At 34.2% G+C, this 72,089-nt stretch overlaps 3 protein-coding genes across 6 annotated transcripts; 2 read left to right on the top strand and 1 right to left on the bottom strand.

Moving 5' to 3' along the window:
* Positions 1-6,200: 6,200 nt before the first annotated feature.
* On the top strand, positions 6,201-17,790 carry HL (HAL2-like protein). 2 transcript variants are annotated; one of them, XR_002280512.2, is made up of 4 exons: positions 6,201-6,679; positions 13,847-14,531; positions 15,924-16,313; positions 17,511-17,790. XR_002280512.2 is itself a non-coding variant. In XM_020665666.2 (3 exons), exons 1-3 carry the CDS (start codon positions 6,481-6,483, stop codon positions 16,225-16,227), a joined length of 1,188 nt encoding a protein of 395 aa, XP_020521325.1. In that variant the 5' UTR covers positions 6,201-6,480; the 3' UTR covers positions 16,228-16,379. The 2 variants fall into 2 exon arrangements, 1 of the variants encoding a protein (XP_020521325.1); XM_020665666.2 differs by lacking the exon at positions 17,511-17,790 and having other exon boundaries at positions 15,924-16,379.
* An 18,612-nt stretch (positions 17,791-36,402) lies between these two features.
* Positions 36,403-37,121, top strand: LOC18431567 (uncharacterized). The gene has a single exon (XM_006841689.4). It carries the CDS (start codon positions 36,415-36,417, stop codon positions 36,868-36,870), a length of 456 nt encoding a protein of 151 aa, XP_006841752.2. The 5' UTR covers positions 36,403-36,414; the 3' UTR covers positions 36,871-37,121.
* A 13,885-nt stretch (positions 37,122-51,006) lies between these two features.
* Positions 51,007-66,562, bottom strand: LOC18431566 (lipoic acid synthase 1). Of its 3 annotated transcripts, none has more exons than XM_088858494.1 (5): positions 66,489-66,562; positions 63,980-64,584; positions 60,886-61,097; positions 59,666-60,045; positions 51,007-51,327 (listed from the first exon to the last, which is right to left on the bottom strand). In XM_088858494.1, the coding sequence occupies exons 2-5, from the start codon at positions 64,495-64,497 to the stop codon at positions 51,205-51,207; spliced, it is 1,233 nt and encodes a 410-aa protein (XP_088714620.1). In that variant the 5' UTR covers positions 64,498-64,584; positions 66,489-66,562; the 3' UTR covers positions 51,007-51,204. The 3 variants fall into 3 exon arrangements, with proteins under 3 accessions (XP_088714620.1, XP_006841751.2, XP_088714621.1); XM_006841688.4 differs by having other exon boundaries at positions 63,980-64,594; XM_088858495.1 differs by lacking the exons at positions 60,886-61,097; positions 63,980-64,584.
* Positions 66,563-72,089: the final 5,527 nt, after the last annotated feature.

The following is a 72,089-nucleotide window of genomic DNA, read 5'->3' on the forward strand; positions in this document are numbered from 1 at the left end:
ATGCTTGAGTTTGATAAATCGAGTGGTTATGTAACTTAATCTTAATTTTTGGGCTCAAGTGAACTCGATTTGGGATTCCAACCGGGAAGATTTCTACAAACTATATATATTCTAAAACACAATGCAGGTACTCTACAGGTTTAGTTTTTTCAGAACTCATCTGGGCTACTATTTGTATAACTCAGCCAAGTTCGAGTGGACTCACCCGAATTTTAAAAAAACATCTAGGAACTCATTTGGGCTACTCTTTGTATAACTCAGCCAAGTTCGAGTGGACTCACCCGAATTTTAAAAAATAATGGTTTCATCTAATAAAAAATAATGGTTTCATCTAGTACCTAATGCAGGGAGATAATAACATCAAAAAAATAAAAATAAAAAGTTGAAAGAATATACCTTATCTCAAGGTCTACAAAAAAATCCACCCCAAAATAATCTAACGAAATTTTATTAATTCATTCACTAATTTACAATGAAGGGAGATATCCCTTTAAATAGACTAAAGCAAAGATAAACAACTCACTTTCCCATTTTATCTCCTTTAACCTATTTTTTTCATTATCTCTATCTTCTTTCTTTAACCATCACGTACCAAAAAAATAAGATTTTTGACATTTTATCCAAATCCTAAAAGCATGCCTATTGTTGAAAAGATAAAACTCCATTTAAATTTCACCTTAAAACTCCCTTTAAATTTCACCTTATCCTATTTAATTTCTAAATTTAACTTTATCCTATTTAATTTTTAAATTTAACCTTATCAGCATCCATTCACGCACAACTTATGCCTACCTAATCCTCAGCTAAAACAATAAACTAAAAAAAAACTAATAATAAAATAATAATAATAATAATAATTTCTCTGCTTTTGAGATAAAAAAAAAAAAATTGAAAGGTGAAAAGCAATGGTAAAGCTGGAAAGAGAGTAGGTGACAAATCGTTCTAATTAATTAGAAAGATGTTTCCTTTGTTGTAAGTTCTCTTTCAAAGAAAATCCTTACCCCACTCTCTCTAACAAAATAAACCACAAAAGGAAGAGCAATTTGGTCCCATTTTCATGAAATGTTTTTCCCTCTTTGGCCTGAGGTTTCAAAGTTTCCGAACACCGGCCAACCCCCAAATTCAAAGACGGGTTTTAGAGGGAGAACATAGTCAAGTCAATCGCCCACTGAATCACTCAAATGGAATGGGTGGGAATAGTAGCTCGCATTTCCTATGCCTTAAAAAATATAGAATGTCTTAAATGATCTTTCTCTCGAAAAACCAAATATAAAAGTTTTTTATTTAAAAATAGGGAAAGAAAACAAAGGCGTCATATTTTTTTCACAGGATGGTATCGCCTAATGTTGTTAGATTCTCTTCGCTTCTGCCGAAGCCTTCGGATTTTAGGCTTAGATCGAAACGAAGCAAATTTGACTCTAAAAGCGAATCTGACAACAATATTATTGCCTTATGCTTTGTTTAACATAAAATCTTATATAAAAGTACTTTTAGGAACTAAAAAAGATGTAACCCAAAAAGGAAAAAATTGCATATGAAATATTTTCTGGTCTTTTTAAACAAAAAAACTCATGCTCAATCTACATCTTCCCTATTTGCTTCTCTTTTGCTTGGGGTTGGCAAACAGGCGGGGCTTGGGCTTGGGTGGTTGAATTTGGCTCTAGCCCAGCCTTGGTGCCCGTAAGGTCGACCTAGGCCTGGCCCTAGCCATATCAGGATCAAGCTTGTCCAGGCTGAGCTAGATAAAAAAATAAATAAATCAAAGAAAAATAAAAAAAAAAGAAGGCCAATTCCGCCCAAACCAAGTTGGGCTTGTCGTGGACCTGGTCCAGCCCGGCCCTCAGGACCCGATGACCTATCCCTAGCTTAGCCCTCAGGCCGGCACGGACCCTAGTTTTTAGGGTCAGGCCTACGGCCTATTGCCACCCCTACTTTTGCTTTTATGTGGCTGTCATTTTCTTTTTAACCTTTTGTTTGTTTTTTACCTATACTATCGCATTTCCTCAACGAAGCTTTAGTTAAAGTTAAAAAATAAATAAATGTGCGTGTCCAAAAGACTCGAAACACTAGTATATTACAGCTGACCTTGAAAATCTAGTACCTCAAGTACCTTTACTTCAATATACCCTAATATTTTATTTTTATTTTTTTTAAAAAAAGAGGTTTTACATGCATAGTTCAATTCACGTGCCCAATATTTATTTCGTAAACTATGCATCTCTCATTGTTTTGTCTTTATAAAAAGGAAAAAGCTTATATAAGGTTGCAACATTATATGTATAACTACGGCTGCAACTCAAAAATCCATGAAAAAAGGTAGTTTTAATGTTGAAAAACCCTTTGACTGACCATCTCGAAATCGAGATGCATGACCATGAAAAATAAATAGATTTTAAGTTTCAGTGCATTTTACAACATATTATCTACACGGTCCATTTTCAAGATTTTCATATGTTTATAGATCTACTTGATTTTAACTATTTTTAAAATTTAAAATTTATAATTATATATAAAAATAAATTTTGAGATAATCTTAAGAACATTTTACATCAAAATTATATACTATGATAAATTTTGAAGGTGCACCTTACCTTTACAGCGACGGACGCATCCGTATGCTAAGTACAGCCTTATAGAAAATACCCCTAGATGAAATGTGACTAGATGTTGACGCAACCAAGTAGTTTATGCTTAATAACAATTAAAGTTGTGATCTATTGAAGTGCATTAGCCAAGCTTATACCCTTCTCTATTTGAGAAAAAACTTGTTTACAAGGGCTGTAAGATTTTTATGTTGTTAGATACACAATTGGCGCATCCGCCAACCATTAGAAAATGGATGGAGGAGATGAACCATGTATGGACATGTCTCCATACAATTTGTCATGTTCATGCAATGGTTGGTCTCCATCATTCTTTTCAAACAAATAGGGGGTGTGCTAATTCAAGATTTATGGAAACTAGTGTGCGAATAACTAGTGGAGAGATAATTGAGTTTTTAGTGACAATCGGTCTATATCAGGCGTTAGTGTTGAACTCATACCTCTTTGTTTTAATTATAGACAACTTACTAAGCACTTACAAGATGAGCTGTCGTGATGTATGTTGTTCGCAGATGACATAGTTTTGATCGATGAGTCCCGAAATAACATCAACATAAAGTTAGAACTTTGGAGGGATGCTCTAGAATCTGAAGGTCTTAAAATTAGTCGGATGAAAACATAGGATATAGAATACAAATTTAATAACAATAGCAGTAAAAATGAGGAAGTAGTTAAGATTGACGGTCAAGAAATATAAAAAAGAAAGTATTTTCAATATTTTGGGTCAATAATTCAGGAAAATAAGATATATTAAAAAATATGTTGTAAATAGAATTAGAGCTGAGTCGGCGAATTGGAGATGTGCACCCGGACTTTTATGTGATGACCACATACCAATGAAGTTGAAGGACAAGTTTTATACGTAAATTGTAAAACCAATTTTGTTTTATGAGATGGAATATTGGACAATCGATAAATAACATACCCATAAGTATATGTGTAACTGAAATGATGACACTAAGATGGATGAGTGACAAGACAAGTTTGAAATGAATACATTCGGGAGAATTTAGGAACAACTCCAATAAGCGATACGATGAGAAAAAATCGACTTAGATGGGCTAGCTATATGCAGACTCAATATAACACATGTCAAGATTTTAAGGGTAGTTCAAGTGAAAGGCTTGGAAAAGATAAGACTAGTGTTTTAAAAAACGCCGAGTCGAACCGGACTCCCCCGGTTCGACTCGAAAATCGCAAAAAGTGGATCGTATCGGTGAAAAAAATGGGAATCGTTCGGTTCTAGAGAGAACCGGACGATTCTGTACAGTGACTCACTGATTCACTGTACGGAATCGGCGAGTCCGTACAGTGAATCTGGCGAGTCCCGTACGGAATTCTTTTGTTTTTTTTTTTTTTTTTTGTAATACTTAATCGATTTTTTTGTAATCCATGATCGAATTGTTTTTGTTTTTTTGTAATCCATGATCGAATTTTTTGTTTTTTTGTAACCCATGATAGAATTTTTTGTAATCCATGATCGAATTTTTTGTAATCCATGATCGAAATGTTTGTTTTTTTTTCTTGCAATCCATGATCGAATTTTTTGTTTTTTTTTTTTTTTTTTGTAACCCATGATAGAATTTTTTGTAATCCATGATCGAATGTTTTGTAATACATGATTGAAATGTTTGTGTTTTTTTTGTAGTCCATGATTGAAATGTTTGTTTTTTTTTTTGTAATCCATGATTGAATTTTTTGTTTTTTGCTTTTTTTGTAACCCATGATAGAGTTTTTTGTCATCCATGATTGAATTTTTTGTAATCCATGATCGAATTGTTTTTTTCTTTTTTTGTAATCCACGATTGAATTTTTTGTTTTTGTTTTGTAATCCATGATCGAATGTTATGTAATCCATGATCGAATTTTATGTAATCCATGATCGAATTTTTTGTAATCCATGATTGAATTTTTTGAAAATTTGTGATTTTTTTTTTTTAATCCATGATCGAATTTTTTTTTGTAATCCATGATAGAATTTTTGGAAAATTTGTGATTTTTTTTTTTTAATCCATGATCAATTTTTTTTTTGTAATCCATGATAGAATTTTTTGAAAATTTGTGATTTTTTTTTTTAATCCATGATCGATTTTTTTGAAAATTTGTTATTTTTTTTTTTAATCCATATTATTCAAAGAGAAAATGAGAGAGATGATGATTCTGAGGCCACCCTATCCCAGCCATATTATTCACATATCGAGTCCCAACAGCAACAGTGTAGGGATGAGCACGACAGTGCAGGTGAGCATGAAGGATGAACAATCTTCGGGGATTTTAGATTGGGAACACAACAAAACACTAACACTCAGGGATTTGAGAATAGTCAAACGCCTGCTAACATCGATGATTCGTTTTAGATCGAATCAATGAATTGTTAAACGAATTCAATCAATGGCACCAGCGTGACCAAGATGAACAATAACGTCATCTATCATTTTATTTTTAGATCATATGTTACGAATTTTATGCTTTATTGTAGTCCATGTATGTTGATATACTTATTCCATGATAATTATATGTTTATCCTTTTGTGTGATGTAAATTAAATGCTGAATGGCGGTTCATGCAGGGAAAGAACATATCAATATTCGCATATTCATTCAAAAACATGAGAATTCTTAATGGAGTACCCTCATTTCTTATTGAATTCCTAAAAAACAATATTTATAATGAATTTCAATATTTTTTTCAGATTTTTTTTAACCTTTATTCTGACCGATTCACCGATTTCAGATCCGGATCGCCGATTCGCCGATCCGGATCGGTTTTTTGGAAGCTCGATCCGGGTCACCGATCCGTTTTTTAACCATTGGATAAGACATATGCCCAAAAGGAAATGGTTGGCAATAGTGATAAAAGACATATGACTTATGGCTTCATTGAAGATATGACCCTTGATAGAACATGATGGTGAATTAAGATTCATATAACCAACCCCATATAATTAGAAAATAGATAAGAAGAAGATGAAAAAGATGATGATGATAGGAGGTGAGCTGATTGTGTAAATGTTCATAGTAAAAAAACCATTCACTCCCTCCCATAGTCTGTTTGGGGGCAAATTCGGTATTTCTAAAACATTGGGAAAATGGTGCATGCTCTATTTTATTTGGTTTTTAATCAATAAGCTTCTTGCAAGTTTTAAAAAAATGGTTCGGTCATCTAGGTCGCCCACAGGAAAACCAGTCAAGACCCGCGGTCTAGATCGATGATCCGGCCTAATGAACTAGTGAATAAAAGATTTAAAAAATAAGAAACGAAAAAATTAAAAATAGTAAAAAATAAAGTAAGATTGTTTTTCTAATAGAACTGCCCGGTTCTCGATATTTAGACAAAACCTAACCAACCTTAACGGTTTTCCATCCGAATTGATCAGTTCCGATCCAGTTTGCCAATTTTTAAGACCTTAGCTTCTTATTTAAATTACTTAGGAAATTCACCTTTGGTGTATGGACAATATAATAGTTTTTCTTTCCTCTACTCTACTTTCTCCTTTTTTTTCTTTTTTTTTTTTCTCAGTCATTTTTTCCCTCTAAAGAAAGGACCCCTCAAGTTGGGATACAATTATTAAACCATAACAATCCATAAAAATAAATAGTATCCGAAATTGAATAATCCAAATAAAACATTTATCCAGTAAAAACATGAGCATAAAAATAGTAATAGGGCAACCTCCAATGCCTATAAATACTCTAATCTTGCACTGCAAATTCAATTATTTTTCTCAATCAAACCAATCTGCTAAAGAAAATCAATTGGGTTCAAAAAAAAATGTAGGCATCTCTTTAATGTAGGCATCTCTCTTTGTTGTTTTCTTTATGGGCTAAGGACGCTTCAAAAGTTTCATTGGATTTGTTCAAAGCTTCAAAAGCCTTTAATGGAGGATAATGGGAACGATGACCCATTGGGTTCCAATATTCCTGTGAAAGTTTGCGGTAAATATGACCATGAGCTTGATGTTGCAGTTAAAGTTGTTCAGCTTGCATGTTCACTTTGCCAGAAAGTGCAAGAAAACCTGGTCCAAAACCAGGACAAAGTCAAGGCTAAAGAGGATAGTTCCCTTGTAACAGTTGCAGGTATGTTAATTACTTTCTTTGATATGTTTTGCTTATTATAAGAAAAATGGAGACAATATTGCCCTACTCTGATTGATAATGGTTTTCCTTTATTATAAGAAAAATGTAGAGAAATTGTCCTTTCTCATTGCTACTTGATTTGGGTATTGTTTTAGTTTGGGATTTGGATTATTTTTAGTCTATGTAAATTGTTTTTTTTCTGTTTTTTTCTTTTCTTTTCCTGGACTTGTGTCACTGATTTTGAATTTCTTCTATATAATTTTAAGGAATTCGTTTTTGTCTCTTTTATTTGCCTTCTTTTGGTGCTAACTGCTAATTTTTAATTTCTGTCACTATCATTATATGGAATATCTCATACTTTTTTTTTTTTAATTCATATGGATTTTACTTTTATTTGTTCTACTTTCTTATCTCTTTTATTTAAGTGGCATCTTGATTTTGGCATTGCGCCTCGTCGAGGAATTGAAGAACTGGGTCTTCTTCCATTCTTCTTTTTGTTGCTTATTGGATAATAATAGTATATGATTCTATTTCCTATTCTTATTTTTATGTGATGATTCTTGATTGCGGAAATAGTATTTTGCTTATTCTTTCTCCTCCCTCTGGTTTCTTTCTGCTGAATTGGATTTTTTTTTTTTTTTAATTTAGTGATGTTTCTTCTTTGCTGCTGTTATTACACACTAATAGTGACGACTGATAAGAGACGGTGTTTGGTATCAAGATTACTTTTGACTACGATTTTGCTCTGTATCATTTTTTTTTTTTTCTTTTCTTTTCTTGGGCCGTGTTTTGTATTGTATTGATTGATCTTTGTTGGTGGTTATTGTAAATTGCTGGGAACTTCATTTCTCTGAAAGCTTTGGGGAGCTTGAGTACCGATAACGATATTTCATTGTTATTGGAGGCCACTATTGACTGGCTTTAAGGAATATCTGATGAACTTCATTCAATGAGCATTCATCTTTTAGAGAAATAAGAAGGAAGAGAAAAAAATGTAAATGAAAGATGGCTTTATCTGAAACTATGATGGCTAACTGCTAGGTTAGAAGTTTGAGCTTCAGGTTGCTCTGAGAGTGTTTCTGATAGCAAGAGAGCAATGCAATGCTCATTTTAGAAGTACTTGTCCTACATAATGCTTTTTTCTTTGCGGCAGTTAAAGATTTTTGTACCCTAGAAAATTGCTCAGGCTGTATGATCTGATTATAACTTTTTATGCAAAAACAAAGTGATGCTTTTCATATCCTCCTTAATTATCTTAACTTCTTCAAGGTGAATAGTTATACTCTAGATCTTAGTGGGTATGACGTTAACGTTGAAAATTATGTTTTCTAAAAATTCCCCAGTCTCACCATTTTAGTTTATCTTTTCTTTTGTATGGCTCTGCCCCAAGCACGCCATGCAACCCTGATGCTTTAGGGTCCATGTTTCCTTTCATCTTACTGCTTATATTATGACATGATTGCTGAATACTGTGAAATTAAAAATTGGGTGCTTCATTCATTCATAGGAAGAAATCTTTTAGTTCTCTTCTATACCAGAATGCAACTTCAAAGCAGTTGTTAGATGTCTACTTTAGTAGTAATTATCAAGAGAGACCATAAAAGCTAATTATTTCCATATAAAGAATTGTTATGCATAAAGCTGTTTGAAAGTAGCGAGATGTTCATCAATTAAAACTGTGAGTGACCGGTGATTGTATGGCCTAAATGCTGCATGTATAGTCTACATAAATGTTATTTGAGTTCTCGCTGAATTTTGCGTTGGGACAAAAGAAGCATTCTCATGTGGACTATACATGTTGTAGTAGTGGTTATAGATAAAGGAATTGTTATGTTCACCTCCAAGGATGAAATCCATGCCATTTCCTCAGTTATATGAACAAGAAAATAATGACTCTATTTTCAACTAATTAAAATGACTGCTTTTTACTCTTCCACTGTATCATAATTCTATGTGACCTACAGTAGACCTTACCTCATTCATGAAGCAAGACTAGTTTGCATTGAACAAGCTGTCTCATGGATTCCATTTATAAATAAACAACAAAATGTTTTGATGCACAGAAACCTGAAGTTAAACTGCTAGTTGAGATTACATATTTCAGGATACCACACGTTTTGATTCTATAGTGTCTTGACAAGGGTAGGGGACTTGAGCAACAGTCCCATAGATAGGGACTCTGTGAGACCACATTGCAATTTTTTTTGTTGATAAGTGCTGTGTTTCTTGAAATAATTTGGATGTATTAGTATAGACTGTCTATATCAATGTTCAAAAAAGCGCAGGCGGGCGCCTAGGTGTTTTGGGGGCTTGGCCCCCTACGCGGCCGGGCGCCCAAGAACAAAGACGGGTAGGGATTATTCACATAAGAATTAAGATAAAATTTATAATATAATTATTATTTTTAAATTTATATTAATAAGATTTGGTTTTGGATATCAAATAGTTACAAGATACCAATTTCATCCAAATTTTATGACTATTCACAAAATATAAGTTCAAAGCGGTAAATGTTCCATCTACAAATGTAAAAAATATAAAAAAAGAACAACGAAACTAATAGGATATTAAAACATCGCACATTGTACAAATAAAAACCAATTATTCATAAAAGAATTCGTTATAGGACCAATTTCATCGTCCAAACAAGTTAATAATCAACTAATCGCAAAAAAAATCAATCTTTCAACTACAAACGTGCAAATATATCATAAAAGGAAAAAAAAGTTAAAAAAAAATTTAAATGATTCCAAACATAATATGTTATAGCAAAAAAAAAATCAAAACTCTTATTCAAATATCATAATGGCATAATGCTTTAAAAATGTTGAAACAAAAATGATGTCGGCCCAAACCTCGTTTATTCGATCTCCAAAAGTCCTAACTATTGACCACTAGAAACTCTGAAAACTACCATGAATCATTTGCCTTTGATTTCGGAAGAAATCAAGAAAATAAAAAATTCATTGATCTTTCGATAAATCACAAAATCGAGGTTTCTGAGGAGTTTTTAGCTCTCTAGATGGCACAGATTTGGTTTTGGTGGTTTAGAATGTCCCCCCAAAACCCTTTACCCTCTTTTTAGAAGGGGGGGGGGGAGAGGGGGTTAAGCGAAGGGAATTTTTCTGCCCTCAGCATCCTGCTCCTGGGCAGCCGCCTTGACTGTAGCGCCTAGGCAGGCGCCTAGACACAAGCCACCTAGTTTCGACCTAGGCGTTTTAGGCAATTGGCCGCTTAGGTGGTTGGGCGGCCGAATTTTCAAACACTGGTCTATACAAAATTGGGCCCTTGACAAATTGGCTCTACCCAATAAAGTTGGATAAGTTGGACATCACATGGTCTAACTTTTTAATATAGTTCCTCCCCAATGAGTCTGCGAGTTGTCTGACCTCTCTCGTAGCGTACTGCAATGGCACTCTAAAGTTAGTAATAATGGCAAAAATTCCATAAAGAATGGAATTTAGGTGCCAAGGGTAATGCTGTTAATTGGAATAAACGGACACTCAGTTTGACTCCTGCAAGATAATTGGAAAAATTCTTAGCAATTCACTCATTTAGAACACTCCCATATACACAAACTCTAGAAAACCTGGCACATGGCATAATGGGAAAAAGAAGGATGACAATTATACAAGTTAGGCCAAATCCTGCATAGGTGTATGAGTAGAGGCGAGAGTAGGAACAGCATTTACCCACTAGGCTCTTCAATGGACAGAATCTCTAAGTACCCCTCTGCAAACTAGGATTTGTCAAGAGACATGAATGAAGCCTGAATCTCATCTTCCAACTAGGTGTAAAAATGGAATAATACTCTCATCCATCGCAAGTTATCTACTAAAAATGTAAGTAAATGCCAATACAAAGTTTTGTGGAAGTCATAGCAGAGTGGTTGGGAGTGTCTTTGTCAAAAGTGAAGGCCAGCTGATTCAGGCATTTGTAAATGGCAGGTTATGGCAAAAAAGAATAATAAGAAACAAAATCAATGGTGGGTTATGGTGTGCCTTAGGCATGATGATTTGTACAACATTGACGGTGACTGTCAAAGTGTATCCCAAGCACTATTGCTGGTATTCTTGTCTTTTACTGGGGGAATTCTTGTCATCTAGATTGTTAGCACTTGAGTTGCATTGAGCTCTTGTCGCATATGGACAAGCTAGTCTTTTATCATCCATGGATTGTGTAAGGGCTCCATATTTCACATAATGCTAATCATATTGATGAGTTTCATATTGATGTTAGGAATCATATAGATTTCTCTTATTACAGAATCCTTATCTAAAGATTTAGGGTTTTCTGGTACTAAAAGACATAGATTACACTGAGTCATTATAGTGATGCATAGGGCCTTTTTGCCAATTGTTGGATGGAGGGGCGGTAAGGGTGGCAACAGGTTGGGTCAGGTCCAGGATTGGCCGGACCTGACTGGAAGTAAAGTTGTCAGACTTGGACCCAACCTAAAAATAAAAACTATATATATTTAAATATTTTTCAAGTGGAAGGCTCAAAAAGGACAATGGGTAAGCTCAAAAGGACATAGTTGGAAGTAGTGAGAAAAGATACGGGGACTTATGGTCTTACTAATGGTATGACCCTTGATAGAGCAAAATGACAGAACATGATTCAGGTAGCCATCCCCAAATAGTTGGGAAAGGCTCTAATGATGATGATGATTATTTTTTTTTTCTTTATTTTTCCTAAATTTTCCCAAATATTTTCGGATATTTTGATCTTCTTTGGGAGACACAGCCAGGACTCAGTGAGTCCTCTTGTGACTCCTCAAGCTGACTTGCTTTGGGCACTTGCTGAGTCCACTAGTGAGCCTTGGTTTGTGACCACTGGCTTTGACCAATTTGTCTTGAGGTACTCACCGAAACCATATCATGCTCATCATCATTGTCATAGCCTTTCCCCAATTAATTGGGATCAGCTACACAAATCATGGTCTGTCATTTTGCTCTATTAAAGGCTATACCTTCAGTGAAGCCATGAGCCCCCATATCTTTTCGGACTACTTCCAACTATGTCCGTTTGAGCCTACCTCTTGCCCTTTTCAGTCTTTCCACTTGAACTAACTCGCACCACCTAACAGGTGTTGTACTTGGTTGGTGCCACACATGGCCAGCCACTTAAGTCTGCTCGTTTTCATCTTATTGTCTATTGGTGCCCCACTTAAATTCTCTTGAATGGATTTATTTCGAATTCTATCCCTTCTTGTCTTGCCACTCATTCATCTCAACATCCTAATCTCCTATACATTCATTATATGGATGTATTGTTTTTTGTCCGCCCAACATTCCACCCCATAGAGCAAAGCTGGTATCACAACTATCTTATTGAACTTGCCCTTCAGCTTCATTGGTATGCGGTGATCACATAAAATTCCAGTTGCACATCTCCACTTCGCCCACCCAGCTCTAATTTGTATGCCACACCTTTCTCAATCTTTCCATTTTTCTGGATTATCGACCCAAGATATTGAACGTGTAGTCATTTTCGTAATTTCGTACTTCCTGGCCGTCAATCTTAACTACGTCCTCATCTCTATTCCTATTATTATTAAACTTGCATTCCATATACTTTATCTTAGTCTGGCTAATTCTATAATGAAATGCCTCAATTACTTTGATACTGCATAATCTAGCTTTTTAAGTTCAGTCTACACTATAGTTATCAGGAAACTTGTTTTAAATGTAGATTGTTGATGATTCCTGCTTCACATTTTATGGCTCAATATACTATATACGTATTTTCTATTTTGTTGTATTCTTCTTCTTTCTTTCTTTCTTTTTTGGAGAGAGAATGCTGTATTCTATTCACTGAAACTTATCATACCATACTGCATTCATTTCCCTGTCTGTAGTAATGCATATCTGTAATTTATATAGTCTTTAATTTTCTATTTTTATTATAGCCAAAATGTAAGGACCTACAAAGAGCAAAAGTGGAATAGGAACCTCAAAGCCCTATATCTCGCCGATGGAACAATCATGTCTCTCTCCCTCTCTCTCACACACACATAAATATTGATGATACATATGCAGATGCAGGAGGTACAAGCCCTGCTGAGCCTTTTTGCTCGCTGAGGTTTGTGCTCCTTGTCTTTCACACCTTGAAGATATACGTCCCAAGGTCTGAAAGGTTGTGTGCAGTTTTCCTTGGGGGACGATCTTTAAACATTTCAAAATATGCGTTTTATGATGTTCATGATACTTTAGTTTGGAAATTTGACGAAATATTCATCTCGCACCACTTAGTTTGTGATATATGCTACAGGTTTCTAAGGTTCATATTTTAGGTCTCCCCCCCCCGCCTCTCTCTCTCTCTCTCTCATGGAAGTATCACGTATACATATCTAGTTCCCTTTTTTTGATAAGTAACTGCTTGTACATGTCTAATTCATTGGGCTTCTTGTTATGTACACTTCTTGTGTTTCGCAACTCAAAAGCATGCCTAGAAGGCCATATGTTGTCTACATGCTATTTTTGGGGACAGACTTCCAATATTTTGTGATCACCTGTATTAGGAGCACCAAATTGGGATGAGAAGATAACTCCTAGAAGTTCAATAGCTACAATTTTGGATATCGTATACAGTAGAAATCAATCCACTTGTCCGATGAAGTTACGGAGACAGACAGAGCCGAGAAACCCAGCTGTCTTATATCTTGCGGCCTCATTAATAAATTATGGCCTCATTAATAAATTATGACCTTCATGTCACTTAGTTCTGCACCTAAATAGAGACAAACTTGACCGAAAACAGTTAATTTGGACTTCTGATGGAGCCAAAGCTACCATTGAGTTCCTTGGACTCTTTTGACGACTGCGATGTTTTGTTCATGTAATATACCCAAAATCTGAGGTTGAGTTAGCATAATCTTTTGACCATGACCCATACAGGAGTTTTAGATGATGTTTATATTTTCGGAGATTGATCATGGTCTTTCTTTTTGTTTACAATCCTATCTGATTTATGACTGCCTGTTCTATGCTTTTGTATGCACGGGTTTGCACTTTCCCATCTTTTTCTTCTCTGTGATAATTGATTGACAACCATTGTACTTGCCCATGCTTTTATTTTCCCCCTTCTGTTGATAGATGTAAATGCATTGCGGTTAAACCTCTATGGAGTGCACCTTCCACTTCTGACTCTTAACCATTTAAATAGATTGGAGTGTCCAAGCAACTGTTAGCTGGGTTCTCTCAGAGTACTTTGGAAGTGAAAGCATATCAATTGTTGCAGAAGAAGATGTTCAGGCTCTTACAAGAGTGGATTCCACTGCTTTACTGGACACTGTGGTCTCCACAGTAAATGAATGCCTATCAGAGGCAAATGGTTTTGGACTAAAGGGGCCAAAAAAATCCCTTGGATCCTCAGAGGTCCTTGAGGCCATAGGAAGATGTAATTCTAATGGAGGCCCAAAGGGAAGGCATTGGGTGCTTGACCCAGTTGATGGAACCCTAGGATTTGTGAGAGGAGACCAATATGCAGTTGCTCTAGCCATGCTAGAAGAAGGAGAAGTGGTGCTTGGAGTTCTTGGCTGCCCAAATTATCCAATGAAAAAGGAGTGGCTTAATTACCATCATAGTTACTATAGGATAATGTCAAAGTTAAGCTCTCCAACTTTTGAGTCTTGGCATAAAGGGTGTGTCATGTATGCCCAGAGGGGGAGTGAAGCTTGGATGCAGCCTTTGCTTTGTGATAACAAGCAATTTTCGTTTCAGAGCTTGGCAAGGTCGATTAGGGTGTCATCAATTGATGACCCAGCGCTAGCAACATTTTGTGAGCCGGTTGAGAAGGCCAATTCAAGCCATTCCTTCACTGCTGGACTGGCTCACAGTATGGGACTAAGGTTCGTTAACTCATGACCAGCTCTTTATTGGGGTGTGTGTGTGTGTGTCTGTGTGTGTGTGTGTGAGAGAGAGAGAGAGAGAGAGGTTTACAGTGCTTTCTATCTCTTATTTGGAGGCCAGCAATTTTATTTTTTTTGGTCATTTTTGTAGATTTTGCAAGAATCAAATTGTATATCCATCATTTTTCTAAGTCAAAAGGATCTAAGGTTATTGACCTACGAAAAACTTAGATGCAAAGAAACTCAAGTGAATTACCGATAGTTATATTTATGCATGGGTCATTTATAGAAGGAAAAAGTTTATTTAAGTGCAAGGCTCTAAACACTCAAATTAGAGCGCACCTCAAAATTTTCATTAGAAGAGGTTGTTTTGATGCTAAAAATCCTCAAATTGATCATCTCGACTTCAAGATGCTTGTACATGAGAAAAAAATGGATTTCACGTTTTGGAAGTAGTGTATCTTGTAATGCATTTTTGGAACTTCAATTTTCAAGATTTTCAAGTTTTCATAGATTTGCTCGATCTACACTCTTTTTGAAGGTTTAAATTTTATAATTAGAGATGAAAATAAATTTCAAGGCTATCACAAAGATTTCCGGTTTTGAAACCACATTTCTCGACACTATTTGAAGGTGAGCTTTACTTTGATTGTTTAGAGCCTCAGCCTTATACAAACCGCACCCTTTATAGAAATACAAAATATATCTATAAGATGAGTATTGTCTATGGCTTTCTTTCTGTTGTATTTACAGGAATTAATGATTATTATACCCATTGTTTCCTAAACTGATGTTAGTTTTCTATGGCTTCAGCCTCAGCCTTATACAAACCGCACCCTTTATAGAAATACAAAATATATCTATAAGATGAGTATTGTCTATGGCTTTCTTTCTGTTGTATTTACAGGAATTAATGATTATTTTACCCATTGTTTCCTAAACTGATGTTAGTTTTCTATAGTAACTGCTAGACTAGTGGTCCTATTTTCTCAAAACCAACTGCATTTATGATCCTTTCCCAGATCATGAATTAATAACTGCTCCCAATCTAAAAAATGTCCCAACTGTTTCTATTTTATATTTTGGGTGGGAGATTTAATGGGCCTCCATGAATAGGGTCTAATATTTTTAGGGGTCTTTCCATGAGATTCCTCTTCCCTACTGTTGAGCAAGCCCCCAAAGAGGGTTTAGTGTGGTCGAATTAATGTTTCATTTTTTTTGTTTAGATGAACGTATTGATCAGTTTAGGTTCTTTCTTTTTCTTTCTACTCAATGACAATGTGGGTATGCTCTAGTTCTCCATATATGTATACTTTATCCTCAAAATCTAATTTAACTATCATATTATCAATAAGTGAATAAGTTAAAACTGCCATGTCACTGTAATGGCAGGAAACGGCCTTTGCGTGTTTATAGCATGGTCAAATATGCAGCCATAGCTCGAGGTGATGCTGAAATATTCATGAAGTTTGCAAAGGCTGGATACAAAGAGAAGATATGGGACCATGCTGCCGGGGCTCTTATAATTCAAGAGGCTGGTGGTGTGGTAACTGATGCAGGAGGCCGGCCTTTGGATTTTTCCAAAGGTATATATTTAGAAGGCCTTGATCGAGGTATAATTGCATGTTCAGGTGCTGTTCTTCACAAGAAGCTCATCAAGGCTGTCTATGATAGTTGGGACTCCTCTAACTTGTGAACCTTCTCTATTTCATCATTATTGACAATGTTGATCGAGTAGTTTCCAATCTTTTGGTACTGATGGACCTATCTGCCACTCTTAAGGCAAGTCTCTCTCTCTCTTGTATATATATGGGGGATTTACTTTTATACGGGGGATATATTTTTATACACCCAAGGGCTGATGCAATAACATACACCCAATTATGCAGATCGAATATATGCGGATTTGATGATCATGATTGCATTTCATATTTAAATTATAAATTTTTTTATATAAATTCAAATCACTTGAAATTTTGAGCGTCCACTCTTTCTCATTAAAGCACACCTAATTAAAATATTTAAAATAATTTGTATAAATAAATTAACCAAAATACCTCTAGTTTAGTCAATAATTTTTGTGAATTTCTTTTTAAATATTTTACTGGGTGCCTTTTTTTTCAAAAGTAGACGCTCCAAATTTCAAGTGATTTGGATTTGTAAAAAATATAAATAAATAAAGTTCGAGGATGAAACACAATTGTGGCCATCTGATTTGCCCATAGTCCTTCTGGGCTGCTGGGCATGTACTATTGCAGCAGCTCTTGGGTTGATAAATCTCTCTCTCTCTCTCTCTCTCTCTCTCTCTCTCTCTCTCTCTCTATATATATATATATATATATATATATATATATATATATATATATATATATATATATATATATATATATATATATATATGTTCTTGTTTCAACTTTCAAGTATAGTATTGTGACCTATATGAGTGAACCTTCATTCAAAGGCAAAAAAAGGGTAATTGACCTATATGTTTTTGAAAGTTTTTGACTTCTCATATGAGGAGGAATTCATTATCTAAACGTAATCTGGAAAGCATTTGCTTTCAGTCAATATTCTGTGATTATTGTAGATTTGAAAATATTGCTCCTCTTACCATTTGAAAATTGATGATCTAAAGAAAAATGGGGAAGGCACTGGTATTTGGTGTTTCTAAACATAGCATCTCTTTGTTGGTAATGACCAAAATTCCCTTTATTTAAGGAAGTATCCAAGTCTGATATTCTCTTTTTCTCATAAAATGGATTGATGACATTCATGTGTGTTCATGCCCACACATGCACACAACGTCAGAGAGAATGAGAGATTGTGTTTGTGGATTTCAGAAACAGTTTTCACAAATTTGGAAGTGCAGTTAGAGAAGCAAGGCATTTAGTAAAATCTACTCCCTTCTTTACCTTATTCTTTTTCTGTGTCTGTATATTTTGTGGGTAATTGTTTGCGATGCATGTTTTATTGCTTCAGGCAAGGCTCTTTTGTAGCTGAACTGGCTATATCGGGAATGTGCTTTTGCTAAAGAAACCTATATTCTTTCTGTGGTAAGATCATGGTCACTGATAATGTTTTTACGGTTCACAAATGCATCAAGGAGTATGGTGCAAAATATGATATATAAGTAATATCCTTCCATAAAAAATAAAAAAAAAAGCCCAAGCCGCTCAGATGGCTGAATCTGCCTGTAATTAAAACTATATACAGTAAATCACATGAGGATCTTAATTTACGCTATTCTTTTTTTTTCTCATTGGTTGTACTTGGTATGTTTTTATTGTTGCCTTTATTTTTCAATTTCTCTTTTTGTTTGACTTATATGAGACTCTTCTGATTTCCCTGTGGATGCATTATGTATATATGCTCATGATATCTTGTCTATTTTTGAGAAATTTCCTTTTTTGGAAAAATTTTCTGGGTTATCTACCATACCTGTAGTATATAAGCACCACACGAGTAGGCTGCATATAATCTCAACCATCTGTATTCAGTAACAGTCAGTTGAGATGAGCCACTGGCAATGGCCGATTCGAGTAGAGCATGTTTCATATCTATCGTCTCTGACTGAGTAAACGTCTTTTAGTGAGCATGAACAGTACTTCAGATCACACATGCTGTTCTATTTAACTGCTATATGCCGTGAACTATCATTTTCCATTTGTTTATCTTCCAGCAATTGGACAGGCCCTTAATGAATTCAAGGAATAGTTGTACGGGCCGTTAACGTGGAAATAACAGCTGTTATATTGGCAGCGGAGCAACCTATTGCCATGTGGCACTTAAGAAAAAGAAGAAGAAGACAGGCATGTTGCCATATTTAGAGGTACTGAGGAGGATGATAAAAAACAGGACTAAGTAAGAATGGCCATTCTGTTTCTTTCATCTTTTTTCCACAAAATAGCTCTTATAATATGGTATCATGGAGGCAATATCAGGAAAATAGATTCTCAAGCCTTTCGAAGAATTTTTAATATCAAAATTACATATATAATAAAATTTAGAGATGCACCTTAATTGGATTGTCTAAGGTTGCGATAAACCGTAGCCTAGGAACAATGGATTTCAATGGAACATCTCAATTAATTTCTCAAATATGCTCTTGCATATTCAAAATGTACACTTGCTGCCTCGGGCAAAAAAACCCATAGAGGATAATATCGAATTTTAGAATCCACTTTTAGCACCTAAATATATTAAAAATGAGAAAAAAAGAATTTTCAATAACTAAAAATCAAAATCTGACCATCAAAAATTAGAGCGGTCTATGGATAATCTCAGGCGTTCAATTCTTTTATTTTCCTCTTTTTTCTCCTTTTATGTTCCCTTGTAAGTCACTAGGTTGAGTAGCCAATATCCCAAAGATTTGAGGTCTTAAAAATTCTCTTAAGAGCTTTCCCAAGGGAGCAAATGTGAATATTCTCAGCTCAATCAAATCTCTTTTGCTCGGATCACCACAATTCATTTGATTTAACCTTCTGATTTCGTTTTCTTTCATACTTTTTCAAACATCCGGCTTTCATTTTTCACTATGGGGGTGTTTTGCAGCCATAAATTTCTAAAATCTTATAGCAATTCCTGGTTACTCAACTAAAATTGCTACAATAAAAGAAAGTCCACTTCTCTCAATGTAAACAGATGAAAATCTAAAAAATGGACGGTTCAGACAATATGTGGCAAGATGCACTATTTTACGGATTCCAAATCTTTTTTGCTTTTCATATTCATACACCTTGATGTGGAGATGATCAATCAGAGAGTTCTCCAACATCCAAACAAGCTTTTATGATGGACGTTTTTATGTGCACCTTTAATTCTCCATTTTAAGGTTGCAACCTTACATAAACTTTTTCCTTGTTCTGAAGCATTGTGAAGTTTAAGAGAAAAAAAAAAAAAGGCGAGCATAGGCACCAAAATCTCATGTATTATGGAGAATGCAAAGTCATATAAAACATCATGTCAACTTTTTGGAAATGTATTTGCTTTGATATAAAAGGTCACAATCATCGTTGACCACTAGATTTGAAATCAAGAGGTTGAGAATGAATAATTGTTTGGGCAAACTTCAAAATATAATTTTTCAAATGTTGTGACACTTTAATCTATTGAATTGTACATCTAATGGTTAAAAAGATCATGACCTACTTGTACCAAAAACTAATAGTCTCAAAGAATACAATCCCCTACTATTTTATTTTATCGGTGATATCCGAATGGTACTAAAACGTAAAAAGCATCTTAGGTCACCAGGTGTGACAATGGTAAATTAGTCTGCCCTCAAGGGGATGCACGGTATCAAACATCCATCAATAAAATGGAAGTTAAAAAACAAGGTACCCAAACTAAAATCTAAGATAAACAGATGCAAATAAACTAAAAAGAAAAACTTTTGAATTTGAAATTTTCTTTTTCTAATAATCGTGACCACCATTTTATAGGCAGTGGATTTCTAAAATTTTGGATCCATAAATCTATATTTAAGATGAATTTTAGGGGGGATGCACGTGTATAAATGAGTCAGCTGACTCATGGAAATTCGAACGTTTGAAGTGCAGAACCAATTTCTTTTGGGATTATATGTACATTATAGTTTATATAACGTGTTAACGTACGAGTAAAGTGCACCTTAAAACTCACTAGAGCATGTTGTTCTTTGGGAAACCTGAAAGGAGAGGAATAGAAGAACCTTTGAAAGTAACTCCTTACCTTTGGAAAAACTTTTAACCAATATCAAGCACTCAATTTGGTTATGGTTGTCTATGATAAAAGAAGAGTGGGGGATTCTAAAGTTGATGTGATGACAAACTTTAGCCGCCTCTTTCTCCTTGGGTATGCTCGTAGTAGACCACAATATTTTTGGACTGCACTTTCTGCTAGATGTATTAAGCTTAACTTTGATGGGAGTTCTCTGGGAAACTCAAGTATTGCTGGAATTGGTGGTGTAGTGCATGATTCCTTGGGTTCTATAATTCTCTCCTTTGCTGTTCCGATTGGGGTCAAAACAACATATTATACTGAATTAAGTACTCTTTTGTGTGGGGTGAAAATTTTGTTTGAGAAGAAGATGAGAACGAATGTTTGGGTTAAAGGGGATTATTTGAATGTGATTAAGTGGCGCAAAAAAAAACAACGGGTTCCATGGGAGCTTCGTTCTCTTTGGTTGTAAATCGTGGATCTGGTCGAACCATTTTCTTTTTCCTTTTCCCATGTTTACCGAGAAGCATACTCACTAGCTGACTCTTTGGCTAAGGGAAGTGTTTCGTTGCCTTCGCTTTTGATCTCCTTTGATGTAATCTCTTTTAATTAGTCATCAATAAAAGTTTTGAACATTTGTCAAAAATAAAAAAAAGAGGTTGTTCTTATGTTGAAAAACCCTCCAATCAATCATCTCGACTTTGAGTTTCATAGACATGAAATAAAAAGGATTCTAATCCTAAAAGTAGCTCATTTTCTAACACATTATCTAAGCCGTCCATTTTCAAGTGTGTATAGATCTGCTTTTATTGCACCATTTATGGAATTTTAAACTTTATAATTGGGGGCAACAATAGATTATCATATATCACAAGGCTTTGCGGCACCAAACTACATTTTCGGCATAATTTTGAGACGCATGTTACTTCGACAGTATAAGGTTGACACCTTATACAAACCTCACCCTTATATGTAATAAGACTATTTACCATTATTACAAAAAGTCATAATCTCTCTTAGCCATTGGGTGTCAAATTTAATAGTTTGAGGTGTGTCATGAAGTTCAAGAAATTTATTTTTGAAATTTAAGTCTAGTCAATGATGCACTTACAATCAGACAAGACTAAAAGCAAATGTTTCTTTTTGTGTATTGAGAAAGTATATAACGAGACCATTTATCTTTGGTACAAGGTGGTCAATAAATGGTCCAAGGTGGTCACACTTAATCTTGACCAGTAGATGTGAAATTGGGTGGCTGTATTTATTTTATTAACCAAGTTCAAAATTCAAAAGAAACTTTGTAACACATCCAAGCTATCAAATTTCACATATGATAATTATATGTAATTGTGATCTTTTTGTATCAAAAGTAAGTGATCTCATTGTATAAAATCTCTTGTATATTTTACGATTCCTTTTTAGTAAATACATGGTCTTGAATAGCCTTTTTTGCATTGCATAGGTTCGGCATTTAAAGCGCTTGTACATTATGCTCTTGAGATCATTCTACGCACTTGCTCCCTTCGGAAAAGAGCTATTTAGGGAGATTTAGAGATAACAAAGTTCGGGATCCACCAAAGGGTGTGGTTGGTACAAGGCTCTAAACAATCAAAGTGGAGCGCCCCTTCAAATAGTATTGAGAAATGTAGTTTTAATACTAGAAATATTTGTGATAGTCTTAAAATATATTTTCATCGCTAATTAAAAAATTCAAAGCTTTAAAAATAGTGTAGATTGAATAAATCTATAAAAACTTGAAAATATTGAAAATTGATATAAAAAAATGAGTTAAAAGATGCATTATTTTCAAAACTTAGCAATCCATTTTTTTTTGTCATGTCCATGTATCTTCACGTTGATGTGATCACTTTGAGGATAGTTGGGCATCAAAACAACCTCTTCTAGTGAAGTTTTTGAGGTGGGCTTTAATTTGATCGTTTAGAGCTTCGGCTCTATATAAACTTTTTCCAGAAAATTGGAATTTTAGTTGTTAAACAATTAGATCAGATCATTTAAAATTCGGACAGTCTCTTCAATATTAGGGCGTTATTTCTTTAGGCACCCACAGAGTGTTTAATAAGTTTTTTTCTGGAGGTAAAAAAAAAAAAAAGAACTTTATTCTTGAAGGTATTTTTTGACACAGTTATTTAAGATTTCATTGAGAAAATGAAAGGGGGTACGATCAGGCTAAAGACGCCTAAGCAAATAAAAAAAGGAAAAAGAAAAAAAAAAGCTAAAAGAAGAAAATGGTAACAAAATTACAAGAAGTGGTACTCTTAGGTAGCCCATCTGCTAAAGAATTTCTTTCCCTATTAAAAAGAGAAAAGATAATCTGTTCTTCCCTTAGATGGGCCAAAATCTGCATTAAGTCAGTAATCCATCTCCAAGGAAGGGTTTTAAACACCATTTAATCGCATCGGATGAGTCCCATTCAATAATCAAGTTTAGGACATTAAAATCAACTTGTAAGTACACAATGCTTTACGCCCAAAAATTCGGCTTCCATAGCTTGACACACTGGGAGTTGGCCCTGCAGAATCCACATAATCTGACCCTTAATACTACCCTAAAATCTACTCTCCTTGTGCCTGACATGTCATCAAAATTAAGTTTATACCATCCAACTGGAGGGGCTAACCATAAAGCTGATTTAGTCACTCTCCATCTTTTCATCCTCAATAATAGACAAAAATTACTCTGCAAATCTGCAATTTTAGGCATTTCTGAAGGAGTCAGTAGCTTTAGCCCAATCTGAAATTGTTTTGAGAATGATTTTAAGCACTCCACATCCCTCTCGTTTTATTGTCGAATACTCTAGAATTCCTTTCCTTATGCCAAAAACCAGTTGCGACTGTGATCTTCCAAAGCACCATCCCTCTTTTAGTAGAAGGCAAAAATACCATCCAACAAACAAGCTGAGAAATAGAATGCAGCATCATCCGTGTACAATGAATTTTTGATGTGACCTATTCTCCAAATAACAGAAGCATAATTGCAGTGTAAAAACAAATGATCATTTGTCTCTCTATTCTCTTTACACATAATGTAATCATTCACCAAAGTCCTCTTTTGCAACGCTCCACTGATAGGGTTCTATTCCTACACAGAAAAACCTTCACCCTTTGTGGAATCTTAAAGGACCATACTTTAGTAAATTTAGGTGGAATATAAAAATATCTATCTAAACAATCCATATAAAGAGATTTAAGAGAAACGGAACCACCTGGTTCAAGTTCCCAAACCAGTCTGTCAAGAGGGAAGAAATAACAGCATAGCAACATGAGCAATCCATTTAGTAGACTAAAATTTAGTACGACCCCCGTATCCCTTTTGAGACCACATAGGCATGAACATTTGGCTTTGTTAGGAGGCCAGCCAAATCAGCATTCAGTATGAGCTCAAGACACATAAGTGCTCTAACCATGTTTCGACTTGTGATTAATCCATAAATACCCATAGAAAATAAATAACTACTTAAAACAAGTGCATACTCGAACATCATTGACCAACTCCTCATCAATCTCGATTTATTTCAATATGAACAAAAATTCAACCAAATTGATTGGCTATAAATATATATAGATACAAGATGTCGAAAAGTCATATTTATTAAACAAGACACTCTTCCAACGATGTTCAACCCCAGTAGCCAACCTCCACTACCATTTTGCCATTGCCAGGAGGGCCCCATTAAAAAGTTGAAGCCTTCTTATACCAAGGCCCCCCATTTTCTTAAGCAAGCACACTCCCTCACATTTCAGTAGGTGAAACTTCTTATGCTCTATCCCCCCACTCCCGAAAAAATTCCGCGTTCGGGATTGAAAATTAAGATTTTCAGAGCCCTAAAAAGAGAACTAATATACGTGGGATAAGCGTGACTCTTCCTCCAAAGGAGAGGAATCTAGTCTTCGAGTTTAAATAGAAATCTTTCAACCATAGGGTCCCAAATAGCTCTATTAAGCCTTTGATCTAGTTACTAGAGGCATTCCAAGATACAAACAATAGCTCTATTAAGCCTTTGATCTAGTTACTAGAGGCATTCCAAGATACAAACAAGTAGTAAAGCTTCCCACAACCCATCCAAGTAGCCCAGTTCGTAACATCCCCTTCATCACAGTTAATTCCACTAAGCACATTTTTTTCCTTTTTAAATTCTTACTAATTGAAAAATTATTTTTTTAAATAATCATCAATTTATTTTAAGATGGATCGTAAAATTTCATGTCCAAAAAGTTATCCTCAGTAGCTCGACGGAGCAAGTATGTGACATATGCTTCGACAGATCATAGGATTCATGCATTTTATTTAAGAAAATGCGTTCAATCCTTCAAATGTAGATCCATTTCGGATCGCTAGGTTGGTGTTCTCGATTAGGTCTGGACTGGTGATCCAGAAAAATGTTAGAAATAGATAAAATGACATAAAAATTAAAATAATATTTTATAGGGTGGGGACATAGAGGGGGCCCAAAAAATATTAAACAAGCTTAAAAATAATAATAAATATATATATGGGAGGTTTACAAGGGACCGGGCTGGGACCTATGCCTCAATCCCGACCGATTCCTATCTAGATCAGTGGGTCAGAAATTACTGGTTTTTAAAATAATATTCTAAGGCATGGCCATATGTCCCTTAATGATAGCTTAAAATACAATGTGAAGTATGATAGCTTGTATGTATTACAAAGCTCGAGAAAATTTCTTTTGAATTTTGAACTTGGCTAATAGAATTAGCAACCACACAATTTTATATTTAATGGTCAAGATTAATTGTGACTATCTTGTACAAAAGATATATGGTATCATTGTGTACTTTTTCATTAAATTTAAATAAAAAAGTATTGGCCGATTCTTAAATAGTTCGTATTTGAATAAAGGATAGGGTTTATGTAAAGTTGAGGCCTTGAACCATCAAATTAAGACGAACATCTAAATAGTGTCGAAATATATTTTTGGGTAGCAAAAATCCTTAGGATGACTTTAAAATTTATTTTTATCTCTAGTTATGAAATTTAAAGCTTCAAAAATAATATAGATTGAGCGGATCTATAAACATCGAAAAATATTGAAAATTAACAACCCATATATGTTTTTACAAGATACACTATTTTCTGGACTCAGAAATCTGCTTTTACAAGATACACAATTCTCTGGACTCGAAATCCCTATATTTTCACATCTATACGTCTCAAGGTTGAGACGATTGACTTAAGGGTTTCTCGATATCAAAACAACATCTTCTCATGATTTTTTTGAGGTGCGTCTTAATCTGATAATTTAGAGCAAATTTTCGGAAAAGGAAAAGGAGCTTGGATGCGTGCCTTTTGTCTACATCAGCAATAGTGTAGCGGTTTGATCAAACTTCAGATTCATTTAAATTGCATTTACACATTGATTTGTGATGCCGACAAAAACACGCGGGTACGCTTTGACTTTAAAATCCCGGACCACCGACCCCTGAGCCCACCCTGCATTTAACAACCACCCCCCACCCATGACTATCTCTATCCATCCATTCCCATTTACTCTTTTTTTTTTTGTCCCCAAATTTTTGTGAAAATTGGGGCGCATTCCTTAAAATTTTAAGTTGACAAGGCATCCTTGGATTTTTATTTTTTGAGTTTTCTTTTGGATATATTTTTATTTTAGGATGGTATGATGTGAGACTATTTATTTTTGGTACAAGGAGATCATAAATATTTTTAGCCAAAAATTTAAAAAACATATCAGTGGAGTGGATTGTCTACCATCGATGCCCATTCGGATCAGTTGGATCGGCAATTCGGATCGTTCGCAATTCATTCATATTGATGATCACTAAAAAAAATTCAAAAATAAATGAAATAAACTCAAAATTAAAATAGAGTTAGGTGTGGGGATTTAAGGGTGAATCGAGTGCAACAACGAATAAGCTTAAAGTGAAAAGAAAAAGGACTACAAATGGGGAGTTTAGGAGGAAACCGGATCGGGTACCATCTCGAAACCAGTTTGGTACGAATCAATTCTGCATCTAGATCAGCCGATTCGGATCGAAAATCATTGAGTTTTAAAACATTATTTTTAGCCATTGGATGTGAATTCGAATAAATAAAAGTATGTCACAACATTCGAAAAATATTATTTTGGACTTTGTACCTAAACAATGATACATATTATACCACCCCATTTCAATTATATCTGTTACTGATGATCATGACCTCCTTGTATCAAAAATAAATAGTATCATTATATAATTTCCTTTTGTTTTTAATTTTTCTTATATCTAAATGTTATATCGAGGAAGCAAGTTTAAAGATTCATGTTTACGCAAATTTCACTTTTCTCAAAATCTTTTATTGATTATGTTATTTGGTTTGCATAAGGTTGCAACTATAAACAATCAAAGTAAGGCACACTTCCAAATTTTATCATAAGATGCAGTTTTTATTGGATATGGTGATATCTAAAATCAGCCACATAAAAAAATCCCTTATTATATGGGATTGGAATTGATATTTGATAAGTTTCTTAAAGAAAATAGATATCCAAAAAGATTAGGACTCTGGGAAATATCTCTTGGTTTTGAGATATATGTAACATCTATGGAAAATTTCCTATTTGATGTGGACTCCTAACCTTATATATATGGGATGACAGTGCATAGAATTGTGTGTACCCTATTTGGGTCACCATATGGGAAAGGTGACTTCCTTTGGAGAGAGGCAGGGCCTTGTTAGCATCGGCAAGGCCTCCCTTAGAGAGAAGAGAGTTTTCTACGAAGAGAAATGCTACATATTTGTCTCCTGTAAATTGAGAAGTTGGTTTCTTGTAGAGCAGCAGTTCCCATGAAGATTTTGGGTGGTTTCTCTTTTAGAGAGAAAAAGTCTCGGTTGCTCTCAAGGTTCTCCTCCTGGACAGTGGTTTAACTGTGGAATGGAGATGGTCTCTTCATAAACAGTGGTTTAGTTGTGGAATAGAGATGATAGATCCACGATGGTGCAAATGGAGAGACTGGATCTATAGGGTTTACTCGATTGGGTTTTGTCGAAGGTTATAGAGGTAATTTTACGTCCCAAATTCTGTAATGTAACTTTCAATGGTATATTAGATTTCAATTTGTTGTCCCCGTGGATGTAGTCCTCTTGGGGCAAACCATGTAAATCTTTATGCTCTTGTGGTGTATGCATTTCATTTTTTATTTCTCATACTATGGCTCGTGCTCTCTCTTATATAAAACATGCTTTACTCGAATCGGCCATTGCCAGCTCAAGCAGAAGAATGGCTCATCTCAATTGGATGTTACTGAATACAGATGGTTGACAATATATGCAGTCTACTCGTGTCGTGCCACTAGATCACACGTTGTCGGTTGTGGCCCCATTCAATAAAACCGCCACGGACATAGCAAGTTCGTGACGATGGAGAACACTATATATATATATATATATATATATATATATATATATATATATATATATATATATGGAAAAAGCTTAAAAATGCCTATAGGCCAAAATGAACAGTGATTTCGCATACCATCATCACCATCCAAACTTCATCGTACGGTCATAGTTGTACGGTAGTGTTTCATTTTTCATTATTATTTTTTACAAATCCAAATTACTTTAAATTTGGAGCGTGTGTACATCTTAATGAGGCGCACTTAATAAAAATATGAAAAAAATAATGCGTAAAATATAAGGGAAAAGTTTATATAGAGTTGAGGCTCTAAACAATCAAATTTGAGCTTACATCAAAAATTTCACTAAAAGTGGTTGTTTTCATGCCCAAACATCCTCAAATTGATCATCTCGATATCAAGATGCATGGACATGAGAAAAAAATAGATTTCATGTTTTGGAAATTGTGTATTTTATAACGCATTTTTTAACCGTCAATTTTCAAGATTTTCAAGTTTTTATATATCTATCGATCGACACTATTTTTTGAAGCTTTAAACTGTATAAATAAAGATGGAAATATATTTTAAGGCTATCACAAATATTTTTAGTATTAAAACTTTATTTCTTGACACTATTTGAAGGTAAGTTCTAATTTGATTGTTTGGAGCTTAGGTTCTATACAAACCCCACCCAAATATAAATTGACTAAAATACTACCAAAAATTTATGGGGGTATCTTGGTCAATTTATATTTTATGAATTATTTTTTACATATTTTTATTAGGTGTGCCTCACTAAGATGTACACATGCTTCAAATTTCAGATCATTCCGATTAGTAAATAAAAAATAAAAATTCAAAAACTATCGGACAACTGTGACCGCGCACTTAATAAAAATATAAAAAACATAATTCGCAAAATATAAAGGGAAAAGTTTATATAGAGCCGAGGCTCTAAACAATCGAATTTGAGCCTACATCAAAAATTTCACTAAAAGTGGTTATTTTCATGCCCAAACATCCTCAAATTGATAATCTCGACATCAAGATGCATGGACATGCGAAAAAAATAGATTTCATGTTTTGGAAATTGTGTATTTTATGACGCATTTTTTAACCGTCAATTTTCAAGATTTTCAAGTTTTCATAGATCTATCGATCTACACTATTTTTTGAAGCTTCAAACTATATAAATAAAGATGAAAGTATATTTTAAGGCTATCACAAATATTTTCAGTATTAAAACTATATTTCTTGACACTATTTGAAGGTAGGTTCTAATTTGATTGTTTAGAGCCTAGGTTCTATACAAACCCCACCGAAATATAAATTGACCAAAATACTACAGAAAATTTATGGGGGTATTTTGGTTAATTTATATTTTATGAATTATTTTTTACATATTTTTATTAGGTGTGTCTCACTAAGATGTACACACGCTCTAAATTTCAGATCATTCCGATTAGTAAATCAAAAATGAAAATTCGAAAACTATCGGACAACTATGGCAGCGCACTTAATAAAAATATAAAAAAAATAATTCACAAAATATAAAGAGAAAAGTTTACATAGAGCCGAGGCTCTAAACAATCGAATTTGAGCCTACCTCAAAAATTTCACTAAAAGTGGTTGTTTACATGCCCAAACATCTTCAAATTGATCATCTCGACATCAAGATGCATGGACATGAGAAAAAAATAGATTTCATGTTTTGAAATTTGTGTATTTTATGACGCATTTTTAACCATCAATTTTCAAGATTTTCAAGATTTTCAAATTTTCATAGATCTATCGATCTACACTATTTTTTCAAGCTTTAAACTGTATAAATAAAGATGAAAATATATTTTAAGGCTATCACAAATATTTTCAGCATTAAAACTGTATTTGGCGACACTATTTGAAGGTAGGCTCTAATTTGATTGTTTAGAGCCTAAGCTCTATACAAACCTCACCCAAATATAAATTGACCAAAATACCACAAAAAATTTACGAGGTTATTTTGGTCAATTTATATTTTACGAATTATTTTTTACATATTTTTATTAGGTGCGTCTCACTAAGATTTACACACGTTTCAAATTTCAGATTATTCGGATTAGTAAATAAAAAATAGAAATTCAAAAACTACCAGACAACTGTGATCGTGTAATGAAGTTTGGATGGTGATGAGGATAGGCGAAATTACTGTTCATTTTCGTCTATAGGCGTTTTGTAATATCTTCATATATATATATATATATATGAGTAATGATCATATGAGACCCTCCCACACCTATGTGTGTAACCCAAAGAATCACCATTAAATTTGGTACAGATCTCTAGAAAAATTATCACATGGGTGTGGGACTTGACTTTTCTAGAGATATGTGCTAAATTTAATGGTAATCCTTTGGGGTCCTACACACATGGGTGTGGGAGGGTCTCATATGATTATTACTTATATATATATATATATATATATATATATATATATATATATATATATATATATATATATATATATATATATATATATATATATATATATATATATATATATATATATATATATATATATATATATATATATATATATATATATATATATATATATATAATGTGCGCCCAAGTGCGTACTGCTACAGTAAACGCCCATGGCCTAGATTAAATTGGGCCGATCTGATGATCACGGATGTCCGATAGTTTTTAAATTTTTATTTTGTTTTATACAAATCTACATCACTTGAAATTTTAGGCGTATGTTCTTCAAAAATAAGCGAATCTACGAAAAATATTAAAACAAAATTTTATATGAAATAAATTGACTAAAATACCCCCGAAATGTTTCAAAGGTATTTAGGTCAATTTTTTATTTTTATTAAGTGTGTCTTCACCAACATACTTCCGAAATAAATTATTTGGATTTGTAGAAAAAAATTAAAATTCAAACACTATCGGACATCCGTGAGTATCAGATCGGCCATAGAATGACCTAGATTCAACTTGGGTCATTCGCGCATGGGCGTACAACAATGACTCCATATATATATTCATGCATCGCGATATCATGATGATCAATTAGAGGGTTTTCCAACATCAAAATAGCTTTCCCCGATGGTTTTTTTGACGTGCAACTTAATTCTATATTTTAAGGTTGCAACCTTATATAAATTTTTTCCTTTTGGATAACGTGGCCCACAGAAATTTGAGCCCAAGATTAGGTGATGATGGGATTATTGGCTTTTTTTTTTTTTTTTTTTCATGTCAACTGCTAACCTCTTAAACCCAAGCCCAACTTCTATACCGGCTCTTTTTCATTGTATACATTTTTCTCTTTTAAGTACACAATGTTATATTTGCATTGTACAAGAAAATGCCAACCAAAATTAATTTGGATTTCTAGCAAGATATACCCTATTGTAAAGAAATGTGACATTTTGCATCGCCAGTAATAATAATGTTTGAAGTCCATTTCTGATGTTCTAATTTCTACATTGTAATTCTATGATGTTTCAGGACATCCATAGAAGGTTTACACATTGTCAAAAAAAAAAAAAAAAAAAAAGTAATACTAATGTTTCAAAAACCATCGAGCTAGCTAGGAACGAGTGGGATACTAGCCTGTGTCAATAATACCCCATTTTTCTTGGTTCTCACAATTCTTTTTTATTTTTTTATATTTTGATAAAAAGTATACTGCATAATTGGTGAGCGGGCATGGAACCCGTGGAATGCACCTCTCAATTTTCAAAACACTCATTAACACGTAGAGTAGGGAACAATGGATTGGATTATACAAAGAGACCATATTTTTGGTACAAGTTGACACAATTAATCTTGACCACTGGATGCGAAATTGGCAAGGTCAAAGTTAAATGCAATTTTATCGAACCCTGTGACGCACAAGAGCTATCAGATTTCATATGAAATGGCTATAAATAATTGTGTTGTCCTTGTACCAAATGTAAATAGCCTTATTGTATACAATCCAATTTTTATATTCTTTATTTTTTTGACATTTTTTCTTTTGGAAAAAACTAGTTAAGGGTGAAGCTCTAAAATATTAAATTAAGGCGCACCTCAAAAATTCACTAGAAGAAGTTGTTTCGATAGTAAAAAAATCCTTAATTCAATCGTCTAGACCTCATGATGTATGGACATAAGAAAAAATAGATTTCAGGTCTCAAAAATAGTGTATCTTGTAAATATTATCTAGACCGTCAATTTTCTAGAGTTTCAGATATTCATAGATCTGCTCAATCTATAATATTTTTTAATCTTTCAATGTTATAGTTAGTTATGAAAATAAATTTTCAAACTATCATAAAGATTTCTGATATTGAAACAACATATTTCAACACTATTTGAAGGTGCCTTTTACTTTGATTGTTTAAGGCACTGTGATTTCTTTTGCATTTGAGTGCAAAACATGATAAAAATACGAGAAGTTTAACAAAACACCTATAAAGAAGATGCATTGTTTAATATTTTACATATTTTAAATTGTTCCAAATCATGATCATGAGTATTTTGATGGATATTAAATTAAGCGACATTAGTAAAATATTAAATTAATCATCTTGTATTTCGACAAATTGCCTTATAATTTAATGCACTAAAAAGGGGAGTCTTCAAAGCACTAGAGTCGCCTTTAACTTTAGAGAGAATAAGTGACAGGAGAAATTGGAGAAGTAAAAATGCATCCAAACTCATAAAAAACAACCATATTTACAAAGTAAAAAGGAGTGATTCTTTACTGGAGAGTTATGGCAGTTATGCCGTTGCAATTGGTCGTTCGATAGGAATCAAACTTGAGATGTATTGTTAAATGCAGTTACTAACCGCTTAAGTTCAAACCCAATACAGGTTACTAACCACTTAAATTCAAACCCAATACATAAGGTTCGAGAGTGTTACCATGTAAAAAATGTCACTTTCATTTCTCTATTATGTAATGTAGGACTAAAATCCCACACCTCTCTCCCTCTAAATTAAAACCTTAGGAAGCACTATGTTACCAACTATATTATTTTGATCTACGAAATAGTATTTTTCAAAATAGAAATACTACCAGGTTAAATACGATCGCCCATTTTAGAATAAGATTTTCTGCCTACTTTTTGGTCTCGTCTCTTATTTAATGATGTGGGAGTGAAGTAGAGAACACTTTCGTTTGTTTTTTTTTTTCTCTTTTAATGCATGTTTCTCATGTCTTTCTTCACTACAGGTTGGCCTCTAGAGTCCCTCGCGTTGATTGATGGAACATTGTTTGCAAAAGCACTCCGATGGATCCATTTAAATCGGCGATTCTAATCCAAATAGGTTGATTCTGCAGAATCAAAAGAATTACAAATTTTTAAAATGAAAAAAACATTTAAAAAATTAACTTAGGTAGGAATCAATCCTTGGTTTCTAGACAGAGTTTGGCGATTCTCATAAAATCGAACCAAGTCGATCCTTTATGAAACTCAATCGGTATCGAAGATCCCCTGATCTGGCGTTCTCTTAATGCAAGATCGGAATCAGGGAACCAATCTCAAGAGGCATGTAGGTACCTTGAGTTGTTTTAAATTGAACCTAATTGTATGAAATAGTGTTTCAAAACCCAAGATCGGTTGAGTGGATTATTCAACCCTACAGATCTGGATCAGCTAGATCGGTGATCCAAAAATAATTTAAAACTAAAATAATATAAAAAGTTAAAATTAAAGGTTTACCGGGCAAAAATTTAATGAATATAAAAAAATATTAGATAAACTTAAAAAATTAATTTTTTTTATAAAAAGATCGATTTAAGAGGGCATAGGGGCCAAGATCCATACCATTCCATAATCAATTTCATCTCGACCAATTCCCCATCCTGATCACCAAGTTCTATTATCATCATCATCATTATCCAAGCCTTATTCAACTATTTGGGATCAACTGCATTAATCTTGTTTTACTATTCTACTCTAGTCAAACCACACACCACTATATTTCTTATCACTATTTCATATCTTTTTGGGCATTCTTTTTGCCCTTTTAGAACTTCTCACTTAAAATTTGGGATTCATAAAAACATGTGGCAAAGTTTTACACAAGCTATCTTACCTAACACAACCCTCCTCCTTTATCCAAGTTTGGATCACCATGACTAGGTTGGTATCGACTATATAGAAATTCTATATCACCATGTTCCAAAGGTATGGAATTACGGTGAATCCATCTTCACATTCTCTTGTGGAAAAAGTTTATAGAAGGTTATAACCTTACAATAAAGATGTACCTTAAAAATCTATCGGAAAAAGTTATTTTAATATTGAAAAACCTTCTAATTAGTCATCAAGACGTATTAATATGAAAATATAATAATATTTTGAGTTTGCAACCCATTATCTAGACCATCCATTTTCAAGATTTTCATATTTTTATAGACCTACTTGATTTTAACCACATTTAAAATTTAAAATTTTATAATTAGATATGAAAATAGATTTTGAGATAATCTTAGGAATAATTTACACCGAAACTACTTTTGATGATAAATTTTGGCGGTACGCCTTACTTGGATTGTTGAAAGTTGCAACCTCATAGACACCACGCCCTTCTCTTATTAATTTTTTAACAGTCACTTAAACCTTCAGATTAGTTGGTAATCCGTAATCGTATACGGCTAACTCGATAAAGTGCCCGTACCGTATCTCACACGTCACGTATAAGTGACGGTGCTGCCTAGTTTTCCCACTTATAACTTTTAGTAATCCACTTGCAATATCGGAAACTGGAAAGCATGTATTATTTTGTGCTGATCAGTGTTTAAAAAAACGTCGAGGCGAGCAGGACTCACCCGGTTCGACTCGGGAATCGCCATGGACGGATCGAATCGGTGAAAAAATGGGAATCGTCTGGTTCTAGAGAGAACGGGACGATTCTGCACGGTTACTTGCCGATTCACTGTACGGAATCGGCGAGTCCCGTACAGTGAATCGGCGAGTCCCGTACAGTGAATCGGCGAATCCCGTACGATATTTATTTATTTATTTATTTATTTATTATTTATTTTTTTATTATTTTTATTTTTATTTTTTTTAATTTTTTTTTATTTTTAATTTATTTTTTATTTATTTTTTTTTTTTTGTAATCCATGATAGATTTTTTTGTAGTACTTAATCGATTTTTTTGTAATCCAAGATCGAATTGTTTTTTTTTTTTTTGTAATCCATGATCGAATTTTTTGTTTTTTTTGTTTTTTTTTGTAACCCATGATAGAATTTTTTGTAATCCATGATTGAATTTTTTGTAATCCATGTTCGAAATGTTTGTTTTTTTTTTTTGTAATCCATGATCGAAATGTTTGTTTTTTTTTCTTGTAATCCATGATCAATTTTTTTTTTTTTTTTTTTGTAACCCATGATAGAATTTTTTGTAATCCATGATCGAATGTTTTGTAATCCATGATCGAATTTTTTGTAATCCATGATCGAAATGTTTGTTTTTTTTTTTTGTAATCCATGATCGAAATGTTTGTTTTTTTTTCTTGTAATCCATGATCGAAATTTTTGTTTTGTTTTTTTTTTTTTTTGTAACCCATGATAGAATTTTTTGTAATCCATGATTGAATGTTTTGTAATCCATGATCGAAATGTTTGTTTTTTTTTTTGTAATCCATGATCGAATTTTATGTAATCCATGATCGAATTTTTTGTAATCCATGATTGAATTTTTTCAAAATTTGTGATTTTTTTTTTTAATCCATGATCAAATTTTTTTTTGTAATCCATGATAGAATTTTTTGAAAATTTGTGATTTTTTTTTTTTAATCCATGATCGAATTTTTTTTTTGTAATCCATGATAGAATTTTTTGAAAATTTGTGATTTTTTTTTTTAATCCATGATCGATTTTTTTGAAAATTTGTTAAGTTTTTTTTTAATCCATATTATTCAAAGACAAAATGAGAGAGATGATGATTCTGAGGCCACCCTATCCCAGCCATATTATTCACATATCGAGTCCCAACAACAACAGTGTAGGGATGAGCACGACAGTACAGGTGAGCATGAAGGATGGACAAGCTTCGGGGATTTTAAATTAGAAACACAACAAAATATTAACACTCAGGGATTTGGGAATAGTCAGACGCCTGCTAATATCGATGATTCGTTTTTAGATCGAATCAATGAATTGTTAAACGAATTCAATCAATGGCACCAGCGTGACCAAGAAAAACAATAACGTCGTCAATCATTTTATTTTTAGATCATATGTTACTCATTTTATGCTTTATTGTAGTCCATGTATGTTGATATACTTATTCCATGATAATTCTATGTTTATCCTTTTGTGTGATGTAAATGGCGGTTCATGCAGGGAAAGAACATATCAATATTCGCATATTCATTCAAAAACATAAAAATTCTTAATGGAATACCCTCATTTCTTATTGAATTCCTAAAAAACAATATTTATAATGAATTTTAATAATTTTTTCAGTTTTTTTTTAAACTTTATTCTGACCGATTCACTCGATTCCCTATCCAAATCGCCGATTCGCTAATCTTGATCGATTTTTTGGATGCCCGATCCGGGTCAACGATCCGTTTTTTAATCCATTGGTGCTGATTTTGGTTTCGGTTTCTATAACGCCGGGTATTACGAAAGTAGTGGGTGCATTATTAAAAGAGTGAGTGGATAATCTGGTTTATGTCCCTAATAAATATGCACCTGACCTACTGCATTCCCTCAACTGTCTTCGAACACCACACCTCTCTCCTTTAATGCTTTCTCTCTCTCATCTCTATAAAACGTACACGCACTCTATCTTCCACGCCTAAACTAGCCATGAAAACCATCTGCGGTGTCTCCACAGCGGTTTTGCTCGTACTAGCGGTTTTGGCCGCCTCCACCCTCTCCCACGCCTTTGCTGACGTCTTTTCCGACGAGCTCAAGAAGAACCCCGGCCAAAAACGCGCTGGAAATCCAGATCCCGGCGACTTCGGAATACCAGGAATGGGCGGCGGTTTTGGAATACCAGGAATCGGCAGCGGTTGGGGAAATGGCATAATAGGAGGCGGCTATGGTGGTGGTTTTGGCGGACCAAATGGTGGCTACTCGAAAGGTGGTATTTACAGGCCAACGGTTGTTTGCTCAGCTCCAGGACCTTGCTATAAAAAGAAACTGGTTTGCCCTGCAAAATGCTTCAAGTCCTTCTCCAAATCCGGTAAGAACTATGGATCGGGTGGTGGAGGAGGCGGGTGTACCATGGATTGCAAGAAGAAGTGCGTTGCTTACTGTTAAGCGGTTTTGGAAAACCGCTTAGGATTTCCATATGGCGGTTTCTTACTATTTGTAGTAACTGGTTATGGTTTGCAGTGAGGGTTTAGGTTCGGGTTAGTATGGGTACTGATTCCATGTAAACCGAGTTTTTAGGGTTGGTAATATGTTTGTTTTTTATCATAGGTATGTAATTTATGAGATTATAAATAAACACCAGAGTATTAATAAGAAAAAAGAAAAAAAAAAAAAGGCTATGAAATATTTGAGCTTCAGTACAATTCTGATGGTTTTCCTATTCTTCAGCGAAATTTCTGCTAAACCTTCGTTTCTTCGGTGAAATTTCATTAGTTTTCGTTTAGAATTGAGCTGTATTTTGGTTGTTTTGTTCGTAACGCGAGTTCTAGACGGAGCTTCGTTATTTCCTTTATAAGGTGTGTACAGCGGGCGAGGGTGTTTCCGTAATTGGCTTCTCTCTCTAGGACTCCACTTTTGGTTTCTCTCTCTATCAGGGCGGGAGCTGTTTCTGGCTCTTGGATCGAGAATTCGACGGTGATTTGCGTACATGGGGGATTTAAGATATTGACTTTTTCTCTCTCTTATAAACTGAAAATGGGGGGGAAGGTGTAGTAGTGGATAACATGGAAATGGTGGGGCAAAAGCTAGAAAAGTATGAGAATGAGGGAGGCTTTTCACGTTCTCTTTTCCGACATCCTATCCTTTTCCTATCCCACCACCGCCTGCCTTCGACGAGAAAGAAAGCACATAGGACATTTTATACACATTAATGTGTTCCCTGATACTTGGCAGATATATGGTAAAACCATCCTTAAATGCTGGGGTACTATATGCTCTTAAATGCATTTATGGATGGTCAGATTTTAATAAGGTGAACACTTTATAATGTATAAAGGGGGCATCTTTAAATTTTTGATGGGAGACGTAGGTGTGGGCCTTTGAATTTTGGTATGTATGGGAATTTTGCAGTGCCTCTAAAATTCACGCTCGATTCTAATTACGAACTTTAAAATATTGTAAATAATATAGATCAAGTAGATCTATAAATACTTGAAAACTTTGAAATAAATGGTGTCGATCATAGTTAGTAAGTCATGGAATAACAAAAGAAAAATCATATAATGAGACTATTTACCTTTTATACAAGATGGTTAGAATTAAACTTGATTTTGTGAAACTGAGTGGGTGCATTTATTTCATGACTGCTCGAAGTTTAAAAGAATTTTTTCGAATTTTGTGACACATCTAGGCTATCAGGTTTGGTTATTGTTGGGTTTGGTAATAGCCAAATCATTATACCCTCGGTTCCGCAAGCTAAAGGGTTCTCGATATTCTTATAGTTAGTCATAAGTAATTGTGACCTCTTTGTATCAAAAGTAAATGATATCATTGCATGCGTTATCGACAAACCAAAACATCAATAAATCGGTTTTATTTAAAAAAGTCAGAAGAAAAAATCAGGTAAGAAATATGGATTGCCAAAACATAAGGTGAGTTATAGAATCATGAATATTTTAGATTTAGTTAAAAATATGTAGTGAAAAAATCGGATATGCAAGGATGACACAATGTAGGATTATGACTCGCAACTAATTGTATAGATATATTAAAGCTATTAAACAATAATTTTATAGCCTTACTATTGTCATTAGAGCAAGGACACTGGTTTTATGAGTCCATGTAGAAATGAGTCACCTTTTAAAAATGTATTTTTGAGATGGACTTTTGTACTTAATTTTAAATGACATGTAATCTCTAATATGGAGATCACGAATATGAAAAAATAAATAAATTTTGAAAATTAAAAATAATAATATTATTAAAAAAACATTTGGAACGTTGCTTTCAATTGTTTTGATCGACCACCTATTAAAGAAAGAAAAAAATTCATTGGGTTATTCTTCTTCTAATTCTACCTATTATTTTGAGATAACCAATTGTTTTGATTATTCTTTTTTGGGGAACATATTATTGTATTTTTTTATAAGGAAACTCAGTAGTGAAATTTTTGATGGAGTTTTTTTGTTAAATCAAAATTCTTAATTTACTCCCATTGTTAATGTACTTTATCTTTAAACCAGAATTCAATAATATTAAGTTAATGAAGAAATAAAGTTGTAGGGAAGAAGTCTTTTTGAAAATTTTATTTTTGTAAAAGATAAAATACTAATATTGGTTCCATAAAAAAAATACGATTTTTTGAAGATCTTTTGAAAAACTCGGAGTTTTTAATGAACTTTAAAAAATCATATTTTAAACGGAGACTTACTAACCATGATTCAAATAACTTCTAGTTAAAGGATCTATTTATAAAACTTGAAATTCTTTTTTACCTTTATATCCATATTTATTAAGTCCACATGATCTAACATTGGAGCACTTATTTCTATTGGATCCTTGACGTGCACCTTATTTAACCAATCCATGACATGAGTTACTTCTGGTCATGGGCAGATGCAAGTAGCTTTGGAAATCACTAACAACTACGATTTTTTTTTTTGGTAATTGAAGGGAATATGTCAAGTGGGGATTTGGGCTCCTAAAAAGTCAAAGGGCATATATTTTTTAGGGTCAAAAAAAAAAAAGAAAAATAAAAGAAAAATAAAAAAAAAAAAAGAAAAATAAAAAAGAAGAGGAGGAGAAGGAGAGAGAAGGGCTAGCATACCCCCTCTCTCTCTCAAAATTAGAGTGCTTCTGTTCGTTAGGTTAATGGATTGGCCATGTGGGATAACTCCTGCATCCCAAGTTCCAAACCTAGGTCACAACACCAAAAACACTTGCAGCTCTCATTAGAGAGAGAGTTTCTTGACTCTTGCAAATTTCTTATGTAACTTTTATTACTATATTTTCTTATTTATTGAGAATGCTATATAACCAATTAAATATTCTTTAAGAGTTGGTTATTGGGATAAGTTCTATTTGGATTAGGGTGAACTTGAAGGTTCATATTTAAAGAGATAAAATTTAGTTTCCTATAAAAAAAAATGAATAGAAAAGGTCATCACGTGAGCCTTTTTTTTTTTGTGAGTCTCCTTTATTTATATAATGGGCTATTTTTAGATAGAGAAAGTGTGTCCTATTTGGATCACCAAATGGGAATGGTAGTTTCTTTGGGGAGAGAGAGAAGGAGCTAGAGCCTTCTGTGCATAAGATGCAATTTCATGTTAGAGAGAATAAAACTTTTTTTGGACCCAAAGATTGAGAGGGTTGCTTGTTTCTTGTAGAGATGTGGTTCCATAGATATTTTGGGTTGTTCCCCTTTTAGTTAGAGAGAAAGTAAGTTTTTCGTTACTCTTGCGTTTCTATCTGGTGTTGTTGGTAATAGTTGCCAGAAATAAAGAGAAATAAGGATGAGCGGTTTAAAAGGGTGGGCTCGATTGTGTTTTTGTCGAGGTTTGTTCCAAAATCTTTGATGTAACTTTCATTGGTATAGTGGATATATTTTTGCCGTGTTCGTGATGTAGCTCTTTTGGGATGAGCCACATAAATCTTTGTGTTTTTATGGTATGCGTCATGTTTTATTTCTCGTACTTTATTTGTCAAAAATCAACCCATCAGATTTAAAGGTTCCGCATGCACAACAAATGATATAAGAGTACTACAATAGCGTGGTTTGTTTATAAGAATGGGTAACTCTTCACGATCGAAGGGAAATGCTTAAGGATTGGATATTTGACCTCTCCCTCGAGCAAACAAGGTGCCATACTTTTCGATTTGGAGTAAGCCATTAATTTAGGCCTTGGTTTATGGGTTTTCAGTTTGGACACGATTTTTTAATAAAATAAAAAAAATCTATGGCAATAATTTAATATAAATATTTTATGAAAAAATGTATCTAGTACGAGAAAAAACCATGTAATTCACCTCTCCAAATATTATAAATAAAAAAAAAGTTTATATAAAGTTACAACTTCATATTGTAGAAAAAAAGCGCACATAAAAAATCATCAAAAAGGTTGTTTCAATGCTACAAAGCCGTCTGGTAGATCACCTATACCTCAAGATGTAATTTGGACTATCCATTCTCTAGATTTTCATCTGTTTGTTTGATCTGTACCATTTTTTGGTACTTTAAATTTCATAATTAGATATGAATTAGACTTTCAGATCATAATAGAAATTTGCGAAACCAAAATTACATCTTTTAAGGAGTTTTTAGATGTGTACTTTACTTGAATTAGTTTAAGTTGTGGGAATTTTTTATATTCATCCTCAGGTTGCTCAACCCTGTGGCTCAAGAGATTTTTCATCCATTTATATTTGCTGAGAATCCAAGGCATATACTTTAACAATATGATGAATAACGAGTTCCTTACTCTTAAATTGACAATCACTAAAAGTAGTGGAGCTAAGAAAGCAATGGAGCGCGTGAAAGTGCCATTTGTTCCCCACTATGAAAGCAATGCAATGCATGCTATGCTTACCAATCGTTTAAGACCACATAAACTGTTTATCCTCGTCAACCTTCTCATATCTTGGAATTAATCGAGAGAGAGAGAGAGAGAGAGAGAGAGAGAAAACGTCCCACTTTTCCTTGCCCTAAAACGGTGGGGTCGTTAGAGTCGAAGGCAATCTGCAACAAGTTAGAAGGAAGATTCATAGACATGGCAACTTTATATATTATATGATCGGACATTTGTTTGGATATATTTTGATATTTCGATATTGGTTGGTGCCACACGATTCGGCACTCTCCACTTTTTTGACTTGTACAAAAGAGAGCTACAATACATCATCAAAGATCCTATGCGTATTCCCGGAATCCAATGTTTCTCCCTATGAATGAGTGTGATTTATCGATCTCATTATTAATAAAGTTTGAATATTGTCCAAAAAAAATTTATAAGGAAAAAGTTTATATAAAGGTGAGGTTCTAAACAATCAAATTACGGCACACCTCAAAAAGGTTGTTTCGATGCTGTAAAACTCTCAATTTGATCATCTCAACCTTAAGATGTATGGCCATGAGCAAAATGGATTTCAAGTCTTAAAAGCAATACAATTTGTAATGTAATATCCACAACGTCAATTTTAAAGATTTTTTATCGTTCAAATATCTGCTCAATCTAGAATACTTTTGAATATTGAAATTTTATAATAGAGATGAAAATAACTTTTTAGGTCATCATAAAGATTTATGATACTGAAACAACATATTTCTACACTATTTGAATGCGTGCTTTACTTTGATTGTTTAGAGCCTCGACCTTATACAAACTACATTTGATTGTTTAGAGCCTCCACCTTATACAAACTACAGTGTATTTTTGGTTGCAATACTATTTGAAGAAGTAAGGTTACAATGTTCCTATTTTAGTTAGACCGTGTATATTCAACAAGCCTTTTAAATAGTATTAGAAAGTGAAACATCTTTTAAGATAGTGTCGGATCTGGATCATTCAAATTAAATAGATAGTGTAGATTGCGGCAACTTTAGCTCTATAAATAAGGTTGCAAACCGCTAAAACTTTTTTCTATATGTATACATATTGAGGCTACGACAACTATCCGTTGTTGGTGGATGATGCAGTCCCATGTCTTCTTTTGCATTTTCACCGGAAAGAACTTCGGTCAATTTGGAAGAAGATTTCTATTTTTTAATATTTAAATTATAAATATTTAAAAAGTTGAGAACGATAAAATGAAGGAAACTACCTGGAAACACTATTCGTAGCGATTTCTATTTTTTAATATTTAAATTATAAGTATTTAAAAAGTTGAGAACGATAAAATGAAGGAAACAACTGGGAAACACTATTTGTAGCGAAAAAAAAAGCCAAAGAAGACGTGAAGAGGGAGCTTAGGCGTTAATGTTCTTTGCCTCTTTAAAATTTGATTCACAAATTCGAAACTTAAAAGGGCAAAAAAAAAAAGAAGAGGAGCTGAGTTATTGAGGGTGAGGTAGCATACATAAATGAAATGTAAAAGATTTCTTTGGAATATTTACATTTATTTTGGCATTTTGATGCCGTAAAGAAACGCAACTGATATGTGTGTGTAGGTTTTTTCTACTGGTTACAACTTTCAAAATAAGATAGGTTGACATTCGAACCTGTTGGGATATAGATATCTCAGGTTCATATTGATATACATCATTATAGATGTATTGATATATATATCTTGATAAGGTTAGATATTTAGAAGATAGAGACCAAGTTACTTGGTCATCGAGTTATTGTGTGATTGTACTATATATATAGAGGAACATATTACGGTAAACAATCATCCAAAAATAGTGAAGATGTAGCCGGTTAAGGCTTTGGATCTGTGGACGTAAAGCTTCGGCAAAGCCTTGAACCACGTTGTAAACATTGTGTGTATTGTGTTTTCTTTTCTCCTCTCTCCATTCTCCATGTGCATGTATGCTCCCACTATTTCTAACAGAACCACGAACCACCAGAAAATATTAGTTTTACTTAATACCATCGCATAATAGATGTGAAAACTAAAATAAAAGAGTATTTTAATCTTTTGCTACAAAGAGTTAAAAAGGGAATTAATTTTTGGGCAAAAGACCCTTTCTCTCTTTTCATCACCTTTGTCTCTCTCTTCTGCCCCTCTCTTTCTCTCTCAACCACATATCTTTTCATTGTCGAGCCCCACACACCATGTCGGTCGGCAATTATAAAAACGTGATATTGAGTTTCTTATCTTGTATATTATAAGATATTAAAAGATATTAAGTTTTCCATATTGAGTTTCCTATTTTGTGGGATTACCATTGTAGTGAGATTTGTTTTCTAAAAGTCAAGAATTATAACTTTATATATATCTGGTAAGCCAGAGTAAATCTCTATGAATGAAATATTGATTTACTTTTCGTGGATGTAGTCACCATTGCCAAACCACGTATATCCTGTGTTGATCTATTTCTCTATTCTCATCTCTATTTCTCTATTCCCGTCTCTATTTCTCTTATTCCAAACTCAACATGGTATCAGAGCATGTTGATCCATCACTCGCGATTGAAAACCCGTGATCGTGGGATCTAGTTCTCTTTCTTCGTTTCGGGCATCGTTGTGGTGAGTATGGTTGCTTCCTCCATATTGTTGTCTAGTGATTGTGGTTCTTTCTTGAAGATGGATCCAACTAAATCTTGCAACCGTGCCCATGGAAGTGGTGCTCAAGAAGACGGTGAAATCTCAAGCTCTTCGTAGTGGGGCTTCGACTTAGAGATTTACAAAGTGAGAGATTGGTATGGCGTCAAAGATTTGCATACAAGAAGAGATTGGCATCTTTCTTCGAGATTGGTATCGCGTCAAAGATTTGCGCAAATAGAGATTGGCATTTTTTTCATTCTATTCGAATGCTCAAGTCTTATTGCAAGGTTGATTTGCAACCGATATTGCAAATGTTGATTTGCAACTCATTAATGCAAACTGGTTTTGGACCTTGGGGTTCCATTGGGTGCACCCTCATGTTAACCTTACTATTGAGGTGGACTTCTTGTCTCATCCAACAAGTTAGTTACTAACCTGTCCGAGGATCGAGGTGGTGAAAGAGAAAGCAAACTCTCATCGCCATTGTAAGCATTTAATTCACATGCATCCTATATTTTTTAATCACACTTGATAATGATCAAGTCAGTCTTTTGGTTCTCGTTATCTCTTTACAATGACATATTCAAAAAATATTACTAGCATAAAACCTATTATTGTTCTTTTGAATGGACTTAATTATCTTTCATGGTCGAAAGCTATTTCTCATTCTCTTTTTGGAAAAATCTAAAATTGGACATATAACTAGGAAGAAAATCTTGAATCTTGATTTCAAAACAAGTATTGAGAAATCTTCCATAGTTGCTAATAATGAGAATATAAAAAAAATAAATAAATACCTCAAAATAATGGTGGAGATAGAGTCCCTAACAATTATCGTGATGGTGGAAGGGGTCGTAATAATCATCACTACAATTATGATAATTATCAACAACCAAGTAACAACAATGGTTTTTCCTCCACACAAGATCATTCTTTTTCATTCCTGGACACAGATAACCCCTATACTCTCAAGTCTTCCGGTGACATTTTTTCTTGGATAATAGACTTAAGAGCTACAGATCATATGACTGATAATTTGCAGCGTCATCTAACCTAAAAAATAATGAAAATATGAATCATGCGTCTATTGCTAATGGCTCTTTGATTCATGCTCATAGTGTTGGTATGACCAATTTCTTGTCTAAGTCACAAAACTTTAAAGTTCTTTTTGTACCATCATTTATTCCAACTTGATATTTGTTAATAAAATTACTCAGAGCATGAATTGAAATGTTATTTTTTCTCCCAATCCTGTGACTTTTCAAGATCGGGCCATAGGGAAGAAGATTGGTGAAGGAAAACTATCTCCTGGCTTATATTTGTTTAATCAGGAGAATAAGGTTTTAGTTGCCAGTCAAGATAATTCAAATATTGATTTGGATACCCCTCATATAAAGTTTTAAAATTTTTGATGCCCCATCTATCTTTGAACTCTCATTCTTGTGAAATCTATAAATTATCAAAATAAACAAGACTTTATTTTCAGTATTCTATGCATGTTTCAAATGATCATTTTTATTTGATACATTCTGATGTGTGGAGACCAACCCCAGTTGATTCTTATACTGGTTTTAAATATTTTGTTACTTTTATTGATGATTGGTCTCGTACTACTGGGGTATATTTATTAAAATAAAAAACATAAGTTTTCCATATATTCAAAGAATTTTCCAAATTGATTTCCACTCAATACAATGGAAAAATTAGAATTCTACGGACTGATAATGGCACAAAATATATGAACAAATATTTCTTTGAGCATTTATTGAATTTTGGTAATGTATACCAAACATCATGTGTTAGAACACCTCAATAGAATAAAGTTGCTGAAAAGAAAAATATACACCTTTTAGAAGCTACAAGGTCTTTGATATTTCAGATGTATGTTCCAAAAATTTATTAATCTGAAGTTGTTTTAACTGCTTGCTATCTGATTAACAGACTACCAAGTAAAATTCTTAAAGATAAATCTCCCCTTGAAATTTTGAAAAATAGAAAAATTGATTTGTCTCATTTACTAGTATTTGGATGCGTGTCTTATATTTATGTAGCTGAGCACAACCAGAATAAGCTTGATAAATGTTACCGTAAGATGTATTGTTCTTAGATACTCCTCTAATAAAAAAAGATACAAATATTATGATCCCACAACTAGAAAAATACATATTTCTAGAGATATTCAATTTGTTGAAACATAATCATATTTTCGTAGCACATTGGAGAATGATTTGGAAAATAGGACCAGGGGGAGTGTTCAAGATGTCGTTTGCCTTTGCCTAATATTAGCACCAATGATGTGTCCAACACACCACGAACAAGTCATGTTGATAAGCCGAAACTAAATATACCTCTAAAACTCACTAAACTGGTTAAAAGAAGAAGACTCCATCGTGGTCACGGCCCCACCTGATCCTCCCTTGTGTAGGTCTTATCGTATTTCTCAACCTTCTTCAAAACTTTTAGATTTTTATATTTACCATGCAGTTTCTGATCACGTTCAAAATCATATTTCATATAAAATATCTCCCCTAGCGATTTTGAGTAAGTCAGTAGGGGAGAAGGCCCTACCCATTTTTCATTAATAAAAATAAGAAAGAAGTAGTTCATTTTTTCACAATCCTATAATAGGGCAGTTGCGTCAAATTATGAAGTAGAAACAAGGAAATAAAATTTGGCCGTCTAGAGCGCAAAATCGTAGCTCCACAACTGAAAAAATTTCTTACCATGTTGGCCTGGAGAAAAATATGGGAAATTGACCACGTATGAGTGGAAAGTATGCTCATCAAAAGTTGCAATTCAAGCATTAGAAAACCTTTACATCAATCATATGGGCCTGAACATTATAATTGTGAAAAAAAAAATAAGATTTCAAACTCTAAAAAAAAATTATATTGTAACAAAGATCCACAAGATCTGTACTATTTTTTGAGTTTCAAATTTCATTGTCGATGTTGGAAATTGATTTTTGAGCCATCATGAAGATTTCAAGAATACCTAATAAAACTACAATAAGAAAAAAAAAGGGGGATAATAAATGGCAAAATACACAATAATAGTGACTTGGCAATCTCTTTAAAAATCGTTCCTTTTTTTCTCCCCAATTCCTTTGAAAAATAATCCTATCAGTGTCAACGTTATCTAAATTTCAAAAGGGAAGTTTAAAAACTAGTGGTTTCTGATAAGTCTAGCCATCGAGGAACACCACATCATGAAAGAAGAAGAGGAAAGAAGAAAGCGAAAAAAAACAGCTGTAATTTTTCTCTCGTGCAAGGGCAATTGTGCATGTAAACAATGATAAAATCTTACCCCATAAAACCAAGGACAGGGTGTAGTGCCTCGATCCCATTTATTCAAATGTTGTCTCCTTTATATATCAGATATGGATTTTCCACGTCATGAACTCGACCATCAATTATTTTGAATCTGACAAGAAAAAAAAAAAGAAAAAAAAAGGAGAAAGAAAAGGAAGAAGAAAAGAAAGATTGTAAACCTTATGAATTTTCTATTTTAAATGCTGTTTTCGTACCATTTACTGTCTATTTTAAATGCTGTTTTTGTACCATTTACTGGTTATTTAAGGTTTATGGTGCCGACCCTACACTATACAAGTATGGCACACCTCTGAATTTTCCTAGAAGATGCAGTTCCAATGTGGAGATTTTACGGCTGGCTAAAAATTTATGTTCTAACCTAATTGTGAAAATTTGAAATTTTAAATGATGTAAATGGAGTGTATCTATAAACACATCAAAATCTTGAAAATAGACTGTCTAAATAACGGGTTACAATATCAACTATTTTTTAGGACTTGAATTTTTATTTTTATTTTCTTTATACCACCATATTGAGGTCGAGATAATCAATTGAAAGGTTTTTCAACTTCGAAACACTTTTCTAATAGATTTTTAAGGTGCGCCCTACTATAATTTAAGACTACAACCTAATATAAAATTTTTACTTATATTTTAAGGGAAAGTATATGATGAGACAATTTATCTTTGGTACAAGGGGGTCACAATTTGTCTTGACCATTAGATGTGAAATCGAGTGGCTGCATTTATTTTATTGACTAAGCTCAAAATTCAAAAGAAATTTTCTCGAACGTAGTGACATACCCAAGCTATGAGATTTCACATTGGATGGTTGTAAATAATTGTGACCTCTCTATATCAAAGGTAAATGGCTTCATTGTATACAATCCTTTATTTTAATTATCTATCGATCAACAATTTTGCACTACTTTTTTAATTAAAAAATTATGAAGCTGAAAAAATGAACATAGAGTAATTTAGGATGTGCCTAAGATCCCAAATCCACAAAAGTGGCCCAAGGGTTTAGCAAATGGGACAAGTGGCTAGGCCCAGCCCTAAAAAAATTAAGGTCCAGGTCACAAAAAGTGGCCAAAGGGCTGGCCAATGCCATGGCCAAGATAGGGCCAGCTAGGTTTGGCCTTGCCCGCCCCTAAAAAAAAGTAGGGTCTAGGCCACAAAAAGTGGCCGATGTGTGAACAACGAAAGTTGGGCCAAAGCCACGATAGGGCTGGCCAGGTTTGGCTTTGCCCGGCCCTCTTTTTTCTTAGTTTTCTTTTATTTTTTTCATTTATTTTTTGCCCTGACAAGGCTAGAGCCTCTTTAGCTCAATCTAGGCTGGGCCGGACATGGGTTGGCCCTGTGGAGACAAGGGTTGGGCATGCCCAGGCCCGGCCCGTTGCCAAGCCTAAAGGATTTTTAGAAAGGGACCACATTTGACTTGCACTACATAAAAACTTTTCTAGGAAGCATGGTGGATCAATTTTACAACTAGCGGATTTGGGAACCCTTTACATGTGGTGCCACCCACATCTAAAATATATGAACCTATGAACCTTTCAATGTGGATGGACGGTTATATTGCCACCAATAGCACTGTTTTATTTTTAATATTTTTATGTGACATCATCTTCACATAGAATTTAGGTTGTGCCACTCTTTATGGGGTCACCCCTGACAACAACCTTTAGCAATATCGTTTTTAATAAAATAAAATAATTCAAATACTTAGAAAAGTTGCAGGATGTTTTGGTCAATTTTTTATCAAAAACACTTTTTATTATTTTTATTAGATGTTGCCTATTAGAAGTAGGCAAACTTCTCTCTTCGTGTGAAAATGAAATATAAATTAAAAATAAACATTAAAATACTATTAGCCATCTAATCAAGATCACACAGTTAAAGACTACCTTGTAACATTATGACTAAAGTTATCCTAATCGTCGATTTCAATCAACAACCATGAACATCGGTAACCTATGTTTTATAGTGGGGGATGGTGCAAGAAAAAGTTTCATGGTGGATTTGCTAGCTTTCGTATGTAATCCATGATTTCCATACCCCACCATGTTAAATCATGGCTCTCTCACTCCTAATTATTAAGGAAGAAGTTTATGCAAGGTAAGGACGCGGTTTCTATGCAGTCAGCTCGCATATTGTAGAAATATGGGCTTGACAATAAATATAATTTGATCATAATTTTTAGAGAATATATAATATTTAATATGGAGATCATGAATATGAAAAAACAAATAAATTTTAAAAAATAAAAATAATAATTATATTAAGAAAAATTTGCACCATTAGTTACCATTGTTTTTAGATGGACCGCCTATATTTACATCCATCTTTAAGATGGATGCTTTATACCTCTGGACCATATATTGTAGAAATGCAGTCCAGCCCACATGAAACAATTTCCCTAAAAGTAATGCACCTCTAAATAACTACTCAAAAAGGTTGCTCCAACGTTGGAAAACAGTACAATTGATAATACCGACCTCGTATTAAACAGATAAGGATTTCAAGTTCTATAGATAGTGCATCTTGTAACACATCTATACGGTTTATTTTTAAAATTTTGGAGTGTTTAAATCTGCTCGATCTACTCCACTTTTTGGATCTTTAAATTTCATGATTGGATGTGAAAATAAATTAAAGCTTGGAAGTGCCGGTTGATTTAGAATGCACCTTACTCATAGTCGAGATTTGTATTTCAGTGCAAATATCGACCACATCTTTTATTTTGAAAGTTTAGGTGAATTTTAGATTGAAATTTGAGACTCGGAACTTGTGATTAGTGGAATCTCAAAGTTGTAAGGCCACAAATACAGTTCACTAATTGAACAAAAATATGTTTTTCCCACAACCGGATCCTTTTGTATGGATAAATCCCACAACCAGATCCTTGCCGAATGAAAAACTAAAAATCCAATCACAATACACAATCACCATGTTTTGCTGAAAAGGAAAGTTCACCATTACCAATCACCATATACAATCACAATGTTTTGCTGAATCGGTTAGTATGAAAATATTTTCATTCAAAGTATTTTCACATGGAAATACTCCATATGATAGGAGTGAGTTTTTACACAACAATCGGCAACCAATAGGTATGGAAAAATGTGCTTGGACCAATTGGTGTGAAAAAATTCCCCCACCTAATCACACGGGGTAGCTCTTTCATATGAAAATACTTTCACGAAAATATTTCATGCATATGTCAAATATGAATATACTATACTTTCTCCATTAATAATTGTGAAAAAACGACGACAGCTTACATGCTGCAAATACATTAGAAAGATGAGAAAATGAAGCATCTTTGAGTGCTATACATTCAACTTTCTCAATCTTTGGTGACAAGCAATAGCAGCAGCATTACATGCGTGCTACAAATGCAAAAGAAATAGTACAAAAGAGAAATGGAAAAAGGATAGACTATCAAGAATCCTCTTCAAGGAATACAAGCGCCTTTGAGCTTTGATGAACCAACAGCAAATCTTGCTGCAACCAATACATAATGGAAAAAGTTCATATAGAGCTGAGGCTCTAAACAATCAAATTAGAGCCCAACTCAAAATTTTCACTAGAAGAGGATGTTTTGATGCCCAAATATCCTCAAATTGATCATCTCGACATCAAGATGCATGGACATGAGAAAAAAATGGATTTTAAGTTTTAAAAATAGTACATCTTGTAATGCATTTTTGGACCATCCATTTTCAAGATTTTCGCAGATCTACACTATTTTTTAAGCTTTAAATTTTATAATTAAAGATGAAAATATATTTTAAGACTATCACAAAGATTTCCAATATTGAAACATTATTTCTCAACACTATTTGAAGGTGGGCTCTAATTTGATTGTTTAGAGCCTCGGCTCCATACAAACCGCACCCATACATAATTCCATGAACCAACATCGAATCGTGCTGCAAACAATACATAGTTAAAAATCATGGATGAGAGTGAGATGAATGGGGTTCTCAGTCTTTTGAAGATACAGTTCTGTATTTGGCCCTGTCGGATTCGATCATTGATTTGATGTACAGCTCTCCAGCCTTGTAAGAGGACCTCACCATCGGTCCGGATGCCACATAACGAAAACCCTGTCAAAATGGGAAATAATGATTAAAAGTTGTCCTCATTGCCACATTATTTATTTGTTTTGATTTATCTTTGTTCTATTATCCTCTTTTTCCAGAAGCTTTGATTTATCTTTGTTCTATTATCCTCTTTTACGAGAAGCATCATGATGCCAAAATAATGAATGAAAGACATTAATCAATTATACATTGAAACAATTCTACCATTCGTTTTTTTTCTTTTGAAGAGTCATTCAGTCAACCAATTTTTCATAATGAATGATCCTCCAGAGGAACATGGAAAGTTCATAAATAATTGGATACAGAAATAGAGAAACATTGTGATTCGGAAATGTCTTAGTCTCTGCCCAGTTGCAAAGCCGTTGTGCACAAGTAACCATAAAACAAACTTGAGTTGAAACTGTATGGGTGCACACAAAAAGAAAAGGTTATGAAACCAAAAAACCATCTTCACTTCCATAACCGATAAAGTTTGGCTTCAGGAGGAGGGGGGAATGTAGTAATTGATACATGTGAGAATCAGAGTTCAAAGATGTTTTCGAGAATGTCATTTTCAATCATGCCACCAAGAAGAGGCGGAAGACAGATGATGTATCAGATCAGACACTTCTAGAAGAAAGGTAGGCGCAGCTAAACAAGCTTGAGCTGGAGTAAGGGAATCAACATGTTGAATATCAGTCTCCGAATTGGAAGTTTCAGAGGAACTTAATAAAACAAAGGAAAATTGCTACTCTGAAGCTTCATGCCAATTACATAATAAAGGTATAAACTAGGTACTGCGATATCTAATCTGCACAAAGACTATTTGATAAGCTAGCAGCACTTCACATAGCTGTTGGTAGTGGAAGAGGGAGGGAAAGATCGTCACATCCTTGAAGCTCCTTAGGTTGGGACTTGGGAGCGCATTCCATATAATGATTTAATTAATAAAAAATTTAAATATTATTATTTTTAAAATAAATCTAGTAATCCCATAAAATATAGTCAAAAGGAGGAAAATAGGCAATAAAAATCAATTATCTATTGATTAAATTTTATTCAATTAATGAACAATATTTTATACTCTTTTGAGATGTAGTTTATGTAATAAAAATCTACAAAATAGAAAAAATTTATGTTGAAGAATATTGTATATTATGAGACCATTTATATACAAGGTCACAATCACTTTTTGCAATTGGATGTGAAATCCAAGAGATGAAAGTGTGCCACAATATTTGAGAAATTTTATTTTGGACTTTGTGCCTAAACAATGATACATCTTCAACCACCCGATTTCAAATCTAATGGTGAACGATGATTGTGACATCCTTGTATCAAAAGTAAATGGTCTCATTGTAGACATTTCCAGTTTTTTATTGATAAAATCTGCTTTATTTAAATTTCACACTTGACAACTTCCAAAAGTATATCAAACTGCTTTATTTGCAATTTTACACTTCACAATCTCCAAAGCATTAGAAAGAGAGGGAATATGAAATGAATCATTTTCTTGGCCTCTTGTTGCCCCTTCGAGTGGCTAGGAGTGATCCGATCCCTAAAATAGCGGGGACTGATACAAAAAACGTGATCCCATGAGGTCCCTATTGTAGAGTACCAAAGCAAGATCTTGGAACCAGATCGACACCTAAGTTGTCAGATCTCGAGTAAGTATGGTACTCGTGACTTGACCCAGTCTAATTGGTATCATAGCCAAAGGATAAAATGCAATATAAAGCCCTTGCCAGATGATGCAGAGGGATGTACCCAAAAGTGGCTCTGATTTACAAGATTTTTAAGAGATTTGAAAATAGCATCCATAGACAGGGTTGGTTCAACAATTTAAACTGTATTGACGAGCTGAATATAGGGGTTTTCAGTCGACAAATGCATTTTTCACCCGATACCTAATAATCTAGTCTTCCCTTGAACATTCCCGACTAATCTGTCCAATTGATATTGGGTTTAACCAGTTTTCAGTTTTCTAAAAGCGTGGAAGTAGGAGGCCAAGATTGACCAAGATTGGGAACTGAGCATTTTCCTTGTTCAAGTCCACAATTAACTGAGTTTTCTGCCTTCAGTTACACCATCGATCAAATGATAAGCAAAAAGACTAGATTCAGAAGATTCTGTTTCTGCTACATTAAATTGATTTTGCTCTATGGTACATTTTTCACAAATTTAAGTACTAATGCTTGTGTCCAAGCAAAATATGTGCCCTCAAAGGGTAAGCGCATAGAACACAGGCTGTGTATGCCACACTATGCAGATAGACCATGCTCCATCCACTGTGGATATAAAACTTAAACCATTTGATGGATAATAGCAGTAATTCAATGAAGTTACTGTTTATCTACAAGTCCATTAAGGACAGATGATGAATGTCTGGCCGTGTATGGAGCAGTAGTTAGGACCTGTGTATGTTATACTTTCCAAGTTTCAGTACCTTGATAAACTTTGTCCTGATTGTGGGACAGAAGACCTAGTAAACATCAGTTTAATTCGGCTGCCATGAATACATAATCTAACCTAAGAGAACCCTGCAGTCTCTTATCAAGAGACGGATCCCTACACTCTTTACATTTTTTAGTTTAGCAGAAAACACAATTGCCCGTGATTCAGAATGCAATCCTAAAACTTGATTATGAGTACAAAGCAGAAAACACAATTCCTTGCGATTCAGAACACAGTTTAGAGGCAGAAAAAGTTTTCTTTGTACTTATTAAAAAATAGACTAGTGTCCAAGATTCAATATCTGATCTTTTTGATGACTTATTCTTGGGCCATAAAAAAAAAAGTAATACCATATATGTTTCCTCCATAAATCAGTTGTGCTTTTAACAAACTTCTACTATTTTGTTACATATACCATATTTATTTTATTACATTACTGTATCAAAAATTTTGGATGGCATGTCTGCCACCCTTGATGGTTCCTATTTCAGGGTTCACGTAATGCTGGTATAGGTGGCAGCAGTAGGTTAACTAAAGACCTAAGCATTGTTTGCAATCTGTGAACTAAATGTTGATCCAATAGACTAATGATTAAGGGAGTCAACTTGTGCAGTCGCTCTGCCATGAAGGGCATTACTCAGCAATTTTACGCACGTGCAATATAAAAATGTGGTAAAACCATATACTTGAGTCTAAGGGGAGTCAACTTGCTCAATCATGACGAGCATAACTGAGCAATTTAATGCCATGAAAAATATCATATGAAGTATAAGCTTTCTAAATACATCTAAAGCTGGGTCACAAAGGCAGTGAATCAACCAAATCAAAAGCCAAGCATCATGGGCATGGAAAGCCATAGGCATACAGCAACATGAAAAATATCAGAGTTTTAAGTTAAGAAACGAAGACCTAAAGTCATTCACCAACTCACGCAAAAGACGGAGTCAATAGTGGGTAGAGTTGACAAGGACAGTTTAGGAAAGATTTCTTTCTCCCTCTTTTCATAACAGGTTTTACACATCATATTTTGTTGATGCTTTATATTTTTGAAAGCCTCCTCTGACATGCTTCCATAAGAAAAGAACCTTTATCTTCGAGATAACTTTTTGACAAAGCAAGAAATTCTAGAAGGGGAGTGAAGGAATGCTCAGAGTGAGGTAAAGAGATGGGCATAGGATTTGAGCATAACATGGAACTTAGATACAGGAAGTACATTAATTCATTCAAGAACTTTACTAGGAAACCGAAAGCAAATTGAATCTGGTATTTATTGTTTTCCTGCTTCATGAAGGTTTCTACTTATGATAATGTAAATTAGAAAAACTTGCATAGTGTAATCAATTGAAAATTCAAATATATTTTTGCCCAACAAGATATTGCAGCACATTTGTTATCAAAAAAAAGGGCACATCAGCATTCATCTATAGCTCATGCAAAATAGTTTGAAACCAGAAATACTTGGGCCAAGCATAGCTACACAGAAGATTTCATTTACACTGCTACATCCAATGTTTCAAAACATGGTGAGTCTGAGTCAGACTCACCTGAGTTACTCGAACCCAGCAGGGTGCTGGGTCAAAAAGCCTTGGGAACTGGGTGAGCATCACCGGTTCCTGAGATTATTGCATAAGTTTTTGGCAGACTTGGCCAAGGCTTGTTGAGACTCAACCAATACAGACCACCTGACTCAGACAAGGTCCCTGCTGGGTTCCAGGCCAGAGTCTGAGATTCCAATCACTGGTCTCATCACTAATTCCAGAGTTTGGACATCACTGAATGGCCAACATAGTACCACAGATGCCACAATCTGTTCAAAACTTTCCAGAACAACGCAAGATCATTCGGCCTGCATGCTTAATGAGGTTTTGGTGTTGTGGCTTTTTGAAGTCTGCCAACAACCTGCTTAAGACATTTCCTGGACTTGGAACTATTTCTAACAAACATCACAACAAAGAAAATCAGTGGTCCATTTAGATGTTAACAAAGCTATTCTTAGAACCTGCAGAGCATGTTTAAAAGTTCTATACAAGATGAAAAGGGCTATTGACTTTTGGCACTAATTACTTCGCTCAAGTGAAAACCATATAGCTCTTGTGACGGCGATATATATACCGTTGTAGCTTGTCTTTCAAAATTTGAACCAAAATCAAGTAGCATAGAAGGAAGTGACAATTGTTTTCACCACAAAGGAAGAACTTCTATAGCTAAATTGCATAAAGATAAGAAACAAGATAAAATGGCTCAAAGGTGCTCCCAGATCTGGTTTCAAACCTAGGTAGAAAAACGAAGGGTCAGGGTTTCACAACCAAATATCAATGTGCAGGCTATTAAAACTTGAAGTTAAGCTTAGTGGGGTTTGATAAGCTGGAACCAGGGAAAATCCTCGACTTTCCTGGTGCGGTAGCATGCCTGTTTCGTTGTCGGAAGGGGGAAGGGGGGAAGCCAGGTCTCTATTCTATAAGCAAAAGCCGCAGTCCATGCTTCCCCCAGGCTGCAGATTTCCCCGAAAGTCAGGATGAGCCTCTTGGGGGTATACCCTCCCAACCCTCGCATTTCTATCTCTCTTCCTGTCCAGAGCCTTCACTCCCTCTCCCGCACTCTCTTCCCCTCACTCTCTCCTAGAGTCCCACACATTGTCCAACTCTCTCTCTAAAAAACCTCCACAGCCTCTCAAGTCTCCTTTTCTACTCGTCTTGAGCCTCTTCTCTCGAGCTCAGGCATTTCAATCTCTCTCCTCTACAGAGACCTTATTCTCCTGTCTCCTTCACTGGGAGCTTGTCACCTCCTCTCTCACTAAAACCAATTCTAAATTTTGGGGATTTTAAATGTGCATTTTTTGTGCATTTTGTCACCATTTTCTGCCACTACGAGCCTGTCATCTCAGTCTTCAAGGTCGAGCTCTCCAACCAAAGTTCCCATTGAAGATATGTTTCCACATATCATCGACTGAGGTTTTTTTTTTGTGGGTTTGGGGTTTATGTTTCTTGAAATCAGGGTTTGAATGGAGGACATGAAATATTACTGAAATTGTGGGCTTACAATTTACATTTTAGTTTTGCACATTGATCTCAACAGTAATATTTATAGTAAATCTCTATCTGCTGACAGTTATATTTACGGTAAAATTACAGTGCCATCATTTCCCCTGGTGTCGAGCTTCTTCAAACTCAAAAAACAGGTATTCCTCTTGCTTTGAACCACTACTTGTTTCAGTTTTAATATTCTCATTCTTATTTTGTTTCTTGACATATAGTTGAAACTCTATACAAATTACATATTGTCTGTTGATCTTCATGTTATTGGGAATTCTTGTTTCTTGATGTAGTTGGGAATTCTTGTATCTATTAGTCTAATGAATATTTGTGTTGTATTAGGAAAGAGATATCTTTTGCAATGGTATTAGGAAAGAGCTGTTTCACGATATCGCATTCTTTTTGTGGGCTTGTCAGGGTGTCTGCCTTCCCCAATTAATTCATGTAGCCGACCCCAATTAATTGGGAAAATGCTAAAATAATGATGATGATCAGGGTGTCTGCCAAAATTTGTAATTGTCATTGTATACAGTTGCTTAATTGTTCACTGATTTGACATATATTCATGAGATGTGAGCCTGCAACCTAGGGTTTGAGATACAGATCTCGGCCTTACACTGTTTCTATTTAATAATTTTCATTGATACACTTCTTTAAGAGTTTGGTTTTTTTAATCAATATGATTGACTTAATTATTTTATGCCAGAAATACATATGCACTTCATCTTGACGGATTCTTATGAACAAATTGCTTAGTGTACTCTAAATATGAAATTATAGCCGATTTTCAGTGATACGGAATCTCTGGATATTGCTACAAAATAAAAGCATGATTTAAACCATATTCTTTGAAATTTGGAAGCACTACCTTTGTGCACCCTTGGCATACTCATAAAAGGAAAATATTTTGATTGCCAATTATTGAGTACTTGCAGGACAAAGTAATATCATAGTGATTATGAACCAGTGGCCTACCCCTCAGTATGAGTACCTAATGGAACTCATGGCAGAAAAAGCCGGTAAATGTACAACAGTCAATGCAAGGATCCAACATAATGTTTAGAAAGAGAGAACAACCCAAATGTGTGCCGGTATGGTGCTGGATTTGAAGAGGAAAGGCTCAGAAATACGGTGCAGACTTTGAAAAAACAATTGAAGTGAGGTCAAAATGCTCCTCACCCAGCTTGGCTTCGGATGGAGTGAGAAAGTAGGATAAAGACCACAGAATGGGCAGTTTGGGAGGAGCACATAAAGGTAGGTCAATAATGCCTATATAATTGCAAGTTCAATTGCCTTTATATATACAAGTAGGTTTAGTGATTTCACATAGTTCTGATTACACGAATGGACTACCAGTATAATCAAAATTGTGCCTCCTATCCATAAAATGGCCAGTGTTTTTAGGGATGGCATTGCCGTTTCGCCTTATACTCTCATCTCCCTCAGCTTTAGGTCATTCTTGTCTGTCTTTATTTAGATTTTCAAAACTATTGGACGAGTGACTCCTGGTATCAGGCAATTGATTTGACTTTTATCTTTGCTTCAAGGGTTTGTGGACAGATCCATGTGTCAGGTAATTAAGTTATCTTTCACTTTATGTGGATGAGTCCTTGTATCAAGGAACAAACTTGTATCTTTCTTTCATTATTACATGAATGACTATGTGGATGACTTTATCTCTGTTTCAAGGAACTAGCTTGTATCTTTCTTTAGTTACTATGTAGTTAGTTAGTTACTATGTGGATGAGTGTGCAGATGACTTCATGAGGACAGGATGACTTCATGAGGATGAGATCCTATATCTGGGATGATTTCATGTGATGAGACATTGAGACTATATGTGAAAATGAATAGAAAAATGAATATGTTGGTTTGATTGACTATTGAACATATTTTTTATGAAAAGTGGATCATAACTTATATGGATCTTTTTCCAATAATTTAGAATAATAATTCATGGTCTGAACCAGCTATTTGTATAGTTGGGCTATAACCAAATATCTCATTCAAAGGACAGATGGTTAAAACAGATAGTTTCCAGCTTTTGATGTTATTCAACCAGTAAAACTGTCTGCATCAGGTCATCAAATAGGGGAAACTGTCTGCACCAATTTTTAAGACATTTACCCCACATTCCAGAATTCAAGGGAATAGCAAAGAATCCTGTGGAAACTGCGAGAACGTTATTAAACACCATCTTTTAGTTTTGTCCAATTTCTGGTTGTATGTGACCGAAATTCAGAATAGTATCTTTATTTAAATTTGAAACTTTTGCTACAACTCTTATTCTACATTTGAGACAGGACAGATGTAGCAAAGATCCCTAAGCTTTTGTCACACCAGGGAGTCAACTGAAAAAAATCTTTTCCTGGTAGACTTTTTCTATTGTTTTCTTTCTGGGTAGGTATCAAACACGCAATGTGGTGCTCTGATTTTCTCACATGGGACTCCAATGAATAAATATATAATTGATTGTCCTCTTTTCCCAAAATGGAGGCTCAACAAGTAGTTTGATATGCCAAAATAAGAAGTAGCCTAAGACTCTTTCCATTGTGGCACAGCTATTCTCCATCTACACTATTATCAAATTTGAAATATAAAACCACTAAAGATTGCGAAGGGCAAAAGAGTATAAACACAGATCTCCAACAATGCCTTCTTTAGCTTTCATGGAAGAAACTGAGAAGATAAGTCACAATTTCAAGTGCTTAACCCCTCATATAAGTTATCCGTTGGTTTGACCAAACAAGACAAACAACATGAATGCTTTGACCCCACCAAACAAGCAAGACATACCACCAATATAAGAGATACACTCGTCATATTTGGAAAATTCTAACTAATAAAGAAAAAGAAAAGGAACTATTTAAGCATACCATTTCCATTCCCAGCTCTTGAAATTCCTGAAATGCTTCTGGAGTAATATACTCTGAGACAGGCATATGCCGCTTTGATGGCCGCATATATTGGCCAAATGTCATAACATCAACCCCTGCTGCCTTCACATTCTCCATTGTCTTTATCACCTGACTGGGTGTTTCTCCACAACCCAACATTATCGAAGTCTTCGTAAGAGTTCCAGCAGGAGCATAGTCTTTTGCCATCTTTAGAACTTCAATAGACTGCTTGAAATTAGCACGATGGTCCCGAACCACACTCTGAAGCTCTTCAACTGTTTCTATGTTATGGGCAAAGACATCTAATCCTGATTTTGCTACTTTCTCTACACAGGTAGAGTCACCACGAAAGTCTGGAACTGCATAAACATATCAAATTTTGAACTGAACGAATGATTAATAGCCTCAAAACTGCCCAGCAATTTCCCAATGAACTAGTAAACCATGCTATGATGCCCATAGTATACAAACACATTAATCTATTCTCTTTGATGAAATTGACCTCAGTTAACAATTCAAAATTTGCACCATGCATGTTACAAGAACAAAGAAAAAGCTCATTAGCATAAGGTCACTCAAGTATAACGGTTATTCAAACAATCTACACACACACACACACACACACACATGTTTGCAATTAAACTTGATTATGAGGGAAGATACTTTTCCATTAGGTTCCTCTGATGGAGTAACTTTAATTGTTTAGAGAGATGTGAAGTCCCAAATGGATTAGGGAATCGGAAAGCCCCTACCTACACCTATAAACAGATAAGTCCTGTTCATGGGAAGAGTTGAAAATTTTGGGGTTGGATCTTATTTCCATTTAGTGGAGATTTTTGGATGATTCACTTTACTACAGGAAAGAGAGAGAGAGAGAGAGATATTATGAAAGAAGCCTTGCACAAAGAAAGTACACATTTTAAAACACAAGGGGAGAGAAGACCAAATACTCCATAAAAAAAATCCACACTAAGCTAAAAAATCAGCAATTTTGTTGTGTTCCATTTGAAAGGCTCATGGATCCCTTCCAGAACATACACAGATTCCATGGAAAATGAAAAATCCCTTGAATAGTTAGAGCCTTAGAGGAGTATAAGGAAGAGATATGGATCCATTCAATGTGAAATTAAATAAGAACATATCCTTTAAAATCAAAAGTGTATACATGTAAGATTGGCTTTGCATGAAGTAAGCCCTACCAAGTGCTTCAATAAGTATACTTGGCCTCAAGATTTTCAATTTCTGCACTGTCTCTGCAAAATGGCCACTTCCTTGATCAGACAAATCATCTCTATCCACACTAGTAATCACAACATAATCCAATCCCCATGAAGCAATAGCCTCAGCCACATTAGACGGCTCATTTGGATCAGGTGGAGGTGGCGTTCGTGATGTCTTCACATTACAAAATCTGATACATCAGACTACAAATTTTCAAACTTCGAAAACACATATTGAACATAAGAAATGGGCACATAATTTGTTCAATCAAAACAATACTAGAAGACCGATAATACTGGTACTACAATGGCATCGCTACAAATAATAGAAGGATCTGACAATAGCATAATTTATAGAAGTCCTTATTTGCTTCACATGATTAATCATGACATATTCAAAATCACTTTATAAGGAGAAGTCTTCCACAAACTTTTCTCGGCCATATTTATATCATAGAAATCCCTTTTTTTTTGGGTAAGTATCATAGAAATCCCTTTAGCACATATTAGATGCAAGAGCAGGAGAGAAAAAGCCCTCAAAATAACCGATTAAAGATATACTGCTTTAGTATACTGTATGCCTAACCCAACCACTAACTGCTGTTACAAATTCACTGCCAATCATTATTGGGGATATGAAATAAACCGGTGAAATGCTACTGTACTACAAAATGCTACTGTACTACATATAGTTGTCCTGTAGGGTACGGCAGACACTGAGAATTATGTTATACTTTTGACTTCTTACCTTTGTAAGGATTTTAACTTCATCATATTATTTCTCAGTGGACAAAAGTCGAAGTTTATGAAACATATTCAAAATCACTTTACAAAGAGAAGTCTTCCACAAAACTTTCTAGGCCATATTTATATCATAGAAATCCCCTTAGTACATATTAGATGCAAGAGCAGGAAAGAAAAAGCCCTCACAATAACTGATAAGAGATATACTGCATTAGTATACTGTATGCCTAACCCAACCAGGTACTGCCGTTACGATTCCCTGCCAATCATTATTGGGGATATGAAATAAACCGGTGAAACGCTACTGTATTGCATATAGGGCAGGGTAGTGACTGAGAATTATGTTATACTTTTGACTTCTTACCTTAACAAGGATTTTAACTTTATCATATTATTTTCTCGGTGGACAAGAGTTGAAGTTTATGAATGAATTTGGAAGACAAATCGTGTTCCAACCGTGAAGTCAGCTGCACAACAAAAGGTTTCACGAACTTCGCAATCTAGTCTCAACACTAGACCAACCCAACAAGCAAAAACCTCAACAAAACCATTACAGGACCCTTTCAATGTCAAGGCAGAAAAACAAAAACAGTAATAAGTTAGCACACACGAGCATAACACACTATCTATGGGCTTCAACATCATCATCATCAAAGCCTTTTCCCAACTATTGGGGTCGGCTACACGAATCCTAGTCCGTCATTCTGCTCTATCAAGGGTTATACCCTCAGTGAGGCCATAATTCCCCATATCTTTTTTCACTACTTCTAACTGTGTCCTTTTGAACCTACCCTTGCCTTGTTTTAGCCTTCCACTTGAACTAACCCGCACCTCCTAACAGGTGTTCTACTAGATCTATCCTGCACATGACCAGCCTACCTAATTCTACTTTCTCTCATCTTATCGCCTATTGGAGCCACAACTAAGTTCTTCCGAATATATTCATTTTGAATTCTATCATTTCTTGTCTTGTCACTCATCCATCTCCATATATGTACTAAATCTTCCTCTCCTACCTAAGCACTAAGCACAAAACCATGGGATGCATGGGCTATAAACTTATAAGAGATCTTTACTCATGGAACTTCTACTCTGACCATCTATATTTTATGTTATCCTACTCTAGCTGTTGTTATCAATGCCTTAGGTCCTTGTCATCTAAGACCTGTTGATTGTGTTTCAAGAGTGCACCAATAGTTTTGTCAAAATGAATTCCCCTTATGACTCAAAATTTGTAAAAAGTAGCCCAGTTTTACATGGTCCATCCAGTTCATGAATTTCAAAACACAGTACAGATTTGTGTCAGTTCCAAACATAAGGAAGCTATTCAGGACGAAAATATGATATAACCATTTTGGGTATACAATTACATCGAATCAACAAAGAAGAAGTCCTACTTTCATAACTGTAACTGAGTAGGTTTGTAATTGTTCTATAAAACTAGTTCTATAAAACTACATAAAGTAGCAAATATTAAAATGGGTAAGCTTCTCATCCTTGTGAGCTGCACATATTTGCCAGAGAAGGGTTCAACCTTAAATATATCTTACCATCCCTAGGCCCTATTAAAAATGTCATGCCTGCCTTGCGGTCATTTAGGTTTTCATGTCCTATAGACATAATTGCAATACATTTTTTAGTTTAGTAATTGCTTTGCAATATGGGTGTGGTTTGCATAAGGTTGCACCTCCAAACTTTGTCATAAGATGCAACTTTGGTGTCGAAAATTTTTAGGATGGCATGAGATCTATTTTCATATCTAATTAGAAAATTTTGAACTCCAAAAATGGTTCAAATCTAGAAGATCTATAAACACATGAAAATCTTGAGAATGGACGATCCAGATAATGCATTGCAAGATGTACTATTTTTGGGATCTAGTATTTTTCTTTTTCTTTTTTTCATATTCATATAGCTCGATGTCAAGATGATCACCTAAATGGTTTTCCAATGTCACCTTTTCCAAAGGACTATTGAGGTGCACTTTAATTCTACAATATAAGGTGTCAACCTCATATAAACTTTTTTCCTTGTAATATTGTTAGCAATCTTCAATTTATAATCAGGCATACAATACACCCAAAATAAAAACAAAAAAAGAAGTACTGAAGATCAAGCCAAATGTTCAGGCTGCGTAATCTCAATTAGATATCCAATTTCTCAGCCTGGTTACATACTACGTCCCTGTAGATATCGCCACGACTAATTGTGAACAGAGAGAGATAGAGAATTATGCAAAATCATGATTACATTTGTAACTAAGCATAAAGAGAGCCTTACAATAAAGTTCGATTATAATTGTAATTATGGAAGAGAGAGGGGGCTTTACCTGCAACCCCTGGTGCAAGTATCACCCAAGATCATAATAGTAGCCGTAGCAGTGCCAGTTTCACCACCAGACCAACACTCTGCCAAATTAGGGCACCTCGCCTCCTCACACACAGTGTGAAGCTTCAATTCCCTCAGCTTACCCTTTATCTTCGTATACTTCTCTCCTCCAGGCACCGATTCCTTCATCCACTTAGGCTTGGGTAGTGGCTTCTTCTTAGTTCCCACTTCCACTGAATAAGCTCCACCGCTTCTCTGCATTTCTATGAAATCAGAAAGGGTGGGCAATTCTCTAGAAAGTTTTTCCCTCAGGGCTTCTAGGGCAGGAGAGTTTGCCGAATTTGGCGGGGTTAAAGAGGTTGTGGAGAAGGAACCATGACTGGAAAAGCTTCCACTATTACAAGGGGAATTAGAGTTAGAGTGTTGCAAAGGGGGATTAGAGATGGAATTTTGGACGAAATTGGAGAGAAGTTTGGGGATTTTTGAGCGATTTGCCGGAAAAAATAGGCGGGGATACATTGCATCCGAGGCTTTCTCTCTCCCTCTCTCTGCAACTTTGAGTCAAGCGAGGGGGGCTTGGTTTTCAACTTCTTAAAAGGTTGACACCTTATGAAAACTGCACCCAATTGTTAATACCAGCAGATTGGTGTTAAGAATAGCAAACAATTAGTAAAAGAAAAGATATGTAGATTGCATTAAAATTGCTCTATATTACCCACAATAGCCTTCCATATCTAGATGTAGGAACCACCATATGATGAATTGTTTGAGGATTGTATTTCAGCAATTTTGGGCAAGGCTAGTAGCAGTAGGGAAACACGTATTGCACAGTCGGTACATGATTCCAACAAAACGCACCATGATGATAGATGCTAGGATTTGAAAACTGCAGTTAACTGTGGCCATCTATTGTCTAGAATGGACAAATGGGTACTACAATGATGTGATGTTATCATAGACCATAGGTGGATGGTCCTCTTTCATTTCTTTTTTATTCATCCTATATCCTCATAATATTGATGCAAAGTGCACCTCAAAAATCCACTAGAAGAGAGTGTTCTGATGTTGAAAAATCATTTAATTTGATCATCTCAACTTGAAGATGTACGGATATGAAGAAAAAGGATTTTCAAGTCCTCAAAATGGTACATTTTGCAACAAATTATCTAGACGGCCTCTCCTCATATTTTAAAATGTTTATAGATCTACTCAATCTGTAATATTTCTGGGATTTTAAGGGCTCGTTTGGTTCATGGGTATCAGGTTGCATAGGTTGCATGATGTAAACCAGTTTTAATATGTAAACAATTCCTTGTGCAAGAGTTATCCAATCTTGTTTTTCCTATGTTTGGTTCACATGTCCGGAATTCTTATGTATCGAGTTTCTTATGTTTGGTAAACCTATTGATAAACTATCTCCCAGAATTTGGATTAATACCTTTTTTTAACCTTTCAATTGCAGTATAGTTGATATGATATCGAAGTCCATCCCTTTAAACACATGGCTTATGAACATCTAATAACATAAAAATCAGCATAAAAGTAAACAAATAAGGTAGACCCTCCTTTTCTAGTGCGCTTAGAATTTCTCTGTAATTATCTTACATAGGAAAGACCAGAAAAAGAATAAAAAATGATTGTGAAAAGAATAAAAAGTACACAAACATTTTTACTCTTTTACAATGTTTCAATTTGGTGTAAAAAAAAATTATTTCAAGAATTTAGATAGATTTATAAAAATTAAAAACCATCATTGCATAACTAAGTTTATGCCCTTCAAATAAACATTAACAAATAAAGAAATGAGAACAGGGCAACAATATCCAACAAAGCAACACAACAATGTAACTGTCAAACTGGCATATTATGAGATCATAATCAGAAAGAATATCAGAAGAACAGAAATGGAAAATAATGCATATTCTAATCTTCAAGCATTCAAAACATAGCTTCAAAATTCATGGGAAATTTACTTAGGAAGCATTCAAGTACAATCTTTCCAGTTTTAGGATAAAATTGAAAAAAAAAATCAGCAAACTAATTGTGCAATTTCATGACTATGAACAAGCCCCACTGTAAAAATCACAAAATGGCTTCTATACAACAAAAAAAAACCAGGTAGAAATAAAATAAAAAACAGAAAAAATGCAAAACAAAAAAAAGAAAAAACAAAACATACCCAAATTTTTCTACAAAGAAAATTGTGCTTCTATACTGAATAAAATAATCCAAAAATAAATAAAGCAACAAATTTCCATGGGGAAATCATAAAAAAGAAATGTTTGCATTGGTAATAAAAAAAAATCAGCATCATCTAGAGGGAAAAACCAGGAAAATCACAAGAATAAAAGCCATAACCTTGTTGAAAAAGATGAGATATTTTGTATGGGGGTTCATACGAGGGAAACCGTACCTTGTTTGGTGAAGAATATTTACACTTCGAAGAAAAACTAGCAATAAAAAACACCCGCCAAAAACAAAATAAAAAAAAATAAGAAGAACAATCTTACCTTGTTGAAGAAGATGAAAGCTTGCAAAATATATCCTCGCTTGAAGAAGATGATGATGTATCTTAAATAGATCCTCGCTTGAAGAAGATGATGTATCTTTTATGAGGCTTGCAAATGGATCTTGCTTGTGGGTCTGTGGAGGAGAGAGGACGCAGAGGGTTGAGAGACGGGCGAGAGTTTTGTGAGAGGGGCCCTTCTCATTTGTTTGTTTGTTCTTTCCTTTTCTTTCTTTCGAAAATTGTTTCATGGGCTGGACCGCATTTCCACAATATACGGTCCCAAGGTATAAAACATCCATTTTAGTTGCAATTAGATGGCCCATTTAAAAACAATTGAAATTAACGGTCTAAATATTTTGTTCATAAAATCATTATTTTTGTTTATTAAAGTTTATTTACTTTTTTATATTCATGATCTCCGAGATTATATGTCCTTGAAAATGGGTCAACAAAATCCAACTCGAAAATAGATTTTTAAGACTCGACTCATTTCTACGTGGACTCACAAAAATTGTCCCCCTTGCGGTAAACTCAAATGAAATATTGCTCCTGGTCCGTGTGAGCGATGCATCCCGGAACGTACTTCCTCCTTGTGAGGTGGGGATTTCGATTTGCTCCTTGGGGTGGTAAAAATCTTTTCCTACGGGTCAAGTTTTCATTCACTTTACATACGAATCAAACGTGTATAACTAGCAGTATGTTCCATATAAAAATTGTTTCTTGATACAATTTTTTATACAAACCAATGCATATTTTCGATATCAGAATTGAATCCCCCGACAAAACTTAGAGATTTGTCTTACTTTAAGGACCCTTTGCAATCCTATATTTTTCAATCCCTGGAAAAGTCAATCTTGGAATTGAAATTTACTGGAACTGACATTTCTTAGAATACGGTGTATGCTTTTCGAATCACTTTAAGGGCCGTTTGCATTCCTATATTTTTCAATCCTAGGAAAAATTAATTTTGGAATTGAAATTTATTGGAATTGACATTTCCTAAAATATGGTGAATGCTTTTTGGATCGCAGTAGAAATCGAGAAAATATAAATTCCCTGTTTAGATTGCTTGGAATATATTTTTTTTGAAAATATAAATCTTTTCTCTCTCTCTGAAAATTTTGAAATAGTTTCTCTCTCTAATACTTTAATACAATTTCTTTCAAGAACTTAAAATTTGAAATAGCCTCTCTCTAAAAAAAAATTGAGATAGATTCTCTCTATAAAAATTTTATATACTCCATCACTAAAATTTGATGTAGTTTCTCTCTCTAAAATTTTGAGATACTTCCTCTCTCTAAAATTAAAAATTGGAGATAGTTTTTTTCCATAAAAATTTTGAGATAGTTTCTCTCTCTAAACAATTATAAGTAGTTTCTCTCTCTAAATATGATATAGTTTTTCTCTCTAAAATTTTAAGGTACTTTCTGTATCTAAAACTCAAAACTTGAGATAGTTTCTTTCTAAAAAATTTAAAATAGTTTCTCTCTCTAATAATTTTTAGTTAGTTTCTCACTATAAAATTTGATATAGTTACTCTCTCTAAAATTTAAGACGTTTTCTCTTTCTAAAACTTAATTTTTAAGATAATTTCTCTCTCTAAAATTTTCATGTAGTTACTCCGTCTAAAATTTTAATATACTTTCTCTCTCTAAAACTTAAAATTTGGTATAGTTTCTCTATCTAAATTTTTGTAAATAGTTTTTCTCTTTAAAAATGTTAGGTACTTTCTCTATCTAAAATTTGATATAGTTTCTCTCTCTAAAGTTTTAAGATATTTTCTCTCTAAAACTTAAAATTTGAGATAGTTTCTTTCTCTAAAATTTTCATGTAGTTTCTCTCTCTAGAATTTTAATATACTTTTTCTCTCTTAAACTTAAAATTTAAGGTAGTTTCTCTATCTATTTTTTTTTAAATAGTTTCTATCTCTAAAAATTTCAAGTACTTTCTCCATCTAAAATTTAATATAGTTTCTCTCTCTAAAGTTTTAAGATATTTTATCTCTCTAAAACTTAAGATTTGAGATAGTTTCTCTCTTTAAAAATTTTCAGGTAGTTTTCCTATCTATATAATTTCTAATCTCTAAAACTTTAATATGTCCTTATTAAAACTTAAAATTTGAGATAATTTCTCTCTCTCTATATGTTTTGAGATATTTCTCTCTAAAATGTTTTAAATAGTTCTTCTCTCTAAAATTTCATATAGTTTCTCTCTCTAAAAATTTTGGATACTTTCTCTCTCTAAAACTTAAGATTTGATATAGTTTCTCCATCTAAAATGTTAATATGGTCTCTCTACAACTTTAAATTTGAGATAGTTTCTCACTCTAACAATTTTAGATAATTTCTTTCTTAAAAAAATTCATACATTTTCTCTAATCTAAAAAATTTGTATATTTTTTCTCTCTAAAATTTGATATGGTTTTCCTCTCTAAAATTTTAATATGTTTTCTCTCTCTAAAATTTGATATAATGTTACGTTGATTTTATTTTATTTTTTATCTTCAGCAGCAAATGGGCCATTTTCATGAAATGTCAATTCCAATTAGTTTGGTAAAATTGAGATATTCAAAATTTAAGCTTAAAATAAGCATTCAGGAATCCCATATAAATCTCAATTCCAATGAAAATGTCAATTCTAAACGAACCAAACGTAATTGCCCCAGAAAAATGACTCCTAAAAATCTAAATCCAATGAGCCAAATTAGCCCTTAGAGCAAGGAGGGTACCTTAAACAAACTTCACTTGAAATTAAGCCATGGTCAAACGCATGACACCTAACATTCAATTAGAGTAGGGACTTCTAAGGTACTTACCCCTAAGTCTAATTCAATCGCCATATATTTCTAAAATAAATACATTATAGGAAATCTAATACAAAAAGGAAAGTCCTTCTTTTAATATACACTCTATTTTTATCAAAATTAAAATGTCTTCCATGTAGATTATGTCACATTTTAAAGATTATTAATATTAATTTTATTAGAAACGTAGCCCTTAATCTTTAAGTTATGAAGTTTTATTAAAAAATAGAAATTTTCCTCCTGTAAATTTTAACAACGATAATGGAAAAGATACGTACCTCCTCCTAGTAAAAAGAACCTCATCGTTGCACAACTCACATTTGGCATGTCTGGGGCTGGGCCCGGGAGAGGCCAGCCGTGGCCCTAGTCCCCATAAGGTCGGCCCTCAAAGAGGCCCCGACATTAGCATGGTCCTAGTGCTATCAAGGCCAGGCCGAACGAGGCTGGGCTTGGCCAGGCAGGCAGAACAAGGCCGGATTTGGCCCAGGCCTATGGCACAACTCCTAGTTTTTATTGGCCAGGCCCACTAGGCCGGGTTGCACGGCCCATTGCCACCCCCAAAAACCTATTGTGCCTTACACATCAAAAATCATAATGCATGCCCGAAAGCTCATATTCAGCCATGAGGGCGCACCAAAACCCAGCTAAAGCCCATTTTCCATTGTTGTTTAGGCCTTATCTTTTTCTATTGGATAGAAGCTAGACCTCTCTCTTTTTTATTTTAAGAGTTACTTGTTAACAGCTATACCACCCTTTTGCAAAGACGGCGTCGCATTAATAAAACCGAGTACTTGCATGTAAACTATAAATGGAAACTATCAACCCTTTTGGCAAGAGATGAATGATGATATTTACCAAATTTCCTACATGTTAAAAAGAGTCATCTAAAAGCTACCAAATTGCTAGGGATTTGGTCAAATTAAAATCCATCCGATCATCAATAAAATTGTTGTATTAAATTTAAGGGAAACAAAAAAGAAAATAACAATAGTTTAAAAATATAAAATATGTTAAAAAAAATAAAGTTGGCTAACTTTGTATTGGCTAATCTGACTTGTCAAACTAGTTATAAATTGATTATAACTACTTTTCCTAAACATTGGTTTTTTTTTAAAAGACCCCCCACTTGGGAACTAAGAACCATCCTACCCAAGATATGCAAATAATTAGTTAAATATGAAATAAAGGATTATAATCATAAATCAAGTATGGGAGTAAAAAAAAAACCACAATAACACAAATGTTTATATGGTTCACATCAAGTATACCACGTCCATAGTTTCAACAAGACAAAATTCACTATCACGATGAAGATTACAGTTTTTTTTTACAAGAGATATATACCTCTCTCCAAACATTCGCAAAACTCCTCACTATCTTACCCCAGCTTACCTGGCTGAAACACCACCAATCAACTTCCGTTTTCATGCTACACTATCTTTGGAAAGAGAACCTCTAGAGTGATCAAGAGACTTCCACTTTCTAATTGTTGAAAAACAAAAAAAAAGACTTCCATTTTTCTAAGAAGCCATGTCTCTCTCTTGGGGACCTGTCTCCTTCCTGGAGATCAGATTCTTTCCCATGCCCTCAAAGGGTAACCCAGTGGATGAGTATTATGTCAGCTACCAGGGTTTCTTGCTTGTTCTCCAAAAAGAAACCATTTTCCCTTTTTTTTTCCCAAAAACCATAGTGCCATCCTTTTTTTGAGGAAATATAAGTGTGTTGATCTATCCATCATCAAACCTAACATTTTTTGCTTTAGACCAGACTAACTAAAGCTTCAATCAATAGTCTGATTGATCAAAGAGGCTGGTAGATCGATGAACACTTGAAAATCTTGAAAATTGACTAGATAATGCATTACAAGATGTACTATTTCTAATATTTGAGTCCATTTTTTTAAGTCCATTTTTTTAACCGTCCATGTATCTAACTCTTCAGAGGAACCTGAGACTCTTCACACCAAGAAATTGAACCCCCAAAAGATTCAGACAGGTTGTGACTAATGATCAGAATTACAGGCTTATGTGAAACAAGAAGATCAATTGATGGGTACCTTAACAATCAGAGAAACCATACTATTCACAGCTTGTCTTCGTCTTCCCAACAGTATACGATTGCAGGAAAAGGAAGCTCTTGTTGAGAGCTCCATCACTGAAATGGGTCTTCAAGATTGTGCAGATACTATGGTTGGGAGTTGGTTTTAAAAAGGAATAAGTGGGGGTGAAAAGAGGAGGCTGAGCATAGCTTTGGAAATACTCACGAAGCCCAAACTTCTGTTTCTTGATGAACCCACAAGCAGATTAGACAGGTGGACTTGGTCAGAGCTCCTCTAACTTAAGGACTGAATGATTGTGGCTATAGCTCCATCTGTGGTCATTGGTAGAATACTCTTTGTGGTACCGAGAATTATCTAACTTTTATTGAAGGCTAGAAAGAGCAAGAGGACCAGGATTTTCATGAGAGAAAGAAAGAGAGGGGGTCATGTTTTATTTTATTTTTTATTTATTTATTTTTTAAATAAAAATTTATTTCTTATTTATTTGATTGTCAAAAAAAATGTTTTATTTTGATGCATATTATATGGGATAAAGAGCAGAGTTTCAGTTTGACTGTTTTCCTATTTGAATGTGAAACTTTGATGTGTACTTCTATAACACGAACCAGTTAAAACACTGAGGACCCAATATCCTCGCAGTGGATCCAGTGCATTCTATGTACCAGGGATTTTCAAAAGTGAGGAAACTACCCTCTTTCTCCTAATTGTCTGCTTTCTCCTTTATTCACATCATTTACAGT

The sequence above is a fragment of the Amborella trichopoda genome, chromosome 2 (assembly GCF_054954075.1).
Source record: "Amborella trichopoda isolate Santa Cruz 75 chromosome 2, AtrichopodaSantaCruz75HAP2 v2.0, whole genome shotgun sequence".
NCBI lineage: Eukaryota > Viridiplantae > Streptophyta > Magnoliopsida > Amborellales > Amborellaceae > Amborella > Amborella trichopoda.

Excerpts from the sequence above, each read along its gene's own strand:
- HL (XM_020665666.2), top strand. The coding sequence starts at position 6,481 with ATGGAGGATAATGGGAACGATGACCCATTGGGTTCCAATATTCCTGTG. Across the intron at positions 6,680-13,846 it reads TTCCCTTGTAACAGTTGCAG|ATTGGAGTGTCCAAGCAACT; the intron begins GTATGTTAATTA and ends CCATTTAAATAG. Across the intron at positions 14,532-15,923 it reads GCTCACAGTATGGGACTAAG|GAAACGGCCTTTGCGTGTTT; the intron begins GTTCGTTAACTC and ends CTGTAATGGCAG.
- LOC18431567 (XM_006841689.4), top strand. The coding sequence starts at position 36,415 with ATGAAAACCATCTGCGGTGTCTCCACAGCGGTTTTGCTCGTACTAGCG.
- LOC18431566 (XM_088858494.1), bottom strand. The coding sequence starts at position 64,497 with ATGTATCCCCGCCTATTTTTTCCGGCAAATCGCTCAAAAATCCCCAAA. Across the intron at positions 60,046-60,885 it reads TATACTTATTGAAGCACTTG|TTCCAGACTTTCGTGGTGAC; the intron begins GTAGGGCTTACT and ends ATGTTTATGCAG. Across the intron at positions 51,328-59,665 it reads AAGAGCTGGGAATGGAAATG|GGTTTTCGTTATGTGGCATC; the intron begins GTATGCTTAAAT and ends CCATTTTGACAG.